The following is a 72,089-nucleotide window of genomic DNA, read 5'->3' as shown; positions in this document are numbered from 1 at the left end:
TAATTAAAAGTTTCAATATTTAACAGTTGTATAAATCTTCAAATTAGTAATAGTGTTGCAACTGCATTCTTGTAGCAAATCCATCTTACGAATCAGCATTCGTCTATTGAATGAATAAGCATTCATTCCATTTCAATATAACAAACAATTTATACAATTTAGAAGTAGTGGTAATGAATGGTCTGAAAGGTGGGTAAGGATTCAGCCTCTCTATGGACCTCGCTAGTAATGCCCGAATTCATACGATGTCTGACACTGTAAGCTTTAACAACAGGGCTAAATTTACAATGAATAAAGGATAATAAAGGATGGTGCTCACCCTATAAGGTGAGAGGCGGTACCTTCGAACAAAATAAATTGAAAATGGTTGATTAAAACGATGATGCCTCGGAGTTTGGAGAGACAGGCCCCGTTTTACCGAATATTGGTAAAAGGCCACAATATAATGGAAATAAAAAGATTATTAAAATATTTATTCCGACTCCTGTGACATTCGATTGTACAATCTTTTTCAATCAACATATAATCGCCTTGGAGTAAGTGTGTGAGGCATGTATTGCCTCATTTGCTACCCAGCGTGGCCTCAGCGGCCATGAACTGACCAACCATCCTGAGGTTCGTATTAAAAAGAAATGAACTGGATAACGCACCTAGATTAAGAGGAGGTTCACCTCTAACTAGGATGGACCGATACTAGTTCAGTTGATGCCAAGGTATGAAGGCGCTCGTGACATTATTGAAAAACTTGCCTCCCATTTGCCTAATAAGACAGCTAGCCAAATAAGCACGAAGTGAAGATCTGCAGCCTTCGCGCAATTGCTTCTCAATAATATTAACACTACTAACACCGATGATAGTGCCACTGACAATGGCATTACATCAGGTGATTCTGAGTCCGAATCTCTGGAAACTCTTATGGACAACTCAGGGACAGACGAAAAAAAGATTTTAGACAGAGTGAAAAAACCGGAATATGAAAATGTAAGTTAACTTTAACAAATAAAATATATATTTAGAAAACAAAAGCATATATTATGTAAATATAAATATAATTATTAAAGTTTTGAGGATATTTCGTACAGAATATGTCACGTCACGTAAATATTAAATTGGACACCTTTTTAAAAGAAGGTATAATATCCGATGTGTTGACATAAAAGAAAAAATCTTCCAAATGATTCTGAAAGTGCCGAAGAGTTTTCCAGATATTTAAAGCAAAAAATTGCTTCCGAAAACTTAACTCTGGAAAATATTTATAATGCCGACGAGTCAAGGATATTTTGGAGAGTAATTGTTTTCAGTACTCTGTATCAAAAAATAGAAGAAGAAGTTTCCGGTCGCAAGGAGAAGAAAGATCGTTTAACAGCGCTATTTTGTTCGAACGCTATCGGAAAAAATTGAATTCCTCTTTTTCTGATTGGGAAATCAAATGTTCCAGTATGCTTGAAAAATTTAGTTCCGAAAAAAAAGAAAACGAGCTGTCTGAAATATTAGAGTACCTTGGAGTGATTTACACCACCTTACAACAAAAAATATTAATTTTTCAATCAGATATTTAAGAAAAACCCCATTTTCAGTGATTTGACTAATTTTTTTATATCTTCAAAAGAAATTAATTCACACATGATGATAAAAATAGTTTTGACTCAACTCTGAAAACTGAAGAAGTAACACATTCACAAGCTTATGAAGGTCATATCACAGTTCTACAAATATCTTTGATTTTACTGTACCAACGTTACTCAAAGGAATATTTTAAAAAATTAGATTAACATTAACCAACATTCTGCCAGGTTTACAACTAAGTTGCAATTTTTTTTAAATTGTCGCACATACGATTTAACATTAAAACATATTGACACTATCAATAATAGCTTAGATCATTTTTTCTTTCATAGCAAAACAGCTAAAAGTAATTTAAATTTAAAATTTAATTCACTTCTTACATATTCCAAAACCAAAATGTCAAATATCATTATTGACGATAAGTGTGTCCTTATCCATTTTGATTATTATTTATTTAAGAAAATCAATGAACTTAAGTGATACTTTTCTTCCGATTTTCTACAAGATAGAAGTTCTAATTTAAATATTGATAATCCTTTCAATGCTCAATCAAATTGGTTTGTAAACTTGCCTGATAGTGAGATTCCTAATGAAGTCACTAATGTAATTACATTAGGCAATAATTTTGAATTTGATAATAATAATAACAATAAGATAGATTTAAGCACCACAATAGAATACGTAAAGTCTGCTGAATGTTTCATTAAATCTTATGATTTAAATGATGAAATCTCAAATGTTATTAGAAATAAATTAATTAAAAGTTTGCGTTCATATGATAGTGATAATCCACGTCTAATTAACCACTTGAGCGGCAGTGCGTCAGAATTGGCGTCAGCGTGCAAGTGACAGAAGCGGCAAAAATGCGTAAAAGGCGTCAAAATTTGACTACTATTTTCTCATTCTGTAAGGAGATTTATAATATCACAACAAAGTATTTTTCTTTTTTAAAGTAAATGAGCAGATCTTTAAACAAAAAAATGCTTTTTTAAATATTTCGATTTCGTGAAGAAAAATTGGACTTTTTGTGGTAGAAATTGAAACGCCACTAATATCAAACTATTAAATATTGTTAGCTTTGATCCTTGAAAACTTATTTAAATATTTTAAAAAACATTTTTTTTGCTTACAGGTCTGTTCTTTCACTTTAAGAAAGAAAAATACTTTGTTGTGATATTATAAATCTCCTTACAGAATGAGAAAATAGTAGTCAAATTTTGACGCCTTTTTCGCATTTTTGCCGCTTCTGTCACTTGCACGCTGACGCCAATTCTGACGCCCTGCCGCTCAAGTGGTTAATGTAGGAGACATAATTTTTTCAAAGAAACTTAATGAGACTAGAATATTTCCCAAAAATCATAATAATATTATAGTCACAAGCACAGACAAGAGTAATGTCACGGTAGCCTTGAATAGAACAGAGTACACTCGAAAACTCGAAACATTACTTTCTGAAAAAAACATATAATATTATAAAACGTGACCCACTTTCTACATTAAAAAACAGTTTACAAAATTTTAAAAAAATTTGAATAATAATGGTTTCCTTTATAGAAAATTAAGAGATATAGAGCTTACACAAACAAATACAAATTTCTTAAAAATTTATAGTCTACAAAAAAATATATCCTGACTCGGAGTGGTCGACTATTTCATCGTTTTATTACCAACTATAAGGACATATCTCTGGAACCTTTAGCTTTCATGTCCCTTGCATATATTTCGATAATTTCAATAACTTTTTACTTTATTTTGTTGGAAATATTAAAGCTTGATAAGATGAATCAGTTCCAAAAGGTTTAACATTAATTTATTAAATAGATCAATAATTATTCCGATTTGAGTGCCCGATTTTTTACAACATCTACTTGTCCCTAACCATACTTTCGGATGGGTTAAACGATAAAACTTTGTAATGAATAAGAATTACTAATTATAAGACGCATCTTTTTAAAGTTAATTAAACAGTGAACACTTTTCCGTATAAAAATTAAAAATTTGATAATTGTTAAAAAAGTTATAAGCTTTTAAAAGTTGTCCCTCACTTTTAACCTTTTTGATCGCAATCGACATATTTATTAATTTTCATTAAGAAGACAAATGACACATCAAAATGACTTACGAGAAATAAAAGTTCAAATTATTAGAATTATTTTAAGACATAGTAAATTGATGTGCCTCGTGTCTTCAAAAAACTGTTGTAATTTAAATAACAGAAAACACGTGCGTACAAAATTTTAAAACGACCGTAATTCAAATGATACTCCACGAAAATCAAATAAAAGTATTTTAAAAGTACTTGCAAATATTTTTGCATGTGCCATTTAATTTCCCGTGAATGTGCTTCAAGAAAAAATACTTTATTGCAAAGATAATGTAAAAATATTTGTCAATATTACGGTCTACCGTAATCGACCAAAAGTTTTTAGAAAAAAAATTGTTTAGTATGAAGTTGTCGATTCTCATTTTTTTTATAGAAACTGTTAATAAATAAAACTGAAGGTTAAGTTTCAATGTTTATTTCGATTTTTTTACACAAAATAAATTATCCAAAAAAATTAATTCTGAAAAAAATAAGATATAATAAAAAAGAAAAATAGAAAAAAATGAATAGAAATTTAAAAGTTTATGAGTGTTAAATTTAAATAAAATGTATCTGGAAATGTCAAGGTAAACTTTATACATTATAATTTCATATTTTTACAATTCAGTTTAATTAAAATCTATTTTTAAAATAAAAACTATTTTATTTTTTTAGTAATTCAAACAAAAAATAAAAGAAAAGTAATATTAATGACTAGTAATAATATAATAAATATAAAAGTAATATATTATATAATAATATAATTATTAATATAAATTAAAACCCCTTAGTTAATTACTTTCAACTGTTTTCGATTCTAAAAAACAAACACCTGTTAAATATTTTTTTGTTGCACGTTAAAAATAATTCGCAATTTTAAGTAGTTTATAACTTTTTGAAGACGAATCACTTTGTCTGTCCACTTGCATATTTTGAAAGCTTATTTTTTAAAGTTTATATAGACAGAGTTTCAGTACTGTGCTAAAAAAATTAACAAAGTTTTTCTCATTGAAAAATTAAAGGTTCTGGAGATATGCCCATAATTGTACTTCTTAAAGTTAGAATTAATTAAATAAATTAGATGATGATTAAAGCGATTAAAAATCAAAGAAAAATTAAATTTCCTGCCTGTTTAAATACATTAAACACTTTCAAACGATAATATTCATGATGATAATGACAATGAATTATTGAATACAAAATACTTTTCTGTATTTTTCCATTGGCATTTATTTTAATAAATTTCAAAAACTTTTATTTTTATAAATTAAGAAAAATATTTTTTTATTTTTTCTATATATTAAAAAACACGGAGAAAAATGGAAAAATGATTTATGCAGTCAGTGTAGTACTCTTTTATAGAATAATATGTGACAGGTACACACTATAGTATTAGAAGTTTCATAGCTGAACACTTTGGGACTCAACACAAGTTATCCCATTCATCAGCTTAAACAAGACTGTTTATGGTGGATTCCACGTCAGTTCAACACACTTATTTTCATGACTTGTTGGGATTTGTCTGTACCTTTGTGAATTCATTACTTTTATAGTGATAAACAACTCCACCAAATATTTTTTCAAAATTTTAAAAATTACCAAAAATATGGCACTTTCAAAATTTTTGTCTTTTTTTTAAAGTGCTATAACTTTAGTTCTAATTAACCGATTATGGTTATGGTGGTCCCTGCAATTAAAGACATACATTTTATATCCCACCTAATACGTTTTCCCGCATAGGACGCATTCTTAGAGCGGTCCCTACAGAATCGTATTAACCAAGTTCTACTGTATCTCAAAATCGGTGTTTTTTATTTTTTCGTAACTTATCCGAATCGAAAGCTTAACTTTTTCATATGAGCCATGTAAAAATCAGAGTGGGACCATGGAACTTTTTGAAGAAATTAATTATAAATCATCATTTTCTATGTAAAATATTGATAAATTATTATTTTCCTCAAAAATTCTCATGGTCCTACTCTGATTTTTACATGGCTCATAGAAAAAAGGTCACTAGCTTATAGCCCGTGAAACCCCCTTTAAAAATCACTATTCATACTTTAAATTTGATTAATTTTACTTATCAATACATTTAATCGAAAAAAAAATATTTTCAAAAAAATCAAAATTTTGAAACTCCATAACTCAAAAAATATTTTATCAAATTCAAAAAAAATTAATATGTACACTTTTACTAACAATAGTAACATTTTAGCAAAGTTTAGAGAAAATTCATTGTTTTACCTGGGCAGTTGAGGAATTTGGCCCCATATGTTCCTAATTTGTGGTTACGTTTTATTTTTTTACTCCGAATCCCTTTGAGATCCCAAAATTAAACTTACAGGACATGTAAAGCACATTTGCCCTAACATTTAGTAAAATTTTGAAAAAATCAAAGATAATGTTTTTTCAAAAACGGATTTTTAATTTTTCAAAATTAAAAAAAAAAATTTTTTGAATTTTTTTCTATATTAATTTTAACTTAAAATATACTTAAACTCAAAGAAATCCTTTTTTTAAAATCTAAAATCGGTTAATTAGAACCAAAGTTATAGCACTTTAAAAAAAAAGACAAAAATTTTGAAAATGCCGTATTTTCGGTAATTTTCAAAATTCTGAAAAAATATTTGGTGGAGTTGTTTATCACTATAAAAGTAATGAATTTACAAAATTACAGCCAAATCCCAACAAGTCATGAAAATAAGTGTGTTGAACTGACGTGGAATCCACCTTATATAGTCTAAGAGGGAATAAGAGTATAAGAAATTGGAATGAGAAATTACTTTCTCATGTAATTGTTAAAAGAACGCGGCAGTGTACAAAACACAAGTCAATAATAGAAGCGAATATTGAACAAATAGTACTCAGTCCAGTTCTTTCGAAAAATGAACGCCGTGCACATAAAGTAGATACCTACTCCAAAACCACAAGTTATTCTCTCTCTCTCACACTAATGGTCGTTCACTTATCTTACCGTTTCACTTACTCTTACTACTCTCAACTATTCTGCAGTGCAGTTAAGTTCATTAAATTATTAAATATTGCTGTGAGAATAATTAATTATACATTTCATTCAAGGTCAATTCACTATTTTGTACACGAAAAAAAAGAATAATCAAATTTACCATGAGGACTGTCAAACTTAAAAAAGGTTTCAATGTTATTAAGAAAAAATTAATGTTTTTTATTTATTTATTATTAAATTCTAATAACCGTATCAAATTTAAACTAGTTGACAATATTATTTATTCAATATTATGAATATTGTTGACATCCATACTTACATTAATTACAAAGTAAAATCCACGCATGATCTAATTTATTTTATTGGTAAGGGATGTTTCTTAAATAGGAAATTTCCCCCATCGATTGCGTAGCCGAGAGGCTTAATGTAAAAGCGTGCGATTTATAATTAAGCGTATATTTAGTTGTATGGTTAGGTAGGTGTTCAATCCCGTATGATTGTAAGATTTTCCGATGCATTTAGTTGTTAATTGAAAGTATGAAGATGTGGGAAGAATAAAACTTGTGAATTAATGAATATGAATATATAAAGAGTGCATTTAACATATTTTTCTTTGTTTAATGATTGGTTATTGTTTTTTTATATAAAATTGACGAAGTAAATAAAAGGAAACACTCGTTTCGCGTCGCGTCGGCACTTTTTTGCACCTTATTATGAGAAATATCGTTCGTAACTAGTGCGAGCAGTTGTCAATATTTAAACGAGCACTTTTTTTGAAACAAACAAAAGTGCTCGTTCAAAAATTGGCAACTGCTCGCACTCGTTACGAAATATACTATTACTGGACTGAGTCCTGCTTTTTCAATATTGACTCCCAGTTTTTCAAACTCCATTTCTCTCCGTGAAGAAACAAATAATAATTTAATTTTAACAAAACAAATATTTTTTCTTCATACCTCGGTCGAAAGTACGTATTTCCCGCTGCGATTTCGCAGCAGAAAGTTAAACATTTGTGCTTTGGCTGATTTTCATACCCAACCTCTATTACAGCGGGAGTAAAAGAATTCTCTGTCGGTAAAAACACCACTGTCGGTAAATAAGAAAATTTCGAGTTCAATGACAATTTAACGAGTAATTGTTATCGCAATATAAAATGAGAAAAAAAATTATCAAGAAAACTTTTTATACTTTATAAATTTATTATCCACAAGCTCTGAATATTGAAATGAACGAAATCTTTTGCTGATATAATTATTTTCAAAAATTATTTTAATAAACATTAAAAACAAAAATAAAATAATTAATAATTTTGTAATTTCTTTTTTAATACGTACCAAAATGTTATTATAAAATTGTAATAATTTGAAGAAATAATGAAAGTGTTTTCATTAGAATGTTTAGAATTTTAGAAACATAGAATTAATTTTGTACCACCAGAAAAATTCTTTTGAAAATATAATATTAATTTATCTTTCACATTTTTTTTCGTGCCTCCCCCCGACCAGAAGCACTCGCTTCGCTCGTGCATCAAATGTCGGGGCAGGCGAATATTGTTTGCAAGAGAGAGACAGAGAAAAAACCAGAGCTTCACGAGTGTCCGCTAGAGGCGTTGAAGCGAGGAGCAAAAGTAAAAAAAGATGGCCGGCTGTCAAATGAAACTCGATTGCAATTTTCTTAAAAAATAAATTACCCAGCGTACTTTCGACCGCATATAAAGAAAAATAGTATACATTACACGGGCAGAAATTCGAAAGCCCTAAACTACGCGATAATGCCCTCGGCTTCGCCTCGGGCATCATTTCGCGCAGTGCAGGAATTTCGAACTTTCTGCCCTTATAATGTAATATACTATTTAAACAAGATAAAAGTGAAATGTTATTGATAGTATTAAATTTAATTACACTTACTCGTTGAGTACTGGTGAATGTGATCTTCTTGCTTGTGCATTTTTTTCCTTTGGATTTTTTTTCTTGAACCTAACAATTTTGTTTAATTGTAAGTTAAATGTATTGTTTTTTTGGTATAAAACATAATTTACACACATATCTCATACTTTTAAATCTTGTAATATAATTTAATCACTTCTTTTTAAAAAATGTTAAATTTAAAATTAATGAAAATCATTAAAAAAAAAAATTGGACAAGTGCGAGTTGTACTCGCACTGCAATGGCGGGTTCCGTACACAAATATTAAAACAATACTTGCAACATTTATCGGTAATTGGTAGAATTAAAATGAACAATTAAAAAAATATATTAAAATCATTTAATAAAAAAGAATAACTAAAAAAATTAAAGTATTGTATATATCTAATATTGTAAACAATAATAAGCAGAATAACTATAAGTGTGAAGTCAATGAGCTCAAATCAAAATAATCGAGATAAGTTCACTCTTTCAGTTTTCTTAATAGAGGAAAATATGTATTGCTTAGAAATTATATATCTTCTTTCTTATTGATCGTGTTAACATTAAATTTAATATATAACATTTCAGAAATTAATCGTTCTTTATAATTTGATTCCAAATCTACAATTTTTACTTCATCAAAATTGAAAGAATGATTGAGTGTAGTTTGATGTTCATTAACTACAGATTCAATTTTTTTGTTTTTATGTTCTTTGATTCTTTTTCCAAACTACGTTTTGATTCACCGATGTAAGTGGCGGAACAATTATTACAGTTAAATTTGTAAACGATACCAGTTTGGTTCCATTTGTTGGTTGAATCCTTGCCTAATTTAACAACTGAAGTTAAAGACTTATTAACCATTGAAATTGACAATAAATTATAATCTTTTAAAATCTTTGACAATTGTGAATAATTATTATTAAATGGAATGCAAATTTTTGGAATACGACTATAGATAAATGATTTATTAAGATTTTGATTATTGTTCAATGTAGATTTTTGTTTAAACAATCTAATTTTTTTTTTTTTTTTTTTTTTTTTTTTATGTTTATTGATAAAGTCCAATGGATAATCATTCTTAAGTAGAATTTGGAACACCTTTTCGATATTACATTTGTGAAAAGATTCATGTGACAATAAGATAGCTCTATCCAGAGGATGTGGGACTTAGCAGATTCGAAGAAAATGTTTTAGAACAGGTCGATCTGATCCCAATAATACTGGATAGTATGTGGCGTGCTTGCAAAAAGCAAAAAAACATTAGCAAGGATGTTAAGGATGGAATGGTGGCAATGGAGAAGGTGCACGAGGTGCTTTGCAGAAACCTGCGATTTATACCTAAGCCCTTCATTAGCCCAAGCAAACCAAGGTCGAATCCTGAAACTCCTAGATCGATGTCGCACGCCACATCCAGCGAGAGCAAGTCCATCGACCCAAGGAAGCGCCCTAGAGAGTTTGAAGGTCCGGAGACTGATTCTTCTGTGACCACTCCCAAGGATAAGAGGGTTAAGAGCAAGGAGACCAAGGCAAACCCTACTGTTATGGAGACGGAGGTGAGTAAGGCTGCTTCGGCCAGGGTTGCTTCTTATTCGGAGGCAACTGTGGCAAATAAGCCTGAAAACGAAAAAGACTTTGAAACTGTCTCCAATAGGAAACGGGAGGCCCGTAAGAAAAAGGCCTTGAAGAAAGCGGAGGAGAGGGAGCGACTTCAGAAGCGCCCCCCCAAAATTAGAACAACGGAGGCAATAAAAATTGTGGCCCGGAATCCAGAGACCTACCATGATCTCATAAAACTGGCAACAACTTCGGTAAAGCCAGAGGAAACTGGAACAGAGATTGTGAAAATTAGGAGAACTCTTAAAAAAGAGGTTCTTGTTATTGTGAAAAAGGGGGGTGAAACTTCAAAGTTCGCTCAGAATCTTACCTCCGTTCTTCTGGACAAGGCCGAGGTTACGGCTCTTGTCAGTAAAAAGACCCTCGAAATTCGGGATCTTGTCGAAACAACTTTAGAGGAGGACGTTTTAACCGTCTTAAAGCAGAAGTTGCAAAAGCCCGAATTAGAGGTGACTTGCCGACTTCTGACACGTTTTGGTGGTACGAAAGTGGCACTAGTACGCTTGAATGAAACGGACAGCGAGAGTCTGCTTAAGCTGGGCAAAGTGCGTATTGGCTGGATAAATGCATCCATCCGAACGCACTTAGAAGTGACAAGATGTCAAAAGTGCCTAGCCTATGGACACGTGACCCGAATTTGCAAGGGCCCCGACAGAACAAAAAACTGTCGGAGATGCGGCGAAGCGGGACACTTCTCCAAAAAGTGTACTAATGACAAGCCAAAGTGCATAACGTGTACAGATTTGGGAAAAACGGAAGTCAACCATATCCCTGGAAGAATTTCCTGCCCGGTTTACAAGGAGGAACTGGAGAAACTTAAAAGGGCAAATCCTTAAAGCTCCTTCAAGTCAACCTGCATACAAGTAAGGATGCACAGGTGCTCCTGATGCAAACAGCTAGGGAAAATGAGGTGGATATCCTGTTCTGCAGTGAGCAGTATCAAGGAAGCGACCTCGCACCTTGGTATCAGGATAAGGCGAAGAGAGCCGCCATCAAGCTGTGCAACCCAGAATTGCGGGTTGACAAGTTCTTGGAGACAAGCAGCGGGTTTGTGTGGATAGAGGTGGCTAACATACGTATGTATAGCTGCTACTTCTCACCCAACGACCCGCTGACCACCTTCGAAGCCAATATAGAAGACCTAGAATCGAGCCTCATAGAATCCAAGCTGGATGTCATCATCACTGGCGATTTTAATGCAAAGTCGCCAGAGTGGGGTGAGACGAGGCTCGACAAGAGAGGAATTCTGATTGGAGAAATGATCTCCAAGAACGATTTATTAGTTGTAAACCGGGGAAAAACATGGACGTTTAGACGAGGTGCGATCGGATCGATAATAGATCTAACGATAGCATCGTCTAATATATTTAGCCGCATAAGCGACTGGCGGGTCTCTGAGGAATATACAGCAAGTGACCACCAGTACATTGAGTTCTCAGTCTCAATGGGAGACACACGAGGAGGAAAGAGACAGGAAGCTCCTAGTCGCAAAACCTTCTCGTGGAACATTAAGAAACTCGACAAGGAGAAGTTCAGCCGGTCCCTAAAAGAATCTATCTTAATTGAGGATTCTGGTTGGGTGAGGAGGCCGAAAAGTCTAAATGGAGAGGTGCGAGCGGTGCGAAATATAATCGTCACCGCTTGCAATGCGTCGATGCCACGTCGCAAAGGCGCCTTTCCAAGGAAAAAATCCTTGCACTGGTGGTCAGAAAAACTGTCCTCCTTGAGAAAGGAATGCCTCAAAGCAAGAAGGACATATACCCGTTCTAAGGGAGATCCCTTGCTGAAAGAGGCTTTCAAGGAGGCGAAAAAGGACCTCAAGAAAGAGATCCGCAAGTCGCGACGCCATAGCTGGAAGGACCTAATCGAGGAGGTCGATAAGGACCCATGGGGTCTGGCTTTTAAAATCGTAACTAAGAAATTAGTGACGAGGCAAAAGACCCCCGGCCTGGACAATCCCGATTGGGTCAGAAAGATAATAAGTTCTTTGTTTCCTCCTGCAGAACCATACCTTAGAAGGGACTGGAGTTTTTGCAAAGTCGAAGAGGAAGAACTCTTCACACTTAGTGAACTGAAAAAAGCAGGCAAAAGATTAAAAACAGGCAAGGCGCCTGGAATCGATGGGATAAGTAACGAGATCCTAAAGTTGGTAATCGACACTTCACCCCAGATTCTGCTTCGATGCTTCAATCTTTGCCTTGAGAGAGGAGAGTTCTTCCGCGACTGGAAGCGACAGAGGTTAGTCCTCCTAAGGAAAGGTGAAAAACCTCTAGATAAGGTTTCATCGTACAGGCCTATATGCCTGCTAGATACGATGGGTAAACTTCTAGAGGATATGGTTCTCCAGAGAATGCAGGGCCACTTGACCGAAGAGAATCGTCTATCCGATTACCAATTTGGTTTCCGTAAAGGCAAGTCCACAGTTGATGCCATCCAGGCAGTTGTGGACATAGCCAAAGCAGGAAAAAACAAATTGGGACCTGGGAAAAAGAAGAGCTTCTGCGCGTTGGTAGCAATTGACATACGCAACGCGTTTAATTCCGCAAGATGGAAAGATCTCATCGAGTCGATGGAAAAGAAAAACATGCCGCCCTACTTGTTGCGGATAATGGATAATTATCTTAGCGACAGGTGGGTTATATATGAGGGAGACACCTGCACTCTCAGGGAAGAGATGCAGCGTGGGGCTCCTCAAGGCTCGAGGGTGGGTCCATTTGTATGGAATGTATCTTACGATGATTTTCTGCGAATGGATCTGCCCGAAGGTGCGATGATCATCGGCTTTGCGGACGACGCGTTGTTCGTGTGCACTGCCGAGAGTGAGGAGGTTCTTGGGACATTGGTGAACGAATGTCTGCGACTAGCAAAAAGCTGGCTGGATACCAGAGGTCTTGAAATGGCCCTGGAAAAGACCGAGGCACTGCTAGTCACAGACAGACGTGGTTATGAGCTCCCACGAATCGTGATAGACGGATTCGAGGTCAAGTGGAGTAAACAAATTAAATACCTTGGTGTGGAGTTGGATGGAAGGTTAAACTTCCACCACCACATGGCTACGGCGTCGAATAAGGCGATCGAGTGTGCGGCTAATCTTTCACGGTTAATGCCAAATGTTGGCGGACCCCGTGAACAAAAAAGAAGACTGGTGGCGAGTGTCGCCCACGCTAAAATGCTCTATGCAGCACCAGCGTGGGCCCCATCCCTGAGGAGTAAAAGATGTGTTACCATCTGTGAAAAGATACTGTCGGCGCAGAGATCGATAACAACGCGTATCATCTCTGCATATAAGACGGTATCTACGAGTGCTGTGCAGGTCCTTGCAAGTGTCCCGCCAGCAGATCTCTTGGCGAGGGAAAGGGAAGAAATGTTTCTCTTTTCTAAAGAAAGCAGTTCCTGGGATGAGGAATTAAGACCAAGCAAGGGCCTGATCCGCAAAGAAGCGAGGCACAGGCTCATAGAAAGATGGCAGGAAAGATGGGATGGTGAGGGAAAAGGTCGATGGACCTATCGCCTTATCCCGGCACTCGCCACCTGGATAAATAGGAAACACGGTCAGGTTTCCTATTATTTGACTCAGGCGCTCACAGGTCACGGGTGTTTTAACTCGTACCTGTGTCGCTTTAAATTACGCGAGAACGAGGTGTGTGCATATTGCCAGTTCCCTGAGGACAACGCGGAGCACACCCTCTTCTCATGCAAAAAATGGGACTTGGAGAGGCGGGCCATGTTCGAAGGTGTAAACAGTCAAGTTACACCGGAGAATATGGTATCGCTGATGACCCAGTCGGAAGAGAATTGGCGGCAAGTCGAGAACTTCATAATCTCGGTTATGTCGAGGAAGAATCTCGACGGCCGCCAAAAAGCGTAATTTAAACAGCTTTTAATTTGTTTGTTTGTTTTTTATTAATTTATTTTGTGATTTATTTGTCCCTATACATTTTTTTTAATTTGTTTTGTTTTTTTTATTCATCTTTGTACAATTTTATGTTTTCAATATTTTATACGCGTTTATTTTTATTTTTTTTATATATCCGTTTATAATTTTATCTTTTGACTTTTTAAACTTCTTAAAATTTTTGTTTTTTATTGTTGTTGTGCTGTTAATTCCGCTTTTATATTGAAATAGTTTTAAATTTTTTAACTATTGACGCAGGAGAACCGCAGAGAAAAGCAGAAAGTCGCATTAGCGACAGAGTTGGAGCGCCACCCTCGAAGGCTAAAGTCTTACGACAGTTCCGAGGGAGGGTAAAGGGCTCCAGAAGAAGGGTTACGGGTTTTAGTGGGTCGGGCTGGCAGTAGGTCGCCAGTTTATTAAATTTACTATTTTATATATTTATTTTTCAATTTTTTTTTATTTCCTTTTGTTTTATCACACCAACCCCACATAACCTTGGAGTGCGGAGTCCAAGGTATCTGTAGGCAGATTTCCCAAAATTCCCTAAGCAAAAAAAAAAAAAAAAAAAAAAAAAAGATAGCTCTATCCAACAAATTATAAACAATGTTCTTTTTTTGTTGGATTGGATGGCCTGAAAAGTAATTAATAACTCTATTAGAAGATGATGGTTTTTGGAACCAATTAGTAATGAGTTTTTCATTGTCTTTAATCAAAGTCATATCGAGACACTTAATAATATGTCGTCCACATATCTAAAATAGAAAACAGGAATTTTGTATTAACTTAATTTATTTGAGTTTTTTGTGAAAATCTTATATTTGTAAAAATTTTAATTTTAAAAAATAATTTTTATTGTTTAATAAAGTGGCCTGATGATGGTGTCAAACCAAGTCACCGAAACGTTGCACAACTAATGTAACATTGTTTCATTTATTACTCTTCCGATAATCGAATAAAAAAGGATTTACAAACTTCAACAACGGAAGAAAAAAATCATCTATATATTAAAATTTTTTTTTTAAATTAAAAAAAATTTTTTTAAATTTTTTTTCAAAAAGTTTCTTAAATAAAATTCTTGTCGTCAGACTGTAATAATACACTAGGATACCAATTTTCAGCTCATTAGGTCAAATAATGTAATAGTTAGGGAAAAAAAATTTAAAAAAAATTTTTTTTAGTTTTTTCTTGACATCGCTATGGCCATCATTACATATTGAGTTCTCTATATTTTTCCTGTAATATTCTAGTAAAAATACACCAGCATGCAAAATTTCAGCTCTCCATGTCGAATAGTTTAGAAGTTAAGGGGGGGAATGGTCACTTTTTATGCATTTTTGGCCAAAAATCTTGTTATTTCCTTGACAACGCTATGCCCATCACGTCCAATCACATTCGCTATATTTTTCCTGTAATCTACGAGTGAAAATACATATCTGGACCAAATTTGAGGTCTTTAGGTCAAATAGTTTAGCCGCTAGGGGGGGACACGATTTGGCTACGGACACAAGAGTCTCACCAATAGGGTTCCGCCGTTACACCGTAGGTGTACGGAATCCTAAAAAGGAAAAATATATCTCTGTATTATTTAAAAATTAATAAAAATTGTTTATAGCTACAAAACAAGAAAATATTTGTTTAAATAAAGTATTGAAATTGAAAATTTAATTAAAATATATTTAACACTTGTTAAGTTTTTTAACATTTTTTTAATGATCTTTTTAGTTGGTCAGTAGGCATTGAACTGAAGCAAAGTGGGTGCCCTTTTGTATGAGAGGGATAACCTCTTCCAATATGCCTCTTCTTGTCGACAAATTTAGACGAATCTTGATCCAGGCTAAGATCGATGATTCTCTTCTTTTTCTTTTCATAATCCTAAAAAATTCTAAATTTTTATAATTTTGATCGCAGTCCAATAATATGGTTTTCGTAATTATTTCAAAAAGTTATCACATATCCGAATAGAACTATAATATAGACTATTGAAATAATTAAGAAAAATATTTTCTCCGTGTATACTATAAATTATGTATTTCGTATGAAGAGTCTCATGCAATTGGAGATTCACAAATAATTCGTACTGATAAAAATAAAACTATATTTTCTCTAAAAATATAAATTTTTTAATTTAAAATATTTAGATATAATAAATATAAATATTTAGTCTTTTGGAGCATTTAAATGGGTAACTGCATAATTGGTTTTGAAATTATTCAGACCCCAAATTATTGGTAAGATGATTGTTATGTATAGGGTTGTATTACTAGTAACTTGTTAGAAATTGTAAATGAATAATTTAAATAGTTCTTCTCCCTCCCTCTTTCTTTATCACTCCATATTAAATAAATATTTTCTTGCAGCAGAGTCAGGATTTTCTAAGGGCTTTCTAGTATATTGACGCATGTCCAGAATTAATATCTTCAACAATATTTATATTTACAGAATCTGCAAGATACTCCTATCATAATTATAGGGTATCTTGAATATCGTTATGCTGTAAGGGAAATATTGGAATTCATTAAATCAGTACCACCAAAAGTACCATGTCATTTCATGCCTATAGCTAAGTAATGATCTGTATTCATTACTTAACACACAAAGCTCATCAGACGTATGACATGACTTGACCATTTAAACGAACAATAACCGCTGTAAACCCTTGAATTTAATCAAACTAATAATTAGCAATTCTATATGCCAAATCATTCAGCACATATTTATCTCTATTAATTAACTATTGTCATTCATAATATACTATATTATTATAATGACTGTCAATAATATTTTATGTTCTTTATTTACTACAAACATTATGCTAAATGCAGACATGTAATCTGTTATATATATAAAGAAGAGAAGCACGTAACAAAGGGGAATGTTTAGAGTGTGGGGAGTTGTAGTTGAAATCGGAAATGTATGGAGCCACCATGCGGATACTGTAATTAAAATCTGACATAGCTAGTCCCGTGAAATAACCATTGATAATCGTATACCTACAGACAACCCTTACTATCCAGTCATTCTCCTATGAACATGTAATATTTATCGCCTAATAGAATATAACCCAGAATGCAAAACGAGCACGTTTACTTGGTTGGTTAACTCAGGAAGCCAGGAACATAAACTCAAAACTAAATCTAACTAACCAAACTCGACCAGCTATGTTCCATGCTCCATGATTTCACTAGGTTTCCGTAAGCATTACGTTTATCGATACATTCCACATCCACATAGGCGTTCGTGTAATTTTATGTTAAAGACAATGCTCAAATGCACTGTCCTCTCTAAATTGTAATTAGGCATGAATACACGGAAAAAAATAGTCGCAGAAATTTTCAGCGACTAATCGAAGACTCTCGGATATGAACGAATCTTTTATAGACTTTTAGAAATGTTCTACGATTTTAGCAGAAATTCTCCAAAAAAAGTCGAGGACTTTCTAGAAACCTAGTAGCGGAAAACAGTCTCGGAATTATTCTAACACTTCATAGAAGGTTTCGTCGACGAGTCGCGGAAAATGGTGCGCACAAAAGTTGCGCGCGTTAAAACCAATAAACACTGTTTTTTTAACATTTTTTTTTAACAATTTATGACAATTGATTGTCAAGATTATTATTATTTTTATTATTCAATGTGTCGATATTAATATATACATTAAAAAATTCTAAATAATTTCCGCGACTGTCAATTAAAAATTAGAACGCTGTAGAGTAAATTCAGGTTTGTAATTTTCCGCGACTGTGGCGGAATCGGTTACATGCGCGTGGAGTCTTCATTTTCTTCGACAGTCGCGGAAAGTTTCTTCAAATGTAGTCTATTTCTTCAAAAACTGTGAATATGATTTTTAAAACACTTTCCACTAAATCCGAGAGTCTTCAACAAAGTCGAGGAAAATTTCCGCGACTTATTTTTTCCGTGTAATTGAATCATTTGTAATGAAAAATTTTATACTTGAAATATTACTCAGTGGGCACTTATTTAAAAAAAGTTCTGAAGATGTCATTTTGCCAACCTTTAGGACATCTTAAAGATGTTTTATAAATACTGTCTTGGCTATTGGATGTCCTTGAATTGTTTAAAAGCCATCTGTTTGTTCCAGACAGCAGAGTTATAATGAACAATAATTTCTTTTTGTTTTCTTTAAGACTTATAATTATAACTAATATAACACTAAAAATTCAATTAGTTAAGTTTTTCATTATTTATTAGCATGTTAAATATCAACGAATTTCAATAGCTATTACAAATGGCTTCAAATGTTATTTAATAATAATATCTGTTAAAATATTTCTAAAAATTTTAAACTTCTGAAATGCTTTCATATATTAGTTTTTTAGATATCTACATATTCTATAAGATATTAATTTAGTCAATTGAATATTAAAGACTATTCTTTTGATAATTGTAAAAAATATATGTATCAAAATCATGCATTATTTTACATTGTAAGCAAAAACTCCACTCAGCAGATTAGTAAAAAAATTTAATCTACATTTGCTGATCTGCAATCGGAAGGACGCATTTTTATGTTCGGACATAAACCTAACGCTCGAATAGTTCGCGTGTCAAAGCTATGAAAGCTGTGAGCATTATGACATTACATTTAACTTACGCCCGCACAATAATTTTGTTTGTATTATGGATAGTAAGCGTAGTCCACTCGGTCGATAGAAACATTCAGGGTGGTAGGATAAGGTATTACTGTGCGATCGTGAAATCCAAATCATGAGGACGTTTCAACTCACAGCGATTACTGCCATACCAGGAGGAATCGTAACGTTTGTTCGGTAGGTTATTGTGCGTATTTCGTGATTGGCACTGACCATTTTGCGTCTTAGTGCTAATAAATTTGACTTCCAGACACTTTAGTGTGCGTATTGCTCCACACCAAAACCTCGAGAAATAAAGCGGTCTCGGACCAGCGATTTTATGAATATGCTTTCCAGCTAACCGCCTTTCAGGGTCGAATCGTCTTGGCGAAAGAGGGTTGAAAGCCACTGTTCCCATTATTATAGGTGGGTAATAATTTATCGACTGCAGGAGAGAAAACAAGGGAAACCACTCCTGGCTTGTCTCCGATACCAAATCTGCACTACATTAACACTACAATCGTCAGCCTATTGACTACCAACCACCCAGACAAATTGTTACAAGCCTGCATTTGATGCTATCCAATCATCCGATGTTGAACAATTAGTTACACGTATCACTGAGGAAACAATGCTGTTGAAATTTGCATTATTCGCAGACGGTTGATTATTATTGCAAAATATTATTTCCCATGTGTTTTAAATGTTTAAAATTAGAATATACAGAATATTGTATTATAACAGTCAAAAGATTAATTACTCTATTATTATTCTTACTTAATTTTATGTACTATTAAAGGTAAATTCCTCTATCAACCCTACCTTTTGCCCTACAAATATTATAACTACTATCTGACGATTGAATAAGCGATTTAAGATAATAACACGGTCATTTGGGCTTCCAGACAAATTTGTATAGGGAAAATAATGTAGCTATCAGTAACATGTACACTGAGCTTTGCAAAATTAAATTGTCAAAATAATCCTTTATTTATAATTTATAAAATTGTGTTTGTTTTTATGAATAGTAAAAAACAAAAGCACTAAAAGAAAAAATTGCACTTACACGTCAAATTACATAATTCAATTTTTGTCACTTTTATCCTTGTCTGTTTGCTGCATCCACTTCTTGAATGTTGGAAGGAACATTTCCTGGCAAATTCTAGCCACCATTGCCTTCTCCCTCATGATAGCCTGACAAACTCGTGTTTTATCGCATTATTTATTGCCTCAGCAAAGGGGAACCCTACCTACCCTTTAGGCAACTGAGAATCACATACATATACACCACCTACTCTTCGTCGCGTCGTTCGTCGTTATTGATGGATTCCTCCCTTATGAAATATCTGGAAGCCAGTACGAATTTATTGCTGGCAGTTCGACCTGTTTTTTCTTGTATTGTTCGGAATGAACCCACAGTGTTATCCAGAAATGTCAGATAGTAAAGGCAACTGCGATGAACCATTACATTTCTTGACGATTTTATGAACATAAAAGAAAAATTGTCAAGTATACTCGACCGATATTTTTTTCTCCAAATTTTTACGAAAACGAATATAGTATGTGTGGACAAAAAGTGAACATAACCAGGAAAATCTCTCTCTTTATACTACCATATATTAAATAAAAATGTCCATAACTGACATTTGCACTAAGGTTATTTTTCCCATACTCTTGCAACCTGCAATCACCCAAAAAGGAAATGAATGTTATAGACTTTTTTACTTTGTACAGCAGTCTGCATGCGTACAAAATCTCAAATTATTGCTTCCTGCCATCTACTTTTATAGCTGCAATATTAAGAGTCTTCTAAAAAGTGGAAGAAAATTTCAGCGACTAATTTTTTCCGTGTATGCTCTTGAAATAATATTATTATTAATTATAAAATTAAGTTAAAAACTGATAAAACAATTAGAGAACTTCAAACTTTAAAAAGTTGTTCATGTAAATAAATAAAACAAGAAATTACAAATAACAATAGAAATAATCAGAGTACGAAATGTACTTCTTCAATTTTCAAGCCGAATGCTTTAAAATTAATTCTGTAGCATCTTGTGCTCTTTACTCTTAGGCAATTAAATTTCCGCTCTTCAATCTTTACTTTCTGTTCAAGACTTCTAAAAGAATCTTAACTTAAAAGGGTACAACAAGAGATAAGCGAACATATTTCATGATCGTAGACCTGTTTGCTATCCTTTCTTCACTCAAGTGAAAAATCTTTCTTGATACTGGAAATATCTTTGAAGTATCTGTAAATATCTGTACGCATGAGGTAAGCAAACGTACTTTGTGAAACCCGCAGGCGTGGTAAAGGACTTTCTTTTAACGTTTTATCCAGATTGGTCGGGAAGTCCCATAGGAAATGGGTTTGTTTTTCTATCTATTTCTAATATCTTTCTATATACGTTTTCCGGAACTAAAGGAATTACCATACATGCAAAATTTTCGATTCTCTTCAATGAATTTGATTTGTTGATTTTATAGGTTTCAAGAGAATTACAATTTATCTATTTATCTCGTTTCTTTTACAATTTAAACATTCAATTTTTTGTTTGTGGAAACCTAATATTTGAAGAATTGGTTATTGCAAAAATTTTTTGAATAAGAAAAATAAGGAAAATTTCGTTTTCGATTTACTAGTATTTTTCTCTCATAGTAGATTTCTACCCTTAATTCTTTCAAATAACAGTTTAACAGTTTCCATTAAAATAATGAAGAAACTTAAACCCTTTGCCTATGCAACATAAACGGTTTAAATGAGAATGTACAATTAAAGAAAAACAAAAGCCTCAATTCGCAAATTGAAAATGCTGTAAAATATATTGAAATTACGAAATTTTCAGTTTATGTCCTTTAAAGGAAATTAATGGTTGAAAAAAAGCTTGAACGATTCGTTAAGTTCTCCAGCTACGAAGGAGTGAAATTTAAAAAATAAATGAACTTGTGCGAAACGTCCACCTAAATGGTTCTACAACACAAAAATTCACTTGGCTGTCATTAAAATGGAGAAGCAATTGAACATTGTACCTAAAGTGCTTCCATTTGTGAAATTGCTTTGCCCATATAAAATCAATTTCACTGTAGCCCGATGACCTACAGGTCGCTTCTATAAAATATCGATACTCTTATTTTGTAGTCATTTAATTATTTTACTAAACCGCTTAGACATCTTCTTTTTATCCTGAACGAAAAAGTAATATTAATGGTTTTAGAAATTTAACATTGATAAATGTTATCACTTTAAAAAGATTGATTTAATCTGTTTTCATATTAGTAACATAAAAAAATTAATTTTTCCCACGGGATTAGAAACGTAAGTCGAATATTTTTAATACTAAAACGCTAATATTTAGATTACTATGATTGTTATTGGTAAGAGCAGTTTAAAACTAATACACAAGATAATGAAATACGGATAAAGAAAATGATCTATTTAATGTCTTGAAACGAAGCACTTTTAATGATTCATATTAATATTTGTGAATTTCTTTGCTTCTTTTACTTTTAAGTTTTTATTAATTTATTAGAAAATATTCTAAGTTGAAATCAAGTTTCTAAATTAAAAGACATTTATTTTAAGTACAATATTTTTTAAAAAACTAACTGAATTGGTTTCTCGACTCTTACCACCTCCTCTTTAAATTTAAGCTTCGTATCGATTTAATACTCTCTTGAATTTCAAATTTGTCATGTTTTTGAAGTTTAAATTTATGTTATTAAGTAGAAGCTTCGTATATCGTCGATTCATTTTGGCATCTGCTAAACAGCATGTGACATTTAGGTCACGTAAACGTCGTAATGTTAAGTTATCGGTCACTTTTCTCGTAAAAAATTCAATGATAATAAGCTCGTATTTTTATACTTCTTCGCAAAATATAAGTTTTATCCAATTAATATTTTAAGAAAAATGTTTTAGAGAAATTAAGTTTGAACATTAATACTAACATCACAAACATCACGTGACTTAATAGTTAGAAGTCATAAAGTCACATGAGTGCACCTATTTAATTAGTTGAATAGCCTAGTTATGTAAATTTCGTCCGCAACTGTGTTGTCAAGATACTGTCAAGGTTCGAAAAATTTTCGGTGTTGTGAGGGTCTTCTAACTTATCTCAAGAACTAATTCCTTGACTCAAGCAGAATTCCAAAATATTTAGTCATTCTTCTTGAAGAATTGATTGCAGCTTATGTTACCATACAAGTCTTACGCCAATGCATATTTATTTCCACTCTTTTAATAACTAGCAGAATGTACCAAATGTGATAAGTTCTAACAACCCTCATCTCTTTTATCGTTGAGTTTCCGATAAGGGGCACTCCGAATTGTGGTTTTCGTTGATCATTGTGAGTAAATCGGTCACTTTTGTCCTCATCAATGAAGAACTAACAGAGCAACAATAGAAGAGAAACAGAGAAAGAAATATTCGCCGCGTATTACTGACCGTTTCTGCCTCCCTCAAAGCCTAAAATCTATGTCCGGTCACCACCCTTGACACAAGCATTGCCCTTCTAGTGTTCATTCCTTTTATAGCGCATAAACATCAAAAGCTCTCCGTAGTATACTATTCGGCATTGTCGAAGATTTTTATGGATAGATAAAAGAAACCTTTGAGTTATTTGCAATACTATAAAGTAGATTATATTTTTCACCAAAAGTACATATCTCATACCGGAATGTATGAGAATAAATTTCGTTATTTCCATTGTTGTGAATTACTCAATTAACTGAAAATATTAAATCACCAAGATGCATTACAGATTCTATTAAATTTCTAGAAATGCTTAAATACTCTACTTGAATATTCCACTAACATTTCAAGAATAATTCTAGTGAATGTCTTCTGTGTCACTCTTGGGAAATATCATTGCCTTTTTTGAATAATGTTTATAAATTAATCCTAAGAATTAAAAACTACAAAAACGTTTAAACTTTGCAGTTGCAAGCACATCATTATTTCGTTGAAGCTATAGTAAAGAGCGCGCAAGTTCAGATGGAGTATATCGGAAAAACTTATAATAATGTGAGTGGTATTCATACATCTCCGAATTTTACGGTGAATAATATAATTTCTTGCACCTCTATTTAGTGCATATGTCAGAAAAGTTTTTGAAATTGAAATGGGTTGAGAAAATAATATGGAATTGAAATTCAAAACATTGAATGTAAATTCATAACAAAAGAAATGAAAACGTCATATCACACAATTTAGTCTTCTGTATAATTATTAATCGATAAATAGCGATTATGTCCCAAAATAAAACCAACTAAGTGGATCTTTTTCCTGCGGACGTAGATATAAGACCATTTATTTTATTAATTTATTGCGTAATAAAATCTTATCTTAAAAAGTACTTGATTTTAATTCTTTCTTGTGCACTATATCCGACTAAAAGCGTGTTGTAGTTGTTGCCGTTACTATATATCTGGAAAAATATATATGTCTCTGAATAATCGTAAAACATTCTTGCATAGAGGTAAGTAGTATATAATTCACTAAGATCTATCGGTATGTGCAAAATAAGAAAGACGAGGAAAAATCAGAAGCAAAGAAACACTTTTGAGCTTCGACATGAAGAACCTCCAAAGTTCGAATGCCGACAATCCGGCGCGCCACCCCAGGGAAATCGTTTTAAACCTTTTAAATTCTGAGCACCAAAAAGTCTTCGAGAACTATTCGACTCGCCGGTATATGGTGCGTTAGTGTACGGTCTCATAAATATATCGAGGGCGAGCCAGGGAATCTGTTTAAAATATGTTCTCTCGTATTTCGCTATGGTCGTTTACCATGGGGAATAGCTAAATGCTTTTTGTGAAAAGCATTTAAATTTTACCTTTAGTCATTGGATACAGTAGGTAGTCACCCTCGTTTTTCTCGTTTCTTCATATGCTTTCATTTTGTCTATGCTTTCGTAAAAAAGCTTATAGAAATAAAGTTTTGCACAAGAGGCAGTGAAAAGCGGATACTTACTTTTTAAAAGTGCAATGACTTTTATATTGTGGAAATGTGAAATATTAACATATGTTTTGAAAATAATTTAAAAATTTACAATATATGTACAATAATGTTTAACTTTTATAAACGTGAGTGCTATTTTTAAATTTAACATTTTTTGTAATGTCTAAAACTAGTCCAACAAAATACTTGACAATATGTTCGTGACAATCGTTAAAATTTGTAGAAAAATTTGTTGACACATTTTCAGTCTCCTTTATAAATTTAATTATTCTTGGTTATTATTTCAGCAAAATAATAAAAATAAAAGTAAGAACATGTTCATGATGAACCTGTAGATTCTCTGAGAGGCGAATATTTCTTTCTAATGGAATTAATGTGCTCTTTACAACCCGCCAGAAGCATAAGATTTACTTTCTATCCCTGAGAATATGTGATCAGGGTATTAGTGCCTCTGTATTATTAAGAGATGAGAATTCAAAGAAGGCGGTAGGCGAAGACTCCTAAAAAAGTCCTCTAGCGATGCAGACGTTTTCCGATTTCAATGCGCGGCTGATTTAAAATTCATCAGGCTCTTTAAGGGCTTATTTTTCTGCTGGTGCTTGAGGGTATTTATTTTTTTCGAGGTCTAAGATGAAGAAAACGTAATCGTTTATTCCGGAACCTGGTAAAGTATCTCTTTTGTCAATAAAATGGTTTTCAATTTCACGTGAGTGAATCACCAAGTAATGGCTCCAACAATGGTAAAGTAAAATCTTATTTTGTACTTACATTTTCACAAACCAAATTTTCCCATCTCACATTAAAAGATTTGCTGTAGCTAATATAGCTTTAATTAGATTTCCTATCTTACATACTGGATTTGTGCAGTTATATAGTTAACATGACATTATGTATTGTATACCCTTTTGTATAACGGTTTACAGAAATAAGAAATATGTCTAAAAGTTCAATTCAATTTTTATTCAAGTCTTACTCTTTATATAATTTAATCGTGTTAAAAAAGTTTTTCTATACAGCATAACGCAACGCACAAATTATAATTTTTCAACTTCATTAATTTGGAGCTTTAAATTGCGACCCTTTTAAGCAGACGCTATGGCTGTCCTGTTATGCATCCAACCTTCAATAGTATAATGGAATATTTTTATTTACAATGCTTTAAAGGTATAATAGATAAAATAATTTTTTATAGGACCATTTTATATATCATTAATTTTAAGGATTATTTCTTTCTGACAAAATCGATAAATTGCTTTAAGTGCTTTAAAAGAAAATTCATTTCACTACATTTGACTTCAGAATTTATAACACTCTTGTTTCTTAATTCATATTATTACCGGCAACAAGGGACCGATGTTGAATAAAACCTCAGTACGAATGTCTCCTTTGTTACCCCAAAGTGAAAGCGTAAATCAATAAGCGGCATGTTGTTAAAAAATAGGGAAGGCGTTCTGTAATGTACTTAAATTGAATACTCTTTTTATGTTAAATCGACCGAATAATTAAAAACAAGCGTAAGTAGAAGGTTTTTTGTATTTATTTTAGAACATTTTAAAAATTAAAATTTTAAAATGCTCCAAATTTCTTATTTATAAAATATATACTTTTCAAGCTATACATTCCTAACTCGTTATCAGATTCTAGTACTATTTTTTGGCATATGTAGTAAAATTTTTTACATAACAATTCGATCTATTTAAATTTCTTTGAAGTATCATACATGAGACTTAATTTTAAGTTCATTATTAAGTTCCTGAATAAATTTCAAAATAGGATTTATAGAAAAACGTGTACTTGATCGCATTTACGGTTTTCTACTTATGAGTGACAAAAAAATAGATGAAAAATTTGTATGTTATCTAAAAAATTACGTAATAACTTTAAAGGATATAATTTTACAGATTATGTGAGTAAAAATCCATAAAAGATTTGACATGGAAAACATACAAAATCGAATCTTTCATCGTACTTGACACTCAAGAAATCGCAATTTATCAAATACAAGTAATTCTAAAGATCATGTGCAATAGGAGCTTATGTTGGAACCCTCACATGAACTTACGATGGAATCTGAAACAGAATCCTATATAAGAACCTTCAAAGGAATTTTCAATAGGTCGTGTGAGATTAAATAAATTCAAATTCTACCGGCAAATTTCGAAAAGGCACAACTCGAATATTTTCAATTTTTTTATTATTTGCATTGTTACATATTCGTTGGTATTTAACCTTTGTTCATGAAAATTTTATCAGTCCTGAAACAATCATGAATACGATTGTACTTTTGACAATTATTGTTAATAAGATATATTGTCATATCAACTGGATGTTTAGTGTCATATTCGGGAGAATAATTACCTTGTGCGCTCATCTGTATCTTCTCATTTCGCACCTTAACGAACAATTGTTCGCCCATGTTAGTACTTATCTGTGACAGACATGTAATATGATATGTCGATTCAAACTGAACTTAGACGAAAGAGACTATCACCTAGTCTGTCGAGTCTGTGGTGGCGCCATGTCAAGTGTCTTTGAAGACAGTACACTACAATTATTAATTACTTTGACTTAATGGAAATTAGTATACTAGTTATTCAGTTAGATATATCAAACTCATCAAAATTTATGTGATATTCGAGTAATTAAATTGTAATTGAACTCGTTATTTATAACTTATGAAAACCATAAATACAAAATGTTATACACAAATTTAATAAAATTGCTATTAATGTAATCAATAAAGCAAAATTTGATAGAAAATGAATTGGTATGAAACACAATTTTAAAACTTTATTATAAATTATGTTTTATAAAAATGGTACAGAGTTAAAACAAGTTGTAAATCTAAATCTTCATTACATGAACATTTTGCCTCCTCTTTACGATCAGAAAATAAATACAGCAATAAAAATGGCGTTCATTAGTATATTCGTTAGTGATTTAAAGTAAAAGTTAATAATTCTGATTCATTTGCAAAGAAACCGATAGTACGCTTTGATCTAATCGCAATCTCCCATTTGTTCAATTAAATCGTTTTAATTCATTGCTATCAGCTTTTTATATGCAATAATAACAAAGAATAAGACTTCATTAACGTCTGCATCACCTCTATGCTGTTCTTCTAAAGGTTTGCATGCAATCCACAACTGATACACTGTTAATTCCTGAATCTAGATCTAACATTTATTCTTATGTGGCCTGGAATCGCATTTTGATTTTCATGATTTTTAACTTCAAGGAATATTTCTTTTTCATTATCACGTTGGATCTTATCTTGCACGTATGATGGAGCTAATTTAACTTGATAGACTTCGAAAATCAAATCTTTTAAGTATTCGGATCATTCACATATTACGTCACACAAATTTGAAATTTTTTTAACCCCTCCTCCCTACATCACATTTTGTTACATAGAAATTGGGAATTTTTACACAGGCCGTCACAAAACTGTAGATCCTCCCCGTCCCCCTAAGCCTGTGACGTAATATGTGAATGATCCCATTTAAGTTTTAATTGAAGAAATCCAGGTAGTAATTCAGTGCAACCCATCTACGTACATTTCTAGTAAGCATAATTTTAACTTCTATCAGTTGCTGCACAACATTAAAATCTTGCTCTTTTCTTAGCATTCGTTCTGACAACTCTGCGCTTGCTCCGTCTATATGAATTGTCGGATGGTAACAATTGAAAATAACACTTTCTATTTGATATTTTATTAAGATTGTGAATGTGCGGATATAATATTATATTTTCTAAAAGCTTAAACATAGTTTCAAAATGACTATTTCGTGTTTTCAAAATCCAACGGCTCTTTGTTGTTTGTCGCGATTGATTTGCGTCGTTAGTTGTCAGTTGACGCTGTGGAGGCTGAAGTAGTACAGGCATTTTCCAGAGGATTCCACGGGTCCTAAGCATCTCCGTTGCATCATAGTAACCTCTATCCGCAATCATGATAAAGCCTACCTGAAACCATACACTCATTGTGCCATTGTCTCTGTCGAACTCGTTACGTAGTATAGAAGCGCCGTTGTTCTGCTGTCATAGAAATATGAACCTTGAATGGCTAAAACGTAACCATCCGGTGCTTCAATTGAAACTGGTTTTAGCAAATGTCAAATTCCATGAAGGCAAAATGATTGTCGTAAGGTTCGAAAATTACTACTTTTATGCATATGGCTGAAGGTGCCAACTATTTAAGCCATAACTCGAAAAATTTTGTGGAATTTGATTGTACAGTGCGTTTGCAAATTCAACAATTATTGACTGGACCATCATTAATTCAGGGTTAAACCAGTATGAATGCCGAAAATATTTAATAACACTTTGTGGACTGTTACGAATAGGATTTAATTTAATAAAAGTAAAATAGATAAATTATTTTATTATCAATTTAAATCTGTCGTGATAACGAAAAATGCTCTTCAGCAAATTAAATAAATTTGAATAGGTAGGGGACTTTTCCACTCTCACAATTATTGATATCAATTGTGTAGTTACAATTAATAAGAATAGAAATTATTGGTTAAATCAATATTTATTTAATTATCAGATTTACATATATTTTATAAACCTTTAATTTTCCAATATATAAATGTTCTGGGATTAAAATATAAATTATAATAAAAAAAGAATGTGAATATTCTTTTTAGTAAAATCTCATGAAATCAACTTATGAAAATTTACGTATTTCTTTGAAAATTGATTTGTGTATATGAGTGTAATGTGAAATTATTTACTCACTTTTAATCGTTATGTTTGCTTCTTTTATTTGTTTTTATATCGCAGCAATCTTCCTTTTCTCTTACTTGTATTTAGCCTCAAACTTGATATTCTTTAAAGTGGACTTAATCTCAATTCAATATTTCTGTTTTACAATAAATGGGGACTACGCCCTTTAATTCACAAAAGGATAAAAATTCTTTAGTCTTTATGACTCACAATATATATATCACGTTCAGGTACTTTGCCTGAATTAAAACTGCCCAACTTAGTTTCGCCAAGTTTACGCGGGCAACTGCCTAGATTTCTCCATGTCAATTCTTTTTATTGATTGACAATTAGGTGGGGAAATCCTCAATGCAGTTTATTCTGACAGCTTGCAGAATTTGGTACTTGCGAAATTTAGATTCTGACCACTTCGTTGTTGTGCAATAATTTACAAATAATTGAAAGAAACCCTGCCTTGCGATATTAACACAAAAAGAAAAATGTACTTTGCTTAATTTATTTGTGCTAATTACCCGATTAAAAGTGGGTTGTTAAGAATTTTGCTTAATGTTGGAATTTATTGGTGTTGCTAATAAATATGTATTTTTGTGTAAGAATGATAATTGTGTTTTTAGGTTACAAGTCAAAATTATTAAATGGATTCTATATAATTCAATTAAAATTCGTTGTTTCTATGTAAATATAAATGTTACGAAGTCATACGTAACATGGACTAGTGATGCTTTCAGGAAACATGAATATTCTTTTGTTAACTGATGCATACGTTTCTTGGTTTTAAAAACTGAATATTGGAAAAAAGTGAATTATATTTCAACCCTTAGAATATTAAATTTTCCCCATATTTTTTAATATTACTAAAATCTGATAAACTATAATTATTACAAATTATCAAATTCTCGTAACTAATATTCATAAAAAATCAATTCTCTAAGGTACACCAGTAGCACGTAATGTTTAAGTAACATTGACAACATTGAGGCAATATTGGTAATGTTAAGGCAGTGTTCTCAATATTGCTGTAATAATACGTGCTACTTGGGTATGGTTAAATATATATAGGTTAGAATTTTTTGTTTTTCTCTCTAATTGTAAAATCACTTTTTTTTCATTTCCTCATATCAGTAAGTAATTCAAATTATAAATAATAATAATTATAATTATAATAATAAACCCCTGAAAATAAATAAATTAATTATTTTATAAACCCCTGTTTTATAATTTTATTTTATTTTTTTTTTATTTTTGTATTGTTAGTCCAGTCATCGTCATTAATACGTCATTTAATGATATATTTTTTGTTGAACCACAAATCCCAATTATAATTTTAATTGTTAAACTAGGTTCTTAAATACTACAAAATGAAGTATCGTAACTAAAAACCAAATCGATGTTCGCTTGTTATTTACTTTTGAAATATTTCCAAGTTTATGTATTAGCGCCTTTAGGTAGACTAGACATCTTACACGTGTTGTCGACAACGCAACAGTTAACTTGACTTATGGAATCCGCAAGTAATATCGTAGAAGTTTTTAAAACCCTTTTCAGTCTGTAAGAGTGCAAGAAATGTATACAATCGCATAATAATTAATAAGAATAAATTATAATAATTAATAATTAAGGCATTTCATTTCAAATTATTCGACCGACAAAAAACAATCGCAAGGAGAGCGATTTTCTAATAAATTTAATTATTTAAAAATTTAATTATTTGTAACATATTATACACTGAATGGAAAGAAAATTTCATGAACTTTCTAATGCTATTTTTATTTTTTTAAATTTCTCTCAATTTCGTAGAGAAATTCCTGTTTGAAAGTTTAAACTCTTAATATCTCAAAGCACCCCCCGTCGATTTTTATTAAAATTATATAAAAATAAAGCTTAAATTTTCTAGTTTCAATTTCCGTATAATATATTATGGACATTTAATGGGACAATTAAATACAATTGTTTAAAACATGTGGTTTTGAAAAATTTGACAAATTATTATTTTGGTAAACTATTTTTGTATAAGGCGTTTAACATCAAACTAATAATTTACAATCTTATGAATGTTCTAGAGATAAATATTTGTCCGGAGATATTAGGATATTCCTTGGACATCCTATCTGTTAGGGTAAAAAATACAAGAAAAATGTACTTAAACACTGAATCATTTTAAAATTACATATTCAATGTGAAGAGTTTTTAAAGTCGTTAAATACAAATGCTATGTCACTTTTAAAAATTTCAAAATGGAGCTTCCCGAATTGTAAGTTTCATTGTGAGTTACCAAGTATGAGAACTCTTTTATATTCTTTTTTACAGCAATTGATTTAAAATAAAAAATTCTCGATCTCTGAATCTAACTCTTTTATTGAGTTAATTTTTCAGATTGAATGAGACTTTCATTAGAAAGTTGAGTCCTATAGTAGATCTCTGTTTCAGGTGCTTTTTTTAATTGTGAAAAACGATTACGATGTGATTAAACTGATTACATTTGTATGTATGGTAAATAGTATTTTCTCAATAACCCTCTTAGGTGATTGGTTAGAGATTATTAAGCAGTCCACCGTTGAATACGGTTAGTACTCAGATGGGTGACCGCCTTGGTTCTCGCTATAGCCTTAGGGTTTACATTGCGATCGAGATATATCAAGCGGGAGGTTTGACGTCGAGGTACAATAGTGTTCAGTGTCCATTAATTGTCTAGTACACACTACTGGAACTCGAATGTCGATAAACCAGATGTACTTAGACAAGGTTATATTTAAATTTCAGTAATACTTCACCCTTTACAGCAGGCTCTGCACAAAATAGATATGCCAAATCCTTCATAAAAATAACGCAAATAATTTTAAATAAATATACTAGTAGTAATAATTTGAAAAGTACTCAGTTGATATTGTCAATTGTAGAAATAGTAACATATGAATATTGATTATTTAGGGTGTAATACATATATTTCTATTGTGTTGGCATATTAAATTTAGAACTAAATTCTCGTTTGATCGGAGAAATCGATAAGTTTAAGCGAGATGTTCACTTCAATAAGACGAGCGAGTATGAGAGACGCATGACTGCCCTAAAATTTTAATTTGATGTTATTGTTATTTAATAAAATTTTTAACTTTTAATTATTATTAGCTGGTATCATTTCATTAAAATAATAGGCTGACTTTACACTTCTTTTTTCATAATTAATTATCAACTTTCATTGTTCAATCAACGATAGCTTTTCCAATTGTTAAAAATATAATATTTATTTTTCACAATACGACAGCTCGGTTATGAAAACAAATAGAAAATCCTTTTTTGGTTCATTTCTCGGATCCTTTCGCACGAATAAAACAATAGTTAATGGGTGAAATTCATAGTGCATAGAGTTATGTGTAATATGCGCTTCACAAAGTGCGATTGAAAACGATGATGATGATTTAGTGATGAGTAAGATGCGAATATGGGCGGAAGATGTAAATAAAGGAGTTCTGAGGATTATTCGACAAAACGACCAAATCCAGGATCATGAAAATACCCACTTTTGTGAAGCTGAGCCAAAATATTTAATGGAACATTTAATGTAGCTTCCTTTATGGTCTGCAGTTTGCAGGGATAAATTTTGTTATGGAAGAATTCCAGCAGCTAGTGCAGAAATGGAGTCAGCGATGCATATTATTAAAAATCGAGTATTCGGCAATTATAATTTATCAAGGCGACCTGAGGCACAACTGCCGATTCTTGTCATATATTTTTAATGGAAACTGTAAGTTTTCAAATTGTTCAATCCGAAACGTATGTTACATTCAAGCCAACTAGTGAGGAAGTGAGTCAACGTCCGCTTAGTAAAAATGGAGATTTTCCAACTGGAGCACATAAGAATGTTTGTTCCTTTTTTTATAATTGTCTTAAGATCCCGCAACCTTGCTTATTTCATTAAAGTACTTATTAAAAATCATCAATATATTTGACTTTATGACAAGATCACTATTTGAAAAAAATCGTCGATGTTTTTAAAATAATTTAACTAACGATGAAAATTTGTCACCTATGCAAAAACTAAAAAGTATTATAAATAATTAAAGTTATCACTACCGCTGCTTTAATGGTTACAAATTTTGTATTACTCGGGTTGAATTTTATTTTTTAGAATCATTTATGTTTAAACATACAAGTTACGAGAGGAAACTATAGATGTTCAAGCATAGCACTATTAGTATTGCAGTAGTCTGCATTAAAACCAAGATACCCTAGGGTCACGGAAATTTACGTTTCCGTTAACATTGATTCTTATTTACGATTACTATAGTTATTTGTAAGAGCTTCTATATTCTCCAAGCTGATGGTTGTCGATATATTACAAGGAAACCGAATCCTCAAATACGACGCGCCGACCAATGTGATGCAGAATTACTTTACTCTATTATTAAAAAAAGTGTGACACTTTGAAGCCTGACACAAAGCAACTTTCAAATGGGTTCCAATATGTGTTCCTAAAGAAACGTATATGGGAATTTTCAATTGGGTGCTACAAATGCGAATAGAATCCAAGACTTCCTTTTTATGTAAAATACTGAAATCAGTCTCATAAAAAAGGATTTTCTTTTATTTGGTTATTTATTGATATGATCAAGACATTAATATCGATTTTGAAACTTTTAATAAACCCATTTAGTAGCATAAAAATTCAAAAAAGTTTTATAAAAATTAAAAACTTATTTTTAATTTATAATTGGAAAAAGAAGCATTTTTTCCTTATATTACATCAGAATTAGTTTTCAACTTTATATTAAACAAGATTTAATAATTTTATGCAAAAAAGAAATTCAAAGGGGTTATAATTTTGACTCAGGTAAAATAAAATTCTTCTTCAATGTAAAAATATACGAAATATATGATGATTCCAATAATATGTATAAGATATCAATCCGACTGATAGAAGTTGATTTACATTCAAGATGGACGACCTGGAACTTGAAATTGTCAGCATGATAGCAATGTGCGACGACTCATTACTGTGGTTTGCATATAGACGGCATATACTATACGAGTGGACGAACAGACAGCCTGACTGACTACTACACGAATAATATGGATTTGAGGGGTTACAAGCACAATGGTGTCACTAATGTAGAAGCACCCCACATACAACGCCCCTGCTTCAGGCAAACTACCTATACCATCCATTCTATATTGGCTAGACCTAACCATTGGATTACCTACAGTTAATGGTAACATTCACAAAGAACATTACTGCATCATTGTCTGAAAGCTTTTACTCGATGATTAGCGATTTGAATGCAAACACACTTTATTAATTGACGTATAACACTTTAAGTAAAATGTACATGTATTGGAATCTGTTATTTCATTTTTATAACCATCTGTGTTAATTTTTATAAAGCTTTTAAATATAATAAATGCTCTGATACATTCTTTAATATAATTTAATTTTTAACAATACATATAGGGTTTTAGAAAATTGTCAGTAATGGAAAAGTTGACGTGTAGTACCTTTAGTTTCAAATAGAAGTTACGACTGAATGTTGTTATATATTCCTAAATTAATTAAAGATTTTAGATATACCTTGGAACTCTGTCTGATTTTAATACAACATTTACAAACATAGATATACGTAACCGCCAGCGAACATACAATTGTAATTGCGCGTTTGCTGTATCACTGGATGGAGATATGCAGTTTGGCATGATATCAAGCTCAGCACCATTGGCAGTTCTAGTATCAGCATGGCCCATTGCCCGCGAATCCGGCCAATTTCCTGCATCCTGATCTGATCATCACTTTACGACGTATGTATGCAGTATCAAACGCTCTGACCGACAACCAACGTGTCCATGCACAAAGTCCTCATATACAAGGTTTGGACCTAGTCGATTCTCAGTAACAGATTCAAAAGTCACTGAACTAGAATCAATAGCTTAAGCAGTGATGATAATTGAAAGATAATTTATAGTAAAACTGTTAATAACATTAATATTTTAATACAGTAGTATATCTTATTGCAGTAGTATAAGATTATTTTTTGAAAAAGTAAGTACAAATGTTTATAGCAAATAAGTTAAAATGAGAGGAAAATGTCTAGTCATTACACAAATGTGGCGCCCATAATCTCACTACGTGCTTCATTTTAGAGTTGCGCGCATCATCGTCGCTTTGTGCTTTGCTCATTACCAAATATTTGAAAAACAGAATTTTTGATAGAAAAAAAATATTTTATACCTTGAAACATTTTTTCTTTTAAAAGTTAAATTTCAAAGAAAGTTTATAATGCAAATGAATTCTGTGAAGTTTTTTCAGAACAGCTGTTAAAGCAAACATTCTGTAAGGCTATCGTAGTATGTTAAGAAAGAGATCTTATATAGAAACTCCAGTTTTAGAACTTTAATTTATTACTTTCATATTAAAAGGTGTAATGTTAATTTTTTCAAATTCCATTTACAAATTTCGATTTTAGTATACGAGATTATTTACATTTTTATTGTTCACATTTTACAAATTGGAAATACCCTTAAAGGAATATCAAAATCATTAAAATTTTTTTATTGATATTCTATGTTTAAATATCTATCCAACTTTAGTATCCCCTTACTTGTGAATACAAAAATTTCAAAGACAATTTTTTGTAATCATTACTTTATAATTATTTATTTTTTTCTACACGTATTAAGAGAAGATCGAGCATAGAATGAAACTAGATACACATGCAGAATTTGAAAATCTTTCTCATTTCACAAATTCCAAAAGCGTTGAAAGACTGAACTTTACATTTTTACATAAGAAACTTGTCATTTCAGTTTTCTGTGAGGAAGCTGATAGCTCCTGGATGGTGAGTGGCGTTTATGATACACGTGTTTTGCTTGGCTATTTGTAGTTTGCAAAAGCATCTATTGTGTAGCGAGAAATGGATAGAGTGGCGACATTGCTATTCCTGACGCGTCTACTTCCATTGTCACACCGTGCTTTGCTAATACGCTAAAAGCCTATCTATGTATAGATCTGCGAGAGGAATATTGCCATTGCGGAATCCAAGTAGATTTAACAAGGTTACGTTAAAAGAGACAATTGTTAGCTAATGACGGTATAATTGAGAATATAAAGTAGTCAAATTTGTATAAATAATTTATATATCAAAGAGTTTAAAATTTAAACTATTAGAATAGATATAAATAATTACCATAAGCGAGACCAAATTGTTAAAAAATACCAATTTTATAAATACTTACGCATATGAAAAGTTTGATGAATATCAAAGCTTTTAAGAGTGTATAATAATTAATAATATTTTCCTCATAATAAAGTTGAATAAATTCTACTATTCACAAGATTTTAATTTAATACCTGAAAATTTCAAAATTAGATTTTTACCTATCAGATCATCATAAAATTGATTCTCCATTTTTTTTAATTCGCTGGTTATACTATCGGACTGGAGTTTTAATATCATTAAAATGGTTCACTCGGTGTCGGGGTAGAATATTTTGATCATAGCTGACAACATGAAATGGGATCAATTTCATCAATCCCGTATTATTTTTAATGCGCACTAGAACAGATTTCATTTTAGATTAGTGAAATGCGCCAATATTGTAGATAACTGGTGGTAGTTTACTTCTTCGAGTTATGATTCTGTATTACACATTGTGAAATACATATCGTTTATGTGTAGTGATGGTTTTACGTATAAGGCATTAGGATGAGAAGACATTTGAGTTTTGAAAAATTGCAGAATAGTCTATGAATGTGAAAAAATTACATAGTTTATATTATAGAAGAGTTAACATTAATACTGTTTTAAAATTATAACTACTTGTTATCATTATTAACGACCCTTGATAGTGCATGACCCTTATATGCCTACATTAAATAAAAATAGTAACTGAAATTAATTAGATTTAAATATAAAAAGGTTTTTGCAAAAAAACTAAAAAAACTTTACTATACTAGATACTAAGAAAATGCTGTATGTGCTCCAAATACATTGATTTTTAAAGCGAAAAATGGTTTTGAATCCAGACGAAAAATATTATTTCCGGATTCAACATCAATGCTATTTCTGACAATTTAGAAATCATTTAAACATAACAATAGGTTTATCAACAAATAACAGAATCATTCTATTTTACCACAACAAATACAACATGTTATCTTTAAATGTATGTAACGTAATAACTGTGTCATGGGTTTACTTCCCATTCCTCCCTCTTTCCCTCATACTCTCCTTTTCTGCCTTCATATCTTTATCCTTGTTTATCAGACCATTGTATGCTTTTCCCTTGCTCACTCTCACTACGTCTTACTCTCAGTGTCTGACTGCCACTGTTCCACCGAGTTGATTGGATCCACTTAACGGAGTATATGCAATGCGACATTACTGCTCTATGGTGTGTGTTGCGTTGCGCCACCATAACCTGCTACTGGCGAGAGATTGGAACCTCTCGCGAAACTACGCCATGAACTGCATTCATAAAGACTCGTGAAAGCAGATTGCACAGCAAAGAGGAAGCCGTTCACTTCGAACGATAAACTTAATTAAATCCAGTAGCTAGAAGAGATAAATTAAAAATCCAGTTAATAATAGTTGTAATTGAAAAAAGTATATATAATTCAACCTCAATAAAAAGGTAATAAATTCCTCGTTCAATATATGAATTGATTAAAAGTTACGTAAAAAAGTGGTATTACAAGAAGAACAAAATTTCGGAATAGTTAAAGATTTTTTATTCGGTGACATTTACGTGAAAAGGAAGTATGTCGGAATTATTTCCCGAGATAATCGCAATTTTATAACTATAGGGAAAAAACTTAATTATTCTTTATTGATGAAAAGTATTTTACCCTATATCATACGTTATATTAATCACCTTTTGTAAGACCATTCATTTAAATATTTGACTTTATTGTAAAAAAAACTTTATTGTAACTCTCAAAACAAATGGTTACGATGTGATTAGCCAATGTGCAAAGAACGTCTATTTTCTTGTCCACTCAGATGGTTTAATGCTTTCCGTCCAGGTTGTCTGCGTTTTAAAAAATCGTGACACATCTATGTATTCATGACATATAAGTTCGTTCATGCGTCATGTACTAAAAACATTTTGATAGATGTGTCACCACTTTTTAAAACTCTGTCAAACCGGAAGGAGAGCATTAAAGCACCTGAGTGTACCTGATCATTGGTGTCTAAGTGTAATAAAAAAAAAATTGGACAAGTGCGAGTTGTACTCGCACTGCAATGGCGGGTTCCGTACACAAATATTAAAACACTTGCAACATTTATCGGTAATTGGTAGAATTAAAATAAAAAATTAAAAAAATATATTAAAATCATTTGATAAAAAAAATAACTAAAAAAATTAAAGTATTGTATATATCTAATATTGTAAACAATAATAAGCAGAGGAACAAAATTTTCAAAATTATAGTTCCTCTGCTTATTATTGTTTACAATATTAGATATACAATACTTTAATTTTTTTTAGTTATTTTTTTTATCAAATGATTTTAATATATTTTTTAATGGTTTATTTTAATTCTACAAATTACTGATAAATGTTGCAAGTATTGATTTAATATTTGTGTACGGAACCCGCCATTGCAGTGCGAGTACAACTCGCACTTGTCCAATTTTTTTTTTTTTTAGTTAAGAAATTAAAGTCAGAAAATAATCTCTCATTTATTCTCTTAAAATTTCACTCTCTTCCTTAAAATATTTAATGCCACGTGTTTAAACTAAAAAAAATTTAAAAAAATTTTTTTTTTTAAAAAAAAATTTAAAAAAATTTTTTTTTGATTTTTTTTTCAAAAAGTTTCTTAAATAAATTTTTTGTCGTCAGACTGTAATAATACACTAGGATACCAATTTTCAGCTCATTAGGTCAAATAATGTAAAAGTTAGGGAAAAAGAATTTTTTAAAAAATTTTTTTAGTTTTTCCTTGACAACGCTATGGCCATCATTACATATCAAGTTCTCTATATTTTTCCTGTAATATTCGAGTAAAAATACACCAGCATGCAAAATTTCAGCTCTCCATGTCGAATAGTTTAGAAGTTAAGGGGGGGAATGGTCACTTTTTATGCATTTTTGGCCAAAAATCTTGTTATTTCCTTGACAACGCTATGACCATCACGTCCAATCACATTTGCTATATTTTTCCTGTAATCTACGAGTGAAAATACATATCTGGACCAAATTTGAGCTCTTTAGGTCAAATAGTTTAGCCGCTAGGGGGGGGGACACGATTTGGCTACGGACAACAGAGTCTCACCAATAGGGTTCCGCCGTTACACCGTAGGTGTACGGAACCCTAAAAATGAAAACTTCAGTGATTGTAAAGTAGTTTTCTAAAGTATTTACTGCTACACCATAAATTTCAACATGTATAAGTAAAAAGTTCTTATGATTATTATTTGTATAATTATATTATTTTATATCTATACACCGAAAGAAAAATATATTTGGGGGTTACATAATAGTCGAGGGGAGTACCACATGTACTGCTACATATACAGTCCCTATCTGGATTGTATTAGATACAATATAATTGTAAGGAGTAACATCTTCATTGTAGTGGCTAACAACAATATTTTTGTAACATCTTTGATAGTACGCACTAGCGTAATAATGGTTCTGGGGATCAATTACATAACTTTTTCCGATCTCATATTTAATATTCCGATTCCACTTTCAACATTCCCATTACACTTTAAAAATTCCGATTCCACTTTCAACATTTTGATTCCACATTTAATATTCCGATTCCATATTAAATATTCCTATTCCACATTCCGATTCCATTTTCAACATTCTGATTCCACATTTAATATTCCGATTCCACTTTCAACATTCCGATTCCACATTCAATATTCAGATTTCACATTTCGACTCCACATTAAATATTCGGATTCCACATTCAGATTAAACATTCCTCTTTCCACATTCCGAGATCCACATTCAAAAGTTTCGATTCCACATTCCGATACCACTTTCCAATTTCATATTCCCTTTCCACTTCCAATATTCCGATTCAACATACCACTTTCCGATTCCACATTCCACATTTAGATTCTACATTTTATTACACTACTTAAAATAATAGATATTTATTTAAAAATATATTTTTAGTATTTACGGAGACGATATTTAAAATATTAACTTTTTTCCATAAAACACTATTTTATTGTATATCTTCTGCCTCATTTAGTAATTCTGAAAGTTCATCTCACAAATCATCTTGAATCGGAATGGTGAAAATTGAATCAGAATGTTGAAAGTGGAATGTGAAATTGAAAAGTGGTATCGCAATGTGGAATCGAAATGTTAAAAGTTGAATCGGAATGTGTAATGTAAAATCGCAATGTCTAATCTGATTGTGGAATCCGAATATGGAATGTTGAATCGGAATGTGAAAGTAGAAAATTGTATCGGAATATTGAATATGGAATCAGAATATTAAATGTGGAATCGGAATGTTCAAAGTGGAATCGGAATATTGAATGTGGAATCGGAATTTTTAAAGTGGAATGGGAATACGGAATCGGAAAAAGTTACGTAATCGACCTTCTGGTAAAAAAGACTTTGTATCAGTTTAAGAATATAATGTTAGATGTCATTTATAAAAGTAGTTGTTGTTATATAATATCAAAGAACTTCATGATCAGTTTAGATTAGAGTATCCAGATATTAAAGTGGGATTAGCAAAAATTTTTCGTTTCTACCTAAGCAATTTATACTTGCTGGCGATCCAGGCTCACACCTAGTATATGTTTGTACATATCACCAGAATGTTAAACTAATGTTGATTGGAGGAAATGTCGCATCACTTACTACCGAATCATCCGATTAAAAATACAATTCCTTTCTAAATTAAACAACTTTTAAACGGCGAAGTTGTTTTCAATCAAAACTAGTCCAATTTTAAAAATAAAATTCACTAAATTAAAGACAATTAAATTTACTATAAAAAACTGTCGTTTGGCCCCCTAGACAATGATTAACCGTCTAGAGAAAAACTAAATTTAATAAGAAATAACTTTTATCAAAAGATTTAAAAAATTATAGTTAATAAACTTGATACAATGGTATCAAGTAATCTAATAATCAGGATGATTTTGCCGTTCATTAGTAATTTAAATTTAATTTTGTATTTACAAAATGGTAAAAATGGTAAAAATCGTTTCTCAATTCCGTTAAGATTATTAGCCATAGTGTTTAAAATCTTTTGATAGAAGTTATTTCTTATTATATTTATTTTGTTCTAGACGGCCAATCATTGTACCGATTACCCTAATTTTTTTTATTTCATGTATTATAATAGAAATAATAGCATTTTGAAAATAGAGTTTTTTCCATTAGAAGTTCATACCTCATGGTTGTCCGCTTTACGTAGAATGACCCACATATCATTTTCGTCCAAAGCCCCAAAAAAAAGAATTAAAGGTTGTTACAGAAACAATTTTATTAACAATAAAAGTAATATACTTAGCTAAAAAACAAAATTAACTTGAATGCCTTATTAAAGTATATTTCACGTCCCTTCGAAAGTAAAAAACGTTTTTTAAAATAATGAAAATATAATTAACTGGAAATAATACTTTCGATTTTGGTTCAATACCAGGCAGTCATTTTTTGTCAGTCTTAGTAAGTGGTTGTCAATATGAAGTTTATTGGCATATATTCTATTATTTGTATTTTGTGGAAAGAAATTATTGCAGAACGTTCAACAATTAGTCTGGAAAAACCTGCAAGAACAGATTACTTCGATGGATTTATAAATTATCTGAAAAACGAATCTAAACTCTATCGGGTTATGTTTATTCTTGAAGATCAGTTCGAAAATCTAGATCCAGTGCTGAATTCGCTAATAAAAGAAGTCAATCAACATTTTCCATCTGTAAGCAACAACCGTAATGACTCTTGGACTTGGGGTGAAAGGTATAGTTAAAAAAATTTATCTCAAAAATCACAATATTAATTATTAAAATTACAGTTTTTCTAAGTAAATAATGCTTTTTACTGTTTTCCGTTGTAGAATATTTGCGGAAATCGTTGAAAGTCCAATGAATTATAGAAGTTCGACTTTAATCGTCTTTCAATCAAACAATGATTACTCAATGAATTCAATTAAACAGCACCTTGAAACGATAGATACTAACTTCCACTCGGCACTACCGAGATGTTTAATTATGAATTCTTTTAATTCAACTCATGAATATCTTAACATTACCTTGCTGTCCTTATGGGAATATAATTATTTAGATATTACAATTATGACGTACAATCAAAATCAAGATGTGAAACCTTTTTTGAGTCACATAAATCCATTTACAAAAACTTTCACTGCTTTGGAGATAACACCTACAATTCAATGGTTTCCGGATAAATTAGAGGATCTAAAGGGACAGAAAAGGGACTTTCAATTCCAAACTGTTAATTTTTTTGCTGATCATGAACAAGAACGGTGGATGAACGAAAGAACTACGCAAATTTTTTCCAAGGCGATGAATTCTGAACTTAAAAGAAAAGATCCAGATTTTGTAGAACCACATTTTTCTTCAAGTTTGCAATATACCGGTTTAAGCTTGCCATATCCTTATATTTTACGAATTCAAAAAATTGATGTTGTTAAAGCTGTAATTCCAAGAACGGAAAAGATGACAAAAGATATAGGTTTTTCAGCAGAACTTTTATATATGACTAGCGACGTATCCTCACTCGCTAACGCTCGCTCGGTTGTGTTTATAATTATTGGTTTTTATTTATTTGAGATAAGTAAATGTTTACTGAACATAAATATTTTATTTTATAGCATCAAATAAATAGTTATTTGTACCAAATATGAATTACTTGAGTAAAAATATGCAATAATTAAATATACTATTATTAAATATACTATTATTAAATATACTATTATTAAATATACTATTGTGGCATTCCAGGAGTAATTTACTACTTTTCGGAGTACCCTCACCGATTTCTTTCAAACTTGGTAGTATTACATTTGTTGGTCTAAAGTTTCAGAAAATCAATTTTTAAGTAAAATCAATTGTTTATTTAAAAGTTACAACAATTGCTCAAAATTGTTTAAATGCCCATATCTTTTAAACGGTTCAAGATAATTGAGTTTTCTTTTTTGCTAAAAATTCATAAAGACGAGACGCTTCAAAAATGTTATTAACATTTTTTTCTTATTTTGTTAACTAAAAAAGTTATTTAAATAAATAATATTAATTTTTGATCAGGATTTCAAAATTAAATGACTTACGAACCAAAAAATTCCTTTTTTTCACACTTTTATATTCCGAAGAAAAACAGTTGCTAGAGTTTTTCAATAACTTATAATTTAAGCAATGATTCTCTTGTTTACAATTATTTTGCAACTAAATGATCATCTGTTCTCACCTGCGCGCGACACTGCTACGTCACGTCTGTCTGTCGGCATATACATATTTGACAAGCGTGGAAAAATTTAGGTTATGTTTAATCAAAACAACACATTTCAATCTTTTTAAAGTCTTAGGATATCAGAATATCAATATCCTGATTTAACTTTTTTTTCCATGACTGCTAAAAACTTTAAAAAGATTTAAATGCGTTGTTTTGATTAAACATAACCTCAATTTTTCCACGCTTGTCAAAAATATATTCTGAAGACAGACGGACGTGACGTTGCAGTGTCGCGCGCAGGTGAGAACAGATGATCATTTAGTTGCAAAATAATTGTAAACAAGCGAATCATTGTTTAAATTATAAGTTATTGAAAAACTCTAGCAACTTTTTTTCTTCGGAATATAAAAGTGTGAAAAAAAAGGAATTTTTTGGTTCGTAAGTCATTTAATTTTGAAATCCTGATCAAAAGTTAATATTATTTATTTAAATAACTTTTTTAATTAACAAAATAAGAAAAAAATGTTAATAACATTTTTGAAGCGTCTCGTCTTTATGAATTTTTAGCAAAAAAGAAAACTCAATTATCTTGAACCGTTTAAAAGATATGGGCATTTAAACAATTTTGAGCAATTGTTGTAACTTTTAAATAAACAATTGATTTTACTTAAAAAATTGATTTTCTGAAACTTTAGACCAACAAATGTAATACTACCAAGTTTGAAAGAAATCGGTGAGGGTACTCCGAAAAGTAGTAAATTACTCCTGGAATGCCACTATTATTAAATATAATAATCAATAATTCATTCATTCTGTTTGTCCACATCAGAAGTTTGACTTTTGCGTATGGTTTTGTTTTTTTTTCTTTAGAAAATATTGTTTGACAAATAGAAAATATACAGGTATTTTTCATGATTTATAATAAAATAATATTTGAAATTGGAAAATTAAAAAATTTTTTAAAAGTCATGATTAACAAATAAATTTTGTTTATTATACGCTTTTTATAAGAAACTTTGTTTGACTGATCTAAATTATACAAATTTGTATGCTTTTTATTTATAAAAAATATTAGAAAATTGTTCATTGTTAAAAATTATGATTAAGAAATAGGAAATATATCCATTTTATGCATAATTTTTATTTCTCAAAATTAACAATGTTAATTAACAAATAGAAATTTTTTTTATAAAAAATTTTTTTTTTGCACACAAATTTATGTTTATTATTTAAGTAATATATGTCAATTTTGGTAAAAAATGATTTTAAATTTAAAAATTATTGTTATTGACAATTATTATGAACAATAATCAAGTTTCTTTGACATTTGTAAACATTTTATGCATTTTTTAAACATAAAATATTTATATATTTATATCATTTATATAATTTATATAATTGTCAATAACAATAATTTTTAAATTTAAAATAATTTTTTACCAAAATCGACATATATTACTTAAATAAAAAACATAAATTTGTGTGCAAAAAAAAAAATTTTTTTATAAAAAAAATTTCTATTTGTTAATTAACATTGTTTGCAACAATTTAAATAAATTGTATTATACATTATTATTTGTCTGGTGGTCATGCTGGACTAATTTAAATTGATTCCAATCATCTGCAATGAAAAAATTAAAAAATTAACATGATTTTTTCTAAAAATATTGTAAATTGTTAACTTTGAATAACAAAAAAAATATAAACAATTTAAAATTCAAAAATTGGTTTAGAAGAATCTCTTAGAAATTTTATCCCCTTCAATTTAAGACCAAACCCATGAAAATCCGATAAAATTTGTAGGTTCCAGACAAAAAAACCCATATTTTAATTTTAAAATCCGTCATCTGGAACTTGAGAAAAAAATTTCTAAAAAATTCAATTGTTAATAACTTTTACAAAAAATTTTTTTTGCCTTAATATTTTCAGGGATTCTTCTTAACGATATTAAGAGTCAAAAAAAACTATTTTGGTTCAAAAAAAATTTTTAGTTTCAGGTTTGAGAAATTCTGACCCTAATAGCAATTGCGAATGAGTTCATAAACTCATTCTTTTCCCTATGGGGAATAAAACATTAGGTACGTATTCTCGTTTCTTAATATTTTTGTAAAAAATTCTCAATTTTCAGAAGGAAATAATTTGCATCAATTCTTTTTCTTAATTTCAAATGTTTTAAAAAAATTCAAAGTCTTTTAAAAATAAAGGAAAAAAATGTTTATAAATTATATTTATCAATTAGAAAATTTTACTGAAAATGAAACTGAAAATTTTTGAATTTTTAGAAAATAAAGGAAAACATTTTATTGAAAAAAATGTTCTGTTAAATTTATTTACGTGTATTCTTAATTGTAAAATTATTCGAAAACAATAATTTCTTTTTTAAATAAATATTTAATTATTATTATTTTTCCGCAGGAATTCAGATTTTTAAAAATGTCAAATTCAAAGCTTTTTGAAATTAAACAACTTATAAAAGTATTACACTGTAAAAAATTTAGGGAGTTAACGGACTCTGGAGTTGGGAGTGAAATTTTTCGAGTTAAAAATCAACTCCAAAAGAGAGTTAATTTCTAACTCCCTTCATTCAACACCCGCGCGAGTTATTTTTTCCTTGGGGAGTTAGCATTTGGGTGTGAAATTTTAACTCTCTTTATTTAACTCCCCTGGCATTAACTCCCCAATGGGTGCGACTTTTATTGACCCCCCGGGGGAGTTAAAATTTAACTCCCTTTTTCAGTGTATCATTATTTTATATTAAGAATATCTCGAAATATTTTTTATGGAGTTTAATGAAATTTACACATTTTTCAGGTAAAAGTATGTACTTTAAAATGCAAATAAAGTTAATAAAAATAAATAAATTTTTAAATAAACAAATTTTAAAAAATTTGTTTAAACAATTTTTTGTTTATTTACTCCTTTCTGAAAAAATGTTAATAACATATTTGGATTCCTTATAAATTCACCTTCAATTTCATAAAAAAAATTGATGGAGACTCAACTGGGTCCGGAGATATTGAAGTTTTTGTAAAAAAAGCGTCGCCGCGCCATAGCACCATACTGCACAAGTCGCGTAGTACGTTACCGCAGTCGTGCATTGCTGCTGCAACTAGGCCTATTTTTTACAAAAACTTCAATATCTCCGGACCTAGTTGAGTTTCCATAAATTTTTTTATGAAATTAAAGGTGAATTTACCCGTGTGGAAATTGAATCTGGGCGCTAGGCATGCTATGTCCGGGGAGCCCCACTACAAGCTAGCCCCTGACCAGAAACCTAACTTTGTCATGGCTAACTCGGGCCTCGGGCTATTTCCACACGGGTATAAGGAATCTAAATATATTAATAACGTTTTTCTCAGAGAGGAGTAAATAAACAAAAAATTGTTTAAACAAATTTAAAAAAAAAATTTATTTAAAAATTAATTTTGTTCAATAACTTTATTTGCATTTTAAAGTACATACTTTTACCTAAAAAATGTGTAAATTTCATAGAAATTGAAAAAATTTGGGGGAAAGAAGTCTCTTATATAGAACTATAATCCCACGAAGTTTTGCAAAAATCAGCAGACCTTTTGCAAATTGTGATATTTCTGACGTGAAATGCCTCATTTGTTAATAATTGAATTCCTGTGCAATTTTAATTATTTATGAAAATAATTTGTAAGTGTTTGAGTAGTTTTATTGAAAAATTGAATTCTTTTAGGAAATTTATTTATAAAGATTATGAATAAAATTTTTCTATAAATCCATCGTTTTTAATAATTAATTAAATATATAGTCGGTTGTGAGCAGAAAGGTGCCAATTCAGACTATATGTAAAAAGGATAGTTTCACGTGATTTGACGTTTGTAAACAAATTAAAATATTAAAATAAAAAAAGTTTATTTACTCTTTATATAATGCAAAGGTAATCTGCACAAATAAATTTAATGATTGATAATAATAATAAAAATTAAATTAATTTTAATAAAATAAACAAAATACAAAATTTAAATAAAATATTGTCAATTTTGGATAATTATAATAATTATTTATGTATTCGAAATCTGTAATTTAATTAATTAAAAAATGTAGTATCTAATTCATAACTTTTTGAAATTTTTAAAATTGATAAAAGGTTATATATTATGGAAATTATGATAAAAGAAATTTTGTTCTTCGTTTTATATATTTTATTTGCCTATATCAATTTATTATTTGCAGACTTTTGCTATTATTATTTTATTTGAAATTAAATTTAATTTCAAATATTTCATAAATTTGAGTCCCAAATAAAAAAATTATTATTACAATTAAATAAATATAAATTAATGAATCACATATAATAAAAATAAATAAAACTACTGATAAAATGATTCTTTTTAATAGTAAACAAAAATCATTTATATAATAATTAAAGGATATAATATAAAGGAATTTCCTTTTAATAGAAAAGGAATTCCTCTTAGACAAATATTAAAAAGAAAATCCGCTTATAGTAAAAAGATTCCTTTTTATTTAAATAGACTGTTTTGTGAGTGTAATAATATTCATCAGAAGAACAAAAGAAATCTATTGTTAGCATAGCCTTAAAATATAAATTCTTTATATTATATAATCATTGAATTAACTTTTTTTTAATAAAGAAAATATTATTCACAATTATAAAATGCAAAAAAATATATAATTATATATAAAAGTTTAAAAATTATTAACAATTAAACAATCTGAAGTGAAAATTATTGTTGTTGTTACTAAAAATAATAATATTATTATAATAAATAATAATAATAATAATATTTAAATGTAATAAAATTCAAATTATTCTTATACTCTACTAATACTATTAAAAATAACTAGAAAATTTCATGCATGAAATGAAAAAGGAAATATTAAAATAGTGAAATAGAATTTTTTTTATTAAAAAAAACATTAATTGAAAAATTATAGAAAGTGAATTTATCATTCGGCAGTTAAATATTAAGAAGAAAGAAGCTATCAATTATCCGAATCAAATTTATACAAACAAATTAAATATCTTAAATAAATCTCTATAAGCTCTTAGATTTCATATGTATCGAAAATATTTTTCAGATTAAGCAGGTTTCTGTATTCAGGCAGCTGTGCTGTCGATACATATGAAATCTAAGAGCTTATAGAGATTTATTTAAGATATTTAATTTGTTTGTATAAATTTGATTCGGATAATAATTGATAGCTTCTTTCTTCTTAATACTAATTGAAAAAATTAACGTTAAAACTTTTAAAAATTGAACAAAAATGAACATAAAACGGAAGCAACGGAGACGGCCGAAGGCCGTCGGAGGCGCTAGTACTACAAAATTACAAGAAAAATCGGTGATCCACCATTTACTTCTCGTATGGAATTGCCCTTGATATAAAAATTACTTCCTTATAGAGGAAGTATTGTAATACCGAAATTTTTAGAGTTCGATTTTTTGACATATCTTTATGTTATTTGACCTCAGGAGTTCAAAAATGTGTGTGTGTGTGTGTGTAAACATCACATTTTCATAAATATCTCGAAATCATGAAGAGCTTTTGGGTTGAATTTTTTTTTAAATTGTAGATCTCACCTGCGGGCATAAAGTGAGAGTACTTTCTGATATATTAAGAAAGTTTAACTAAATGTTTTTTTTATTTTTAATTTTGCAAAAAAAACGTTTTTCGTCCATAACTTTAAAAAAATGTTAGGACACCTATAAATGTTTTTTCATAATTTTGTAGAGTTTTTTTAGACGCATCTTTTGAGCCCTAATAAAACATTTTTCGCCCATATTAACCGGAGATATTAAACTTTTAAAAATCAAAAATTTTGGAAAATAAGACTTTTTTGAAAATTTTGTTGAAAAATGTAGAAGTAACTTTAAAATTATCGTTATTAACTTGTAGAGCATTAACAAACGCTTCGATTGACCTATTTTTGAACCTAATTCGATAATAAATTTCGAAATTATTGGTATTTTAAAAACCAAAAATTGTGAAAAATGACATTTTCTCAACTTTTTTGTTTGACAATTTTTGTTTAACTATTAAATTATTGTAACTATCTTGTAGAGTATTTAAAAATAAATTGATTCACCCAAAATTCAATCACTTTTACCATATTTATAAAAAGTTATTCATATATTTCTATTATTTTTATCTCTATGAGGAAGTAAAGTGTTCATGAAATGAGCACCAAAATTATAAAAAAAATATACAACTTGGCAGCGGTTTTTTAATTTATAGTATCAAATAAATAGTTATTTGTAGCAAATTCGAATTATTTAAGTCAAATGAATGGAATAATTGGATCTAATAAATATTGCTTTAAATCAATTAGGAAAATTACTTGATTCAGTAATATATGGATTTTGATTCAAATAAATATTTATTTGCATCAATAAAATAATATTTTTAAAATAACTAAATATTTATGGGACACTCCGCACGTCAACACGGACAGAGCTCTAAACAAAAATTGCTTTGATAGATTTAAACGTTCTAGGGCTTAAAAGATTTCTACATTCATGTACTTTAAGATGGCGATGGGCGTTTTTTGCAAATTTTCATTTCCGATGCCAATAGAGCTGTCAAAAGTCAAATGGTCCAAAAATTTCAAAATACTTTTATGAATTAAAAGCAAAAAACGAGGTAAATTATTCTGTAACTCATTCTTTAACAGTTTTTTAAGGTCCCCGAATATAAATCTAAAGTTTTTTTTTTAAATCTAAAATGTCGGATCCAATATGGCGGACAAAATTCAAATTTTATCAGATTCGATTAAAACTTGTTACTCGGTGGATTTTAGGGTCGCTGATTACGAATCTACACTACCGGTCAAAATTGAGAAAACATCCATTTTCAGGTGATTGAAAAACATTTTAAAACATAAAATGTATGGAAACTAAAATATTTTGCTTTTTATTTTTTGAAAGATGATAAAATTTTGAAAAGAACAAGATCTTTTAGAAGTCATTTAGCCAATATTTTATTTAGATATTTTTAAAAAATCGTCATTTTCAATGTCTTACAAAAATTTGAATAACTTTTAAAATAATGAACGCTTTTTAATGATCTTAAGCTTATTTTAAAGGTCATTTGCTACACTATAAGAATTACTTATAGGCATTAACGTGTAATTTTTTTCTTAGAAAATGCAGGCCGTCAAACTTGGACCAAAAAAATTCAAAAAATTTGGAACAATCTTTCTGTACTAAAAACTATTTTAGAAAATATATAAAACTTTATATGGTGTAGATTTTATAAGAAAATTTAATAAAAAAATACCTTTGAATTTTAAAAATTATTTTTCTGTAAATAAGAATGTTTCAAATTTTTAATATTTTTTTGGTTCAAGTTTTTATTTTAGAAGTTATTCAAATTTTTGTAAAACATTGAAAATGGCGATTTTTTAAAAATATCTAAATGAATTATTGGCCAAACGACTTCTGAAATATCTTCTTCTGTTCAATATTTTATCATCTTTAAAAAAATGAGCAGAAAAAAATTTTAGTTTCAATAAATTTTATGTTTTAAAACGATTTTCATTCGACTGAAAATGGGTGGTCTCTCAATTTTGACCGGTAGTGTAAAGTCACTTTTTAAAAATTTAAAATGGCGGATCCAATATGGCGAAAAAAATTTTCAAATTTGATCCTATTCCCTTAAAACGTGTTACTCGGGGGCTTTTGGGGTCGCAGATTATGAATATAAAGTTACTTTGTAGAAATTGAAAATGATGAATCCAATATGGTGGACAAATTTTTAAATTTGATCAGATTTAATGAAAAAGTGTTACTCGGGGGTTTTTAGCGTATCTGATTACGAATTTGAAGTCACTTTTAAGAAATTCTAGCTTCATACTGTTCTATAATGTAAACAATTTGTTATTATTACAAACTTTAAGCGAAATGTATCAAAATTGGACATTTTTTCAGTCATATGGGATCCACTATTTTCAATTTTTAAATTGTGATTTCAGATTCGTAATCAGATACCTTAAAAAACCCCCGAGTAACACGTTAATTATATCTAATCAAATTTAAAAATTTGTCCACCATATTGGATCCGCCGCATTTTTATTTCTAAAAAGTGATTTCATATTTGTAATCTGTGGCCCCATAAGCTTTCGAGTAACACGTTTTAAGGGAATCGGATCAAATTTGAAAATTTTTTCCGCTATTTTGAATTTTTAAAAAGTGACTTCAGATTCGTAATCAGCGACCCTAAAAACCCCCGAGTAACAAGTTTTAATCGAATCTGTTCAAATTTGAATTTTGTCCGCCATATTGGATCTGCCATTTTAAATTTTAAAAAAAACTTTAGATTTATATTCGGGGACCCTAAAAACTGTTAAAGAATGAGTTACAAAATAATTTACCCCGTTTTTTGCTTTTAATTCATAAAAGTATTTTGAGATTTTTGGACCTTTTGACTTTTGACAGCTCTATTGGCATCGGAAATGAAAATTTGCAAAAAAACGCCCATCGGCATCTTAAAGTACATGAATGTAGAAATCTTTTAAGCCCTAGAACGTTTAAATCCATCAAAGCAATTTTTGTTTAGAGCTCTCTCCGTGTTGACGTGGAATTTTCCTTATTTATATCAAATATGCAATTATTTTTCATAATTAATTATTTTAATTTAGGCCAATATCTCTTTAATTGCGTCAAATAATTATTTATGTAGTCCTTATACCAAATTTATAATAAATAAATTAATGTTCTTCCATTTGCATACGTAAAAGTATTGGCACACTAAAAAAAATTATCTCATTCAAATAATTTTTTTATCTATATATTTATTTGATTCAAATAACTTGAATTATGCGAATATACGAAACTTTTTTCTTAGAAAATGCAGGTTGGCAAACTTAGACCAAAAGAATTTAAAAATTTGAAACAATCTTATAAACCCCTTCGCTGTTTGGAAATATAATAATCATATGATTGGCCCAAAATGTTCAGCAAAATCTGTTAGATGAATTTTTATGAAACTTAGTATACAAGGGTTTTTGGGGTCGCTGAATATAAATATGACGTCAAAAAAAATTCAAAATGGTGGATCCAATATGTCGGACAAAATTTTTAAATTTTAAACAGATATTATAAACAAAAAAACAAAGAATAGAAAGTGTAATGTAAAACCTTTGCAGCCTCCACGCGTCCCAAAATATCCCTAGATACTGAAATTGAAAAAAATCCAAATGAATTTTAAAAATGATGTCAACTTTTTTGAATTTTCAAATATGAAGGTCAAATTTGAATTTAGCTACCCGAAAAACCCTTAGATACTGAAATTAATAAAAATCCAAATGAATTTCAAAAAGTATGTCCGCCAATTTGGATCCTGCATTTTGAAGTTTTAAAAATGATGGTCAATCTCGAATTCAGCGACCTGAAAAACCCTTCGGTACTGAAATTGATAAAAATCCAAATAAATTTCAAAAATGATGTCCGCCATTTTAAATTTTTTAAAATTAAGGTCAAATTCGAATTTACCGATTCCAAAAACCCTTATATACTTACACTATGTGACTTAAATTAAAAATAAATTTTCATAAATTTTACTTGTTTTTAAATTGTTATATTATTTAAAAATAATAAATAATAATTTATTTATTACTTAATTTACGATCATTGCAATCAATATAGTGTGTTAATAATGATATAAAACAATTTATTTTATAATTTACATACAAAATTGCATTTATTTTGCGCTAAGAAGTTTACTACCCAACGGTCGTTAACAGGCAACGGGTTAACAGAAAAATATTTTTTAAAATTAAAACATATTTTTTTACTAAATTTTCTTGAAAAATCTACATCATATCATGTTTTATATTTTTTTAAGAATAGTTTTTTGTACAAAAAAAGTATTTCAAATTGAAATTTTTGTGTATAACTTTGCCGACCTGCAATTTCTAAGAAAAAATTACACGTTAATGTCTACAAGTAATTCCCATTCTGTAGAAAATAACCTTTAAAGTAAGCTTTAGATTTTTTTCACTTACAGTACAATTCAACACTTCTTATTTTGTAAATTTCATATTTTGGACATTTTGGGCTTTGGAAATTTTGTATTGTAAAAAAATAATTTTTAGTTTGTGTATGGATTAAAAAATTCAATTTTAAAGTTCTGAATGTTCTTCGCATGCTTTATAGTGATAGAACACTACTTCGCATGCTTGATACTAATAGAACACTACTGCGCATGCGTTATAGTGATAGAACACTACTGCGCATGTCTGACATTGACAGAACACTTCTGCGCATGCGTTATAGTGATAGAACACTTCTGCGCATGCGTTATAGTGATAGAACACTACTGCGCATGCGTGATACTGATAGAACACTACTGCGCATGTCTGACATTGATAGAATACTACTGCGCATGTCTGACATTCACAAAACACTACTGCGCATGCGTATATGTATGTACAATGAGTATCCATATACGATACGATGAATAAATGATAAAAGTCGAACGACCGAACGATGAAGTACGGAGTTACACGAACGACGGACGACAAAACGACGACGAATATGTTAATATTATAGGAGATAATAATAACTATTTGCATGATTGTCATCATTTTACTTACAGCTTTCTTTTTGAATTTTAATAAAACCACATGGCAAGCTTTAAACATATGTCAAATTATAATGGGAATGCCCGCAAATCAGGAACCAAGTAAATGGTTAGAAAGATTTGTATTCGGAGCTTTACTGATTACATGTTTTGTTTACACAAGTTATTTCTATTCGGTAATTTTGGACATTAGTCTACAGTCGGTACCGGAAATTTCGACATTGGAAGAATTAGCTGATTCGTCATTAGGATTGCAAATGGATCGATTTACTTATAGCCAAATAGAAACATATACTTCCGTTCCATACTTTAAGAAGCTATTAGCTAAATCTGAAACTTTCGACTATAATTATGGGTTTCATGGGTTACGCTGTTTAGAATATTTGACTCGTTTTAAAAATATAAGCTGCATTCTTCCTGATGCTGAAAATCAAATTAATAAATATTTCTCATTAAAAGGAAAAGAGTTGAATGTTAAAATATTGCCAGAAATTTTTACTTATCATATTTTCTTATGGGAAAATTTTAATAATCCGCCTTTCACTGATTTTTACAATAAAATAATTCAAAGGGCCACGGAATTTGGATTGTTTGATAAAGTCTATTTAATAAATAACGTACTGCCTGGAAAAATTTCGCCTCCAGAAGACATTAAAAAGGAAAAATTGTTTTTTCTAATCTCTTATGTGTTGGGCATTGGATACTGTTTTTCAATATTCAGTATTCTATTTGAATTGTTTATAAGAAATTTTAGTGACAGAGTGCATAACTTGTATGCAAATTTCAGATTAGAAAATTAAAAAGTTCCATAAAAAAATTAAATCTTAACGGATTTCTTTTTCTTACAATTTTTTTAAATTATTAGAAGAGAATAGATTAAAATATATTTATTATGTCCTAGGTAAATACCACGAGGACAACCATTAGAAATACAGTAATTAATACAATATATATCTATAAAGTTTAATGAAGCCATATACATCTCATCAAGACAATAAAATACTTTGATTTACAAATTATCACAGCAACTTGCATACAGATAACATACCATTCAAGATACACTCGATATACTCTATACATCCAACGAAAATAAATATTTATGTAATTGTACTTTAAATGTTTTTGGACTTTCAATATTTGTCATAAAACGAGGAAGAGAGTTTCATAAATTTATGGCAGTTACTATGAACGAGTTTTTAATTTTTCTGTTTTACATTGTGGAGCCCTAAGAATGTAAGGAGATCTTAACTCTCTAGTGGTAATTTCCTCTCTAAAAACAAACTTTTCATACAAATACGAAGGTTTTTTATTGTTTAAAATTACATGTGTAAGACAGCCAAGTTACATGTTCATCTTTCTTTAAATCAAATATAAATTTTATACATGAATTTAGGAGTTTCTCAAGTTTATAGATTAATTCTTCAGTTACATCATTATATACAACACAATAGTAATCAAAATCAGGTAAAACAAAATTAGTGTCAGAAAGTACGATGTTTTTTTAATCATTAAATGCAATTTAAAAAAATTTTTGACTTCAGTTTTATATATGATAAAAATATTTAAACTTTGTCTTCAGTTTTAGGGTTAAAATTAATTCACGATGATTAATGATATTTTCATGTTTTAAAAATATCCTAAATAAAATTTTAATGCACATTAAAATAAAGCTAAAAGTCTGATGCTTACTTTTATTATTTACAAAAAGGAGTAAAAATATTCATTTGATAAACAATCAAATATTGTCTCGAATTAAATGTAAGAATTTAATTTCATCTCCGAAGCTCTGTTTTGTATTAAATAATTAAGTATGCAAGAAAAATTTAATGGAATATTTCGATGATAATGTAAAATTGTAGTATAATATTTATATATTTTTCACAAAAAATGTGTATAAAAAATGTGTATATTTTCCACAAAAGAAATCAATAAATATTGAATAAAAATTTATTTTTCATTTCCGAAGCCTTTATATATTTATAATATTATAAATTTATAATCGAATTGAATATAGTTGGTATTAAAATACGCAAATCAGGGACCGTTACAAGAGTTTAATTTCTTTTTAGTTTTTGAGTTGGCATAAAACTAAATTAATAAACTGAGATTAGTTTCGTGTCGACTCGAAACTAAATTAATAAATTAAATTTAGTTTTATGTCTACTCAAAACTAAATAAACTAAATTTAAAAATAAAAAAATTGAATTTATTTTAGTGCATGTCGAAAAAAATATCTGAAAAACTCAATTAAATTTTTGGTCATTTAAAAAACACTTTGCTCCCTCATAAAGATAAGAATGATAATAGAAATATATGAATAACTTTTTATAAATATGGTAAAAGGTATTAAATCTTGGGTCAATCAATGTATTTTTAAATACCCTATGAGGCGACGTTCATAATCTATGTCACGCCTTGGAGGGGGGGGGGGGTGGAATTAATTTTTTGTGACATTCTATAGAAAAAATGTCGCCAAAGCATGTAAAATTTGCGTTAATTCTTTTTATAAACAACAAAATGATAATCATAATTTATTGTCAATATTGTTAATTAGATTTCGTTGGCACAATATATTGAATTATTTTTACCTAATTGATAGTTAATTTATACTTATAATATTTTTATTGTGTTTTAAACTACCTTTTCCTTTAAATACAAATTAAGTTTTGAGTAATGTTTAGTTTAATGATTTTTCATTATTTCTGCTCTAGTCCGATTGACAATACCGGCGATACAAAAGTTGTCTGGCTCCCTAAGGGGGACCACCTAGACAAAACTATAAAATACCAGATTGCACAAGTAACGTTTTCTTTGGTCAAGTATTGAAATCCGGTTGAATTTAGGTTTTTGGGTTATGTAAAATTACACTAAAGTTCAGAACAGTAAGGTTTTATAGTTTCCCGAATTATTGTTGATTTATGAAAATTTTGTTTAATATTAAAGTTCTGTATTTAATTGTCTTCTAATAGTCTGGAAAAAGTATTACAAGGGTTACGACAAAAAATTGATTTAGTTTACTCTGACTTCTCCCTTGTCTAACCCTAAAGAATATTCTGATTCATTTGTTTGTCAACGTTCATGAAAACTTAAAGAATTTTTACCTTATTAGATATCTGATACTTAATCACTAGTGGTGTAAAATAAAACTGGTATTACTAATGTTGAAATAACACTAGCTGTAAACTATACGCAATAAATTTAACACTTATTATCTGTTCATGTATAGTATCAAATCCTGGAATATAATTAAAATGGTCATATATCCACTTCCCTTTAAGATTATCTCAGATCATGTTAAAATAAGAATCAAAATGTATAGTTTCTGTCATAGATGAAATGCATCAATAATATCTACACACTTGAACTAACCGAAAGTGCTTAAGTAGATTATTCACTCCAGTGCATATGCCTAACACTTAAATTATGTTAAAGATTATAGAGATAAAATTGCATAAATATTACCGCTTTGTGTGAGCGAGAACCTGCGCGTCGCATTGATCCTTGAACTGTTAATACTATAGGTAAACATGTCACTCTTTCTCTCTCTCTTTACTTAGTTTATTTTTATAAATAGGGAATGCTTTCCTTCAAATCGTATTTAAATTCCCCTTTTGCTCTCTTCTATCAAATGGATACTAAGCACAAATATTTTATAATAATTTTCTTGTACGAGTGTACCATTTTTTTAAATTCAACGCCTTCTAAAGATATATAGTACTTGTCATATATTAATTAATTATTGTTAGCATTATAATTCCGACCACCTAAATATGAGCAGATTCAAAGAAATACGTTTCATTAGACTTTAAATCAGGGTAGATTCAATAAAAATGTTTCTTTTAAAAGAAGGAGGGTAGAAAAGGAATACTGTTAATCCTCAACTGGGGTAACAGCTGCCAGCGTGGCGTTAAGACGTAACCCTTTCAACCCTGCAAACGATTCTGGTGGACTGAGGACCTTAATTAATTAAGTCCTTAACAAAGACTCAGGTGTCCAACGTAATCTGACGATCCCTCGTTCGTGGCTCTCAAGCCCTACAGCGGTTCAATAATGGGGACATTATCATACACACGACCTATTTAGTCGTCAAAGTGCGTAAACAATTCGAAATTCTGTCATAGCCTCAGGTGCGAGGTGATATTGTCAAAATTTGCAAAGCTTTTGATAGTGATAAAGTCGGAACTAAATTCATAGTCCTACCCTAGAATCACTTCTTTCGTAGCTTAAACGTTGATAAGAAAATTTCAATATTGTAACAAGTAACACTAGAGTACTATTTTACATTTATTACTAGGCGATCAATGCCAAGAAAAATCTTATGCATAGCTAATAACGAAACTTCATGTTACTTTATGCTACTCACTAATATTAAAATCTAGTAAATAGTCGTTTTCGAAAAATAAAAATATTCAGTATATAATTTTTCCTAATAGAAAAACAGCTAATTTTTTTGGATGGGTTTGGCAAGATGATGGTCGTGATTGGTTGAATATTCAATTACGCCTTAATGACTTTTGTTATTTAAAATATTTCTGTTTGAATTTTGTTTGTTAAATTCTTTTATCAATATCAGTATGATATACTATCTGCAGTTCTTTATGTAACAAAGCTTTAAGTATCTTGAGCTTTTGAAACTATTAGATAAAATGGCTTTTGCAAACCAATGTCTTTTCATTCTATCTGCTAAAAATTTTTAAAGAAAATTGAAGAAAGGAAGGAAGAATAGAAATAAAATGGATAAGCGATTCTTATGAGAGCAGAAATTGTCCAAAGTGGGTATCTAGAACTTAAAGAAACTTGGCAATCGTCGTTGAAGATTTATGCTTTCGGCGTGAAATCACACTTTTAAATCACTGACAACGGAAAGGCAATACGAAGAGCTAGAGTGAAGTATATAGATGAAAGATGGTCTGAGAGTCGTAGAGTTGCAAGGAAAAAGAAGAAGAAGAAGAAGCAAGGCCCTACGTATTCATTTTTATTAACCGACATTTCTCTCGTAATAAAATCCCGGGCAATCTTCATAGAATCTTTGTGAAACACGCGGTATACAGTATCGTTTGACTTCCCTCTTCACCCCGGTACTCTCTTCTCGATATAGGACTGGATATAAAACCTGATGGCCGATAACAACCACGAGCGCTCCAGTACCGCCACTGTATTCGACACAAAAGCTGTGAGTGGTTCCCGTTTTATTGGAACCATACACAGATATAGATAGGGGCGAATATATACCTCAGATCCGAGACGGAGGCTATAGAGAGAAGTCTCCACCAAGTTGGAGAGGGATACTGATGGCCTGACAATATGCGTCCTCCCTCGACTCAGTGAATTTCTTATCCGAGCAAGACAGTAGAATGGGTGTAGAATAGTCGTGACGAACGCGAAAAGGTTAAAGAAATTACCTCTCTCATTTGCGCAACCAGAGACGGAAGCAAATGTACTGGTAAAAATGACCGTCTATCAAACCCATTTTTATCCCGCTTGTCAACTCCCTTTTATGGATAAATTCAATTTTTTTATATCTGCGTATATTTCTACGTATCAGAAAATGAAATACATTCGAAAGTATTAATATTACTTCACAGTGCACTGTGGACGAAATTTTTCTCTTGTAAGACTACATACCAAATTGCAGACATACTCATACTCAGATAAAATTAGTCTACACAAAGTTGGATTAAAGCGAGTGTATTTAATTAGAGAATTTAGCAAATGCACAAGTTTCTCTCAACAGAATTACTTCGAGTTTTCTTATAAAAGAAAACTTCTGTTAAGTCACTAAACAGAAAATCTTTGTACCTAGGGTGTATAAAGCCCTGGAATTTCCTAAAAATCTAGAATTCTGCAATATTTGTTTTCCTATTTAAAAGAGTATAATACTACAAAGCTTTTCAAAGTTTAATTTAAAAAGTGTTGTAAATCTTTTTGTAATTCTTATTTATTCTACTTTCTAAAAATCCACAGCTAATAATCATTAAAGATATTTACTACTTTTGAAATAATTTTTAATTTTTCTAAACGAATTAAGTTGACATTTTTTTACAATACCTTAAATTGAAAGATTAAAAAGCTTTCTTCATATTGTCAAAATTAAAACACTCTGAATACCGTTAAATGTTATACAAACATTAGAGAGTTATCATTGTCTTAAAGATATTCAAAGAAATTTATTTATTTGAAAAAATTTTGTTATTATCAGTACTGAACGAAAAAAATGTGAGGCAAATAAATTAAAAACGGTGCCATTTTCGCCTTCTATCTCCATCACCTTCAAGTTATTAACGATCCCTTTCCTTATTTGCCTGAGCCACTTCTCTCTTTCCATTTCCCATTTTCTTTCCCTTCTGTTTTTTCTCTATCCCTTTTATTCAGTGACAATTTTCTCACTATTATTTCTAAAGTTGAAAGGCGTGACTCTATTGTCCATTTCTTTCAATCCGTCAGATCTTTCAGCTTCTTCAATTCCACTTTACATTTCTAATCTACATATCTTGAGGCCTCATTTGACGGGGAAGACTGTTGCTTTTAAGTAGAAGACTCCTGCCAGAAATTGTGCATGTTAGATAACAAATATTTTCTCGCTCTTAGCGCTTTCCAGAACCAACAATGTGGACGTGGTTTTGTTTGTTTTAACAATTTTTTATAAAACTCGTCCACCATATTGAATCTGCCATTTTGAATTTTTAAAATCTGAGATCTAATTCGTATTTAGCGACTCCGAAAACGAATACGGAGCTTCAAACAAATTTAAAAAATTCGTCCGCCATATTGGTTTCGACATTTTTAAATTTAAGAATTTTAATTAATATTTTAGTTCAGTTATTAAAATAGAAACCCCATTTATTGTTTTTAAATATTGTTCTATATTTCTATTGAATTTTGTAAAGAAAATTTTTTTTTTACTTTTTATAAGAATTAAAAATAATTTATTTAAAAAATAATATAACGGGAAATTCTGAAATTAACTTTATCAAGTAGTAGTGCATGGTCTAAAAATAAACAAAAATTTGCAACTTTGATTTTCTTACTCTATAATTGTTACGTACAAGGTACTTAACAGGTACTATTTTATTATTATTTTTCTTTTTAATAAAGCTACAAAAGATAGGACAGAATTTATAAAACATAAATTCCTATATATTTTATAATATTGTTTATAAATTATATGCATAAATTTATAAACATTATTAATACTTAAAATTTTATATAATAAAAGAAGACTCTATTTGAAAATAATTAAAGGTAATGCATTTCACACATATGCATTGAGACGACCTAGGTGTATACGTGCACATCCACTGATTCCGCTAACTACAAGATCTAACACGACCACACCCTTGAGTTCTTCGCGTTACGGGCACACACACAAGCATGCTACACATGCCTCTGCTCATTGCCTTGTCTCTCCTATTGTCTTTCCTTGTCTCTCCTTCCTTTTTCCCCTTGGGGCCTACAAACTTAGGGACTAGAATATCATAACAAATGCACATGCATTTGGAGGCTGACTCAACGCTTTATGAAGCGTATATATTTTATTCGTTTTATGCACTATTCCAAATTTACAGAAAATAATTTGATAATAGCTAAACATTTTATTGTAACTTATTGTTAACAATAAAATGCCGGAGGACTGTAAGTTGCATGTATATGTGTATATGTATAATTATGAAAGCAAAATACATATACTAGTAACTTGTAAAATGTAGGACCAATATAACGTTACTTATACAACTTATATTAGACACTTATAACTATAAATAAATTATAATTATAAATAAAAAATTCTTTCTTTACAATATAATTATAATTTATATATTTAGTTATGAAAATTGTTTCTGATAAGTATCAAATTAACAACGCCGTTTCCGTTCTCACGAAAACTGCATGCAATTAGAAACGTCAGTAGCATAATGCAAAGTCCAATGGGCCTGAAGAATTTCCCTACTTCTAATTCTAAAAATCCTTAGTTGACAAATTTACCCCACTTTGACATCAGGACAAAGAGTAGAGGCTTGTTGCAAAATTTCCATCGCTGCTGTACAATTTTCCTCTTCAAGCGATCAACACCTGTCCTGGCTGCGGCCTGACAGATCTGTTGATCGCAAGAAAGTAGGAAATGCCGCGACTATGCCCGTCTGCGCGTTGGACCCCCGCGTATAACATATCAAGTACAACGCGAAAGGCAGACGAAAAATTTAATAGAATCTTCTAACCGGCGGAGTCCAGTGAGAGCTGTTTTGAGTTTCATAACCGGCCAGTCCGTATGTGTAGTACCTGCGCCGTCTCAATGCAGTGGCCCCACAAAATTCGCGAGTTCGCGTAAATAAAAATAAGTCGCACAGACGACTTAATTTTCGACATTTAACTTGTGTTTTGCCCGATGGAGGATCCCTGTTTCTCGACCGGCCAGTCCGTACGCGTAGTACCTGCGCCGTATAAGAGAAATTATGCCCTGTCGGTAGGATTAAGGATTTTAGCGGTAAGTCTGTATCGTTTCAATGATTTAATGTTACTTTCAACTTTAATTCTCTTTCAAACATGTGCAAGTTTGTAAATTTCTTAAAATCTTTTTAAAATAAAATTTTAATGTGAATGACAAATCTGATTTTATTTATTTTAAAACTCCTGAAATAAATAAAGTAAATTGAAATAATTATTTATCAGAGTTAAAACAAAGCTATCCCGGTAACTTTTAAAAGTGGAAAGACGATCCCGCATAATTAAACAAGGTCTTTTAGACCTTGGCAGCTTGGTGCCTCCCCAAATTTGAAATAAAAGGGCCATCTCAAAAGCCCAATTAATTAATTTATTTCTGCTTTGTAACAATAAGTAAAAATTGCATTTTTTCTGAAATTAGTACATATTTTAACTAATTATGAATTTTCAATAGTTTTGTTATTAACATTTAACAACTGTTCAACTAGTTTTTTACTTGTTTTTGTTTACGTCTATATAATAGTGCAAATAAAAAAATCCATTATTTATGATAAAAAACCAAATTGAAAAATAAAAACTTGTAAAATGTAAGTGGGTCATTTTTATTATTTAAAAAATTATATTTTCTAAAGAAGACAACCGTATTGTCGAAACGTCAAAAAACATCTTTTATTCTTATTTCCAATTTGACTCAAAGTGATCGTTAGTCTCAAAGTTTTATTTATAATTGTCAGGTAATTATTTTCATATGTAGGTATTTATTTATATTCTTTTTAACATAACATACCAATTTACTTAAAAAATTTCAAAATTTTTATGCTTTATTTGATACTAACAGTAATCGATAATCATCTTCCAATTATCTTCTAACTCAAAGAGGAGAAAAAAACAGTATCAAAGAAAAACAGTAGTAATCACGATAAAAAGGACAAGCATTTCTCTCTTTCGGATTTTTGAACACCATTAAAGAAATTTCACTTTGACTTGTCAGGCACTTTTTCGTCCGTAAAACAAGAGTGTATATGGAATCATAATATTGTATTTCGAAAATATACTTCAAATACAATTAATTATAATTTAAAAACGTAAAAAATTTCAATATTTTCATAGAATCATTTATTTAATTATTATCTATTTAAATATTCTTATTTATCTTATTATATTTACATAATATTTATATTTTTAAAATGTATTATTAAATAAAGGTATAAATAAATAAATTCAGGAGAATTCTGTATTTTACTTCCTTAGTTTATTACTGTAGAGTAGAACGGGGTGAAAAAGACACATTTTACATTTGACGCTATAAAATCTGAATTAAAAATTTTTTCCTCTTTCCAATTGGCATTGAAAGTTTAAGTTTATTAAGCAAAATATGTTATTAATTTTGGTATTTTTATAGTTTTCATTTATTTATATGACAAATAATCTTATTTTAAAAATATTTTAATAAATTTGAAAGAGCTTTCAGGAAAGAAAATTGAATATTATGTTAAGTTTACATGTTTTCGATTTGCACTACCAAGTTTTTGTACTTTTTTGTAAAATTAATTAATTAATTTTATTAAGTAAACTCGCGAAAATTTTGTAAAATTAGAAGGTTAGTTTGAGTAAGAAACAAATGAATTTCATATAATATTCAATGGATTTTTGTCCTTGACTTTTTCACCCCCAAGACCAGTTTTTCTAAAAGCTAGAATAAATTTTAAATTCAGTTCAATTTCCAAAAATTAACATTGTATACGTTTTGAGTATAGTTTTCTCTTTATGTACAAAGATTTACTTTTATTACCCGTTGACTTTAAAAGGTTGTAATGTGTTCGAAAAGTTTATCGAAATATTATACGCAGAGCAACTCAAAAATTAAAATTACAATATAAACTATATTACTATAGGTACAACATCCAAACTAGAATCAAAAGTTGCGTATTACCTAATAGTATTTATATTCTAAATGGATGATAAATCTGTTTAACAGTTTTTAAATAAAAGTCAAATGGCTTTTTCACCCCGTTCTACTCTATATTGAAATTAATCTTCCATTTTCACATCATAACGTAAATGATAGAAATATATTTTAACAGCAGATAAAATAACCTAATTTATTATAAGTTAAGCCCTGATCACAACCTGATTTGGCCTTTTTTTTAAACACCACTTTAGGATATGATCTGAAAAAGTTTTTCACTTCCAATTCAAGGCCCTATTTAACCTGATCAGGACCGGATGACAACTACGTTTCAGTTTCTACATGGAAAATTTAAAAAGCATAAGTATTTTTAACTTGACATTTATCAACTTTAACTATGACAGATGTAGTTACAAACATGGTAATTATATTCTACATTAACAAAGAAATAAAACTATGAATTATGCATTCATTCCCACTGAGAAATTAAATTTTTCCAAGTGCAAACACTGTTTCATTCGCTTCAATTGAAAAACGCTTTACGGCCTTAAGTTACACAATTTTGTGTATAGTTCAGAGAAATTTATAATTTAAGTACAAACTTGTAACAAATCTTTCATCATGACTGAAATTCAGCAATTTTACACTGACCAAAGTATATTTATCACAGGTAATTAGTATAATTTTGTAAATGTTAAATGTCATAAATATAAATTCTATACCTACAATTTTAAAAAATAGATCCATTCGATTATGATACATGTGGGTATCAGTATCAAGTTTAATTTCATTTTAAATTAACTTAAACTGAAAAAATGTTAACTTCCTAATTTTAATTCAAAAATCTAGGTGGTACGGGATTTGTGGGGAAAATTCTTATTGAAAAACTGCTTCGTTCGTGTCCAAGGATAAAAACTGTTTATATTTTAGTGAGAGAAAAAAAAGGAAAGCAATTTCGAGATCGTCTCAAAGAAATTACTAATTCACAGGTAAGTTATTTCAATATCAAAAACCTCCTATATATGTATTCACTAAAAAAATTTATTTAATTTGCATAAATGATTACTTGTCTATTATCAAAAATATTTATTTGTATCACCTAACTTGTATTTAACCCCTTTCCTGTTTGACAAAATATTTATATAAGTGGCCCAAAATGTCCAGCAAAATCTGGTCGATGAATTTTCATGAAACTTAGTATACAAGGGTTTTTGGGGTCGCTGAATTAAAATATGACGTCAAAAAAAATTCAAAATGGCGGATCCAATATGTCGGACAAAGTTTTTCAATTTTTAACAGATATTTATAAAAATTAGTATGCAAGGGTTTCTGAGGTCGCTGAATTCAAATACGTCATAAAAAAATTCAAAATGGCGGATTTGTATTTTTAAAAATAAACGTCAAATTCGAATTCAGCGACAGGCAACGGGTTAAGTCAATTAAATGGTTCAAATAATTTAATTCAAATACAATTTATTTGATTCTATTGAAGATTTTATATGAAAATGATGTTATTCAAGTGAATATATTCATTTGACAATTGACAAATACATAAATTTTTTCCAATGTGACTGTTAGTAATTATTATAAATATAAAAATAATTTAATAATAAAATCACAAATGAGTTTAATTCGTTATCAAAACTTTTTGAACAGATATTTGAACCTCTAAGAGCAACAGATCCAAATTTTGAGAAAAAAATTGTAGCTATGTCTGGTGATATAGAAAAACCTAATTTTAATCTTTCTGAAACAGATTTGGAGTTACTAAAGAAAGAGGTAAATCAATTGACATTGTAAATTTATTTTAATTAAACGGAACAAAATTCAAATTTTTTATCATAAACAGCAGTTTACAGTAGTAGACTTTAAATCAAATACGAAACTATTAATTGAGTTTATAAGTATTAGTAAAAAGTTTTTAATTTCATTTGTAGGTTTCAATTGTATTTCATGTTGCAGCAACAACAAGATTTAATGAACCATTGAAAACTGCACTTAAAATAAATGTTGATAGTGTTAAAACTATGATTAACATTTGTGAAGAATGCAAAAATTTAAAGGTAATAATTTATAAATAATAATAATAATAATAATAATAATTTAATTGTCAATTATCTTCTATAAATAAATTGGTTTTCATAAAATTATTCAAGAAAATTTCTTTTAAATACAGGCTTTCGTTTATGTATCAACAGCATTTAGTAATTGCATTTATAAGCATATTGAAGAAAAAGTTTATCCAGCTCCACTGTCACATGAAAAATTAACAAAACTTGTCGGTGCCATGGACGAATTAAATATGTCCAGAAAAGAAGAACTCAAATTCACCAAATTGTGCGCACAAAAATAAATATTTTAAAATTAACTCTGAAATTTTATTACATTTAAAGTGTTTCTTTTTGTGGCTTTATTTTTTGCTTTTAAAATTTTTTCAATTAACCGAAAATGAAAATACGTAGCATTCGATATTGAAAAGAAGGTCATTTATATAAATATGAAAATTAACTTTTAGAGTTCTCGGCAAGTTCCCAAACACATATTGCTTCACAAAATCAATTGCCGAAGAAGTTGTCAGTAAGAGTGCAAAAGAACTTCCAGTTTCCATTTACAGATTTTCAATTGGTAACTTAATTTAAGTTTTGAAAATAAATGATTATGTTAACATTAAGTGTAATATCAGTAATTATTAAATATAGAATGAGAGATGTGGATATTTTTTTTCAGCTATAGCTGCACTAAACGAACCTTTAGAGGGATGGCTGGATGAAAACCAAGGAGTAACACAGGCTTTAATAGGAATTTGTTTAGGTCTTATTCGAGTGATCTATGCAAAAGGAAGTGTTAATATGGAAGTAGTACCAATTGATTTGGTTTGTAATTGTCTAATTGCTTCTGCGTGGGATACATCATCTAGTAAAAAAAAGTATGCATAGAAAAGAAATGGTATAAATTTTGTTGCAGGGAATTTAAACCAATGCTAATTCAAATAGACAGTGGCCCCCTCACTTAGGGGAAAATTTGTTGCAGGGAATTTTTACCCCAAAATCAGATTAAAATTTATACTTTTTTTCTTGTGTGTTTATATCCCCAAATTTGATATTTATGAATAAAAATAGAATTGATACAAAAAGTTGTTACAAAAATAATTTTTAAAAATTTTCGATTTAAAAATTTAATTGTAAATAGATGTTTTATTTCAAAAAAATTTAGTACCAGAAAGAACGTTATTATTTGCAAATAACTTTGAAATTGTTAGAAATTTATACACATTTCCACTATCGTAAATTTTATTTCTATTTATTTATTATGAAATTAAACAAAAATTACCTTTTTTTAGCGAACAAAAGAGTGTGCAAGTATATAACTACGTTTCGGGAAGAGACAACCCAGCGACTTGGTATTATTTTCGGAGTTATCTTCGTTCTCAACGTTATACAAATCCATTCAACAATCCATACTACTATCCAGATTCAATTATGACTGATTCCCTCTACTTATTCCTTATTCTCCACTACATATTGCACTTCATTCCTGCCATTTTAGGAGATGTAGTTTTAAGAATACTAGGAAGAAAACCTGTGTAAGTAAAAACGACGCAAAAATTGTATACTTTTTTATGATAAAAATCCCTAAAGTTAGCGTCGACGTTGAGAGTCAAAAATATAAAAAATTATTCAGGCAGAAAGGACTTTTCATGAATTTTAGCAACATCATAACAATAGTCCATAATACTAACTACAAATTTAAAGGATGCGATGAAAGCAAATTAGGCACTAATCATTTTTTTTACAAAAAAAAGAATAACACATTTCTATTTAAGGTTACACAAAGTTTTTAAAAAAGGATCAAAATTGGTATTGGCCATAGGATTTTATTCATGCGGAGAATGGATATTTGATACTGACAATATTAAATCGTTGTGGAAAAAACTCTCTGACAATGATAAGAAACTATTTAATTTTGACATCACATCATTTACTTGGGATGAAATGCTACGAATTTATGGTAAAGGATGTAGTAAGTTTATTTTCAAAACCGAATTTGATGAAGAAGGATTGAAAAACGCTATATGTAGAATCAGGAGGTAAATCCTTAATTTTCCACTCTAAAAAAATGACTTCATAATTATTCAAATATATAGATTGTCTATAGAAAAAAGAAAGGAAAAAAAACCATGTAGCAGAATTATTTCTAAATTGCCAGGAACAACTGTGGTCAAAAATAAAAGAGCTAATGAAATTCTATTGGAACTTGATATTTAGGAGTTTTCAGAGTCGCTGATTACTCTCTCAATTTGAATCATCGATTATTATACCACTGATTTCAGTTAGCGTATTTTTTCACTGAGAGACTAGTGAAATTTCACAGATTTATCAGCATATATACGCTGATGGAAATCAGTGGTACTTATAGCTGGAAATAAGCGAGATTTCACTGATTCAGGTTTAGACAGTACGAATATGATGTTAGCTTTGCAAAATTCAATATGACGGATCTAATAAGACGGAAGATTTTTTTAAAATTGAGCTAATTCGCTTTAAACTTATTACTCAGCTGCGCACGCAGTACACAGTTGTTCCCACCATTTTAATTTATTTCTACAACCTTTTGACTGCTAGTGCTTTAGCAGCAAAAAAAACTTGAAAAAAGGACACATTAAGAAAAAGTGATTGCATGTTTGGAATGTTTCAGACTTTACTATGTTCATCAAATTGTTCTGGGCACATTCTATGCCATTGTTATGTGGCTTGTTTGGAAAATTTATAATCTACTATAGGGAACGGCTAGACTGCAATACGCCATCTGGTGGCGACCTCTTCTCCCCTCTAATTTTCTTTCTTTCTCTTTCTTCAATTAACACGTTAGAAAGAGTGGAAGAAACAAAATGGAAGGAGAGAATAATATTTTCGAAAATGATATAAAAAATAGTTTAAAATAATAAAACAGTATAATCTTTAAATAATAATAATTCTATTACGCGGTTGTTAAATAGAAATATAATCTTTAAATTTCATCAAAAACATAAATAAAAACAATAAAAAACAACGTTTTTAAATAAAATATTTTTTTATCATCCGTTATATCCACTGCGTGTCCACTATTTACTGCGATGGTTCAAGCGCCGTCAATTGGGTCCGTGAGGCTGCTTTTGGAAGTACGTTCTCTGCTGCAGTGTAATCGACAGAACGTAGAAAGCCACGCAGACTAATTTGCATTAGGGTCAAATTTTCTCAAAAAACTCAAAGTTGGTCATGGGTCTTTCAATTTTTGTGAAACTTGGTATAAAGGAAGTGTTTTATAACAGAAGATTTTAGGGAAAATAGATTTTAAAAAATTTTCAAAATTGTGGATTTTACCGGGCATTAAACATTAAAACACATTTTTTTTGAAAAACGAATAACTTTTATCCATTTAGTTAGATTTTGTTTATATTTTAGGTAATAATAGTTGATTATCTAACAATTAAATGTGCAATATTAAAGAAAAAAATCCAAAATTTGCCCGGAAAAAAAGTCAAAAAAGATTTTGATTTCATTTTTTCGGGCATAAGCACATCTCCGATTTTTTGTAACTATAATATTTGGATTCGTTATCTTCTCCAGAATTTTTTGCAAAAAGAAATCCCTGGAGATTTTAAAACTAACCGAAATATCGAATTTTTTGTCTCGTGGTGCACAGATATCGATCTCGCGTAAACACGCCTGAAATGTGCACCAAACGTTCTTAAGAGTAAATTTTCGCATTCTAATATTTTTTTGTTCATCTTTAGTAAAAAAGGAAGATTTGAAAATCAAGTTTTGCAATTATAAATTTGTTTTTAAACAATTTTGAATCTCAAAAGTCAAAATGTTTATGTAATATATAAGGGGCAAATTTTCTCAAGTGTACCAATGTCAAAATTGCAAGTTGTTAGATCGGGCTAATATTTTCACAGTATTCAGAACTATGAATGAGTACTTAAAACCACCAAGTAATTATGAAATTTTATAAAAAATTGTAGGGGGAAGGGGGTTGAAGATTTTGGTTAAGTATAAACAGTGAGTTTTATAAAAATTCGTAGCTTTTATAATAAAGAAAAAAAATTATGACCTATATGTTTTTGGTAGGTTTTTTTCTGCTCTTTCAAATAGTGAGAATTTTTTTTTTAATTCAAAATTTAACCCTTTTTTTGAAAATTAAAAATTTTTTTTCAAAAAAAGCCCTCTTTTTTTCTTGTACCAAAAGAAAGCTTATGATGTGTACTTTCAATATGTAAAACGAAAAAAATGACGTTTTTTTTGTTTTTGAATGATTAATTAATTAATTAATAAAAACTGAAATATTTTACAATATGAAGTATTCTGATTAAATTGACGTTTTACAAATAAATATTTATAAAAATAAAGATAAAGTGTTAGTTTTTTTCTAAATAAATGTTTATATAATTCTACTTTAAAAAAATTTATTCCAGTTATTTGCAGCGATTGTTTAAATAAATTATTCAACACCTTAGGCGTGTATCACGCTTGATATTGATGATAAAATAACAAAACAAGTTGTTCATTTCATGACCATTTAGCTTCCTCAAAATATAAAATTTGCGGTTTTACAAACTTTTGAAAAACTATGTACAAAAGGGTTCGTCCAGAAAATTTGTTAAAAATAAAATTATATAAATCATTTATAAGTTGTTATAAAAATATTTGGTGAAATTTACACTTTCATTTGCCAATTGCTTCTTTTTTATGATAGAATAATCATTTCAAAATATTAATATTAAATTAATTATGAAAAAAATACAAAATTTGAATTTTTGTGAAAAAGAAAAATATTTATTAATTTTATAAATTTTGATAAAATATATACTTTGTATACATCAATCGATTCGTTTTCTTGTCAGGAATGTAATTTTGAGAATAATTAATGAAAATGTTAACAAATAAAAAAACTATTTCAAAAAATACAAAAAAAAATTTTTTCTGAATTTTAAAAAAATTGTATAAAAAAAATGTTGTAGATATTTTCGAAAATCCTTGTGTCAGATTTTAGGTTTTAATGACTGCAATAAACCTGCAAAATTTTAGGACAATCCATCAAAATTTGTACACAATTTTTGTGACATACACACACATACACACACACACATCTGGACATTTGCTCAGAATTGAATATACATAATTATGTTCTAGATGAAAATGAGTCCATATAACCTTCTTTTGAAAAATTGAAAATCGTCACCAATGCAAAGCTTCCTCATGAGGAAGCAAAATTATTCAGATAAAAAAAATCATCTCTTCTTACATTAAAAATGTAAAAATTAAAAAAATGTACTTTAGAAAATGTCAAAAAATATTAAGCCGAGAAGGTTAGTTAAAAAAAAATTTTTAATTTTCAAAAAAGGGTTAAATTTTGAATTTTGGAAAAAAAATTCTCACCATTTGAAAGAGCAGAAAAAAACCTACCAAAAACATATAGGTCACAATTTTTTTTCTTTATTAT

The 72,089-nt window shown here is 29.8% G+C and overlaps 1 protein-coding gene across 1 annotated transcript; it reads left to right on the top strand.

The window, feature by feature from the left end:
- The first annotated feature begins 65,044 nt into the window (after positions 1-65,044).
- On the top strand, positions 65,045-69,607 carry LOC122507375 (fatty acyl-CoA reductase wat-like). The gene is made up of 10 exons (XM_043620043.1): positions 65,045-65,277; positions 65,457-65,596; positions 66,264-66,386; positions 66,545-66,670; positions 66,784-66,944; positions 67,123-67,232; positions 67,335-67,533; positions 67,948-68,190; positions 68,431-68,694; positions 69,303-69,607. Exons 1-10 carry the CDS (start codon positions 65,229-65,231, stop codon positions 69,385-69,387), a joined length of 1,500 nt encoding a protein of 499 aa, XP_043475978.1. The 5' UTR covers positions 65,045-65,228; the 3' UTR covers positions 69,388-69,607.
- The last annotated feature ends 2,482 nt before the right edge of the window (positions 69,608-72,089 follow it).

Source organism: Leptopilina heterotoma, unplaced genomic scaffold, assembly GCF_015476425.1.
Source record: "Leptopilina heterotoma isolate Lh14 unplaced genomic scaffold, ASM1547642v1 Lhet_47, whole genome shotgun sequence".
Taxonomy (NCBI): Eukaryota; Metazoa; Arthropoda; class Insecta; order Hymenoptera; family Figitidae; genus Leptopilina; species Leptopilina heterotoma.
This window is presented reverse-complemented; position numbering and strand designations above follow the sequence as displayed.

Bases quoted from the DNA above. Each gene is read 5' to 3' on its own strand.
- LOC122507375 (XM_043620043.1), top strand. From the start codon at position 65,229: ATGACTGAAATTCAGCAATTTTACACTGACCAAAGTATATTTATCACA. The intron at 65,597-66,263 runs GTAAGTTATTTC...CTTTTTGAACAG, and splicing joins AAGAAATTACTAATTCACAG to ATATTTGAACCTCTAAGAGC. The intron at 68,695-69,302 runs GTAAATCCTTAA...GGAATGTTTCAG, and splicing joins GCTATATGTAGAATCAGGAG to ACTTTACTATGTTCATCAAA.